The following is a 72,089-nucleotide window of genomic DNA, read 5'->3' on the forward strand; positions in this document are numbered from 1 at the left end:
GTTGTCCAGGCTCTTAGCCGTTAAACATAGAATATTCAGAGCAGAATCTAAGATACCAATGGGGAATGCATTCTAGAGCATAAGAGTCATGTTTGTCTCATTCACTCCTGAGTCCTTGGTGTTTAGACCAATGCAGTTAAATCATAGGAACTAAAAAATATTTGTAGAAAGGCAGTGTTATGGATCGAAGTATATCCCCCCAAAATATGTGTTGTCAGTCTTAACCCCTAGTCCTGTGGATATAATTCCATTCAGGAATAGGGTTTTCTTTGCTAATGAGATCATATAAGAGTAATGTGTGTCTTAAACCAATCATTTTGAGATATAGAGAGCAGATTAAGGACAGAAGCAAGGAGGCACAGATGGGGGAAGATATATGCCATGACACATGAAGATTGCCAAGGAACTGAAGCTGAAAAGAGACAAAGACCTTCTCCCAGAGTCCACAGAAGGAAAGACTTCCTTAGAACCGGGGCCCTGAATTTGGACTTCTAACCTCCTAAACTGTGAGAAAATAAATTTCTGTTTGCCAAAGCCATCCATCTGTGGTATTTCTATTATAGTAGCACTAGCTAACTAAGACAGAGTAGATGCTTGATAATGATTCTTCTACCTATAGGTCAAGGGACATTTTGAAACTCCAATGACTTTTGAAACTTTGGCTACTTCATTAAGCTCAGTTTCTTCTTGTATAGGACTTGAAATTTGAGAACTTTGGACAATGGCTCCCATGAGATTCGAAGCCCCAGGAGGGCAGAGAAAGATAATTTTTCTCTGTTTTTATTGTTACTCTCAAGAGTATCATGGTGCCTAACCTAGGTGTTTAATGTTTGCTGCATTCATAAATTAATGATATTGTGATAAGTAATAAACTTTCAACAAAACAAAACAAAAAATGATAAACTACTAAATATCATGTCTTTTATGACGTAGGATTTCTATCTCATTCCTAGGCTGACAAGCTTATAAATGCCAAGGATAGGTAATATAAGTCTAGAAGCCCAGCCTTCCTGAAAACCATGATCCAACTGCCATGTTCTTCCTTTCTCTGAAATGTACTATGTTGTCACAATGTAAATAATGGTTTCACTGTACTAACTAGAAATCTAATGACTTTGAAGAGTTAATGCAGCTTTCACAAGTGGCCAACTTTACACGTGGTAGTAATTTTGGCACTACAAAGTGCAGTTCCCAATGGAATCATATATTTATGTAGAATTAAGGAAATCTTAACAGAAAAAAAAAAAAGTTGGCATAGATCATCAATCACCATTAGTCTGAATTTAGATAAAAAGGAAAAAGGATAGTCATCTTTCTAGCTCTAATTCAAATAAAGGCAAAGGTAATGACCCTAGCATGAATTTTGATCGCAATTGTCCTACCTACATGTAACAAAGGAATTATTTTTGTTACTGTGACTACATGATGTTTTCCAACACCCCTGAGCTATGGAATTTCCCTGAAGCAGATGGGAAGCCATTTACTGTGGTGAGGGCATAACCCTTTTTAAGATTTAGATCTGACAGGAGAGCTGCGTCAGCACAAATGAGAGAAAACTAGTGGCCCTGGAGCAATGTCCCCTTGCCAAAAGGGCCTAGAAGGAGTTTCTTTGGGAATCTGACAGGAAAAAAACCTGCAAAAGATGAATAATAACTCAAATCATTAGACCCTTCCAACTTTTGCTAAGGAAAAGGACTAAACATCTAAAAGAATCAGAGGAAATTGGAAATCTGGAAGAAATGAGCTAGAATAAAATGCTTATTTTTTTCTACATGAGACTTTCTCTCCACTGAGTACAGAGACAGGGGCCTTTCCTGGCCAGAGACTCAGACTAGGTCAGAGACTAAGATGTTTAAACCATATAATACTAGAAATGGATGGAACCTTATAACAACACAAACCAACCCTTAATTTACAGGTGAGGAACCTGAGAGCCAGACAAGAATAGCGTCCAAGACCACGCTATTAGTTGCTAGAAAAACTAGAACTAAAATCTGGTTTTTAAGTCCCTACCAACTCAATGTAATAAAATTTTGGTATTTTTTATAAAGAAATATCTCCCAAAGAAGCTAGCACACTAGTCTACAGTCAATTTTTGAATTCAACATAATAAATCATGAATATGTACATTAAAACCATAAGAATATACAACACTACTCACCTATCAGAGTGACTAAAATGAAAACTACTTGCAATATCTGGTTTTGGAAAGGATTTGCACCAACTGGCATTCTTATACTCTGGTAGGAATGTAAATAGCTTCAACCACTTCATATAGCAATTTCTCAAAATCAACCAAAGCTATACTTTTATCACTCTCTAACCAAGAATTTTTTTTTTTTTAAGAATTCCATTCTAAGACATAGATGTGACAGAAACGAAAACATGTGCTTACGTAAAGGTGTGAACATGCCTGCTTATTCCAGCTTCATTTATAATAGCCAGAAACTAGAAACAGCCCAAATGCCCATTAATGGTACACTGGATCAATACGTATTGTTGTATTCATGCAATGTAATACTACACAACCATGGGAAAAAAACAAAAACAAAAAACAAAACTGCTGCTTCATACAATAATTTGAATGACTCTTAGAGATTTAATAATTGAATGAAGTGACACAAAATATAACTTAACAATATGATTCCATTTACGTGAAGAGTAAGAACAGTAAAAGGTAATAGAAGTAAGAATCATGGTTACTTTTTAGTGGTGATGGGAGAATACTAGTAATGATTCAAAAGGACATAAGGGGACCTTCTAGGGTGACAGAAATGTTTCTGTCTTCATCTGAATAAGGGCAACATAATCGACTTGACAGCAACAGGTTTAACAGGTTAACTATCTATCTGTCTGTTAATCGACCTCTACACTTATAGGCTCATTTTTTGTTCCTCACTGTATATGTTCTGCACCTCATTTTAAAAATATATGTCTAGGGAATTTACTCTGGATAAAATTAAAAATATGTGTATGAATTTCTCATATTCTCATTGAATATTAAGGACATAGATAGTTATCTTTTCAAGCAAAGTATAAAACACTTGAAAAATTAGGCCTACTTCATGATAGACTAAATGGAAAGTTATTTATTGGTGCTTCAGGAGAAAATGGCAACCCTGGTGGCATAGTGGTTAAGTGCTACGGCTGCTAACCAAGAGGTCAGCAGTTCGAGTCCGCTAGGTGCTCTTTGGAAACTCTATCGGGCAGTTCTACTCTGTCCCATCAGGTCACTGTGAGTCAGAATCGACTCGACGGCAGTGGGTTTTTTGGGTTTTCTTTAGGAGCAAAAAATGTCCATAATTCTGAAACTATGAGGTGTTATAATAACCCACTGAATGACTATAAAGCCAATCCTTAAAATATTCAAAAATCTTTTACTATTGCTCCTTCTTTTCAGAGAAGGTAAATTTTGAGATGAGTAAGAACAGGAAAGGAAAGAATCAAATGACTCAAGGAATTGAAGGAAAAGGCAGTAGGGCAGTTGATGTATTGTTAGTCAGTATGTCTTTGTTGGGCATCACAGCTGCAGAATAGAGAGAGCATACTGAGATGGCTCAAAGAGTAAAAGGAAAGGAAAAACTGTAGAGAGTAGAACAAGTCTAGGGGCTTTGTTACCAATAGCCAATCTGACACAAAGGGTCCTTGCCTTTTTCTGAGTTAAGAATACAAGCAAAAGACAAACTTTGTCTTCAGCAAGCTTTATTTTGTTTGAGTCAAGCAAAAGGAATCAGTGGGGGACTAAGCCTCTCTAAAAGGCTGACTCAAAGAGGGAAGCAAGTCTAGGGCTTATATGGGTTCGGTAGAGACAATAGAGTAATGAATATTTAGTGGGTTTCTTTCAAAGGGTGAGTACTTCTCAGAATGGTGGTGCAAGGTAATTAGGTTGCCATGCATCTGGAACCCAAGATGGAACCCACTTATATTCAAGATGGAGTCCTCTTGGCAGCCCTTGGCATCACTTATGGGGTATAGTGCAAGCGCACTGATCTTTGGCACTACGTCACCATCCTCAGAGGGCTAAGGAAGGTTAAACAGTGGTCACACTTTGATCTGCGCATGCAGAGCCTGTAAAGGGGTAAGGGACTAGAAAAACACTGAGAAGGGGAGAGTAATTCTTGAGTTGTTTCAACCTTATCTTATGTTGACAGGGTGTGGTTCCTGTTTACACAACTTCTAGATGGTAATCTTTTAACAGCTCTTTTGTTCTGCCAGCACAGTTAACTCTATCTGTCTCAGCTTTAAGGGCTGGGACAAGGGACTTTTTATTACTGATGAGTTCCTGTGGCATGTCTCATAATTCCCTCAGGAATCTTTACATAGAAAAGAAAACATCCACAAGTGTAAGGTCACTTTTTAGAGGTTATTCATACAGCCTAAGATCTCAAATTGATTTAAAAAAAAGAAAAAAAAGAAGCCAACCATACTGATTCTCACTCCACTTTTATCAAGGGCTTACTCTGCCTGTCAGTATAATAATGTACTGTAAGAACAAATATGAATTCAAAATACAAAACAAACAAACTCATTGCATCGAGTTGATCCCGACTCCGAGCAACTCTATAGGACACAGTAGAACTGGCCCATAGGGTTTCCAAGGAGCAGCTGGTGAATTCAAACTGCAGACCTTTTTGGTTAGCAGCCAAACACTTAACCACCTGTGCCACCAGAGCTCCAAACTAGGTAAGGTTTAATTCTCCCTTTTGAAAATAAGGGAAAGGACATCTCTCCTTCCCTGTTCTTTCAGAATCCACTGTAAGTAACTTATAATTGTAAATTCTCTGTCTCAAAAAGTATGTAAATCAAGGATGTTTCTTTAAGGACCTGGGAACCATCTCTTTTGAAATGTAATCATCAAGGAAGATCACACCTCTACTTCCCAGTTTCCTGGAAGGAGATTAGCATAGGTTAAGGTATCCTGCCATAAAGATATTAGAAAATTGTGATTTTATCTTGAAAACATGAATGTAATTGGTTGTATCCATTTAGCTATAAAGGCTCAGATTCCTTTCTGTATTTGCAGTCTCTTTAGCAAGTTGCCTGTGATTCATCACATTCTGGTTTAATGCTTATTCAATAATAAAACTTTCCTTTTCTTTTATGTGTTTGGAGAGGTTTCTGGGTTGGGAGTAGATTTTGTTTTTAGTTATATTTCCCCAATAGTACCAAAACAAGAAAATAGTTATTGTAAACCAGAAAGCTTTGGCAATTTTCAAGGCCAACTGCAGTGACCATACTATGCTACATCTTATTGCATCTCAAGTCTCCCCCTCCTTCAAAACCTAGAATTAGTTTGCCCTAGTTTCCAATTTCCACTGAACTCAATTTACTTAACGATTGTATGGATACCTGATCCTAGCAAGATTAACTTCTGCTCTTCTATAACATTTTGAGAATTCTTAGGTCAAGTAATTTCAGTAAATCATGTTCACCGATTGACAAACTATTCCCTCTCTCTATCAAAGCATCTCAAAAGACTTCCTCTTAAAGGGTTCTCATGTCCCAAGCCTCTTGATATAACTGGTATTACTAACAATACAATATTTTTATTTGAAGAGGATTCTGCTGATAATGTTACTATCCCAGGGTTTTACAGAGCTTGGTGAGTAATCTGTTCCATGATTAGCCAATGCTTGGCAGTCATTCTTGCTATTTAGCTTCCAGCATTTTTCTTATTGAGGTCTATAATGATTCTTAAACTCCGAGTCCTCATTTCTGACTGCTATCCAGCAGGCCATCTCAATGCCTTTCTAGCAACCAGTCTCAGCAACTCAAAGTTATTTTCTTATCAAATTTTTATGGTATTTCTACAACCTGTGCTTAAATAACTTCGAGTAATTTTAAAGACGTTGTCAGGATATATTGCCATCACAATTCCTGCAGTACATCCTCATATATTCAAACAACTTGAAAATTAAAAAGAGCTTAGGTGTCATCTAACTCAAATATCTCATCTTGAATATAGGGCACTTAAGACCTAGAGAAGGCAAGTGATTTGCCAGAAACATATGGCAATAACAGCAATAAAACTTGAGTTAGAGACAACATCTGTTGGATGCTCACCATGTGGCAAGCGTTATGTTAAATGCTGTAGAGTTGTTATCTCATTTAATCCTCACAACAAACCTCTGAGGTAGTTTCCATTATATCCCCTGCCTCAGTCCCAGTCTGAGTGCTCTTGCCACTGATATGAAAACCCACCTGTTAATGTTGAGGAATGATGATATCCTTTGTGTTTATCTTTTCACAGAAATAGAATGAAAAAATGCTAAGAATAGAAACTGTTTTTCATTTTAAATGTCAACTATGTGATAGCCATATTGTAATTTGGATATAGATTTTTCAAAACTTTAGCCTGATGTTATTTTGCTACCAGCCTCTGATCATTGTGATTTATTTTTCTATGCTATTCATAAGTCAGTAATCCAGCCTTGAAAGTAAAAGCCCATGGCTTTCAATGGGTAATTCTGAGATAACCATTGGTTGCATTTTTATTTTCTGAAATCTAGCTGTTATATGCTAATTCACAAGTCTTCGCAAAAATATGCAAAATGACCTGTTTCATGAGCTTGTGATATAAGTGAGGTCATTTCTATTTTTAGTATTCAAATTAATTTCTGGAACCTTCATATGCCCAGTAGCATAAACTCAAGTATCTCCCTTGGGACTCCTCCAACTCCCTGAATATTTCAAGAATCCTGGGGACTTTCTCATTCTAAGGGGACTAGTTCTGCTTCATACACTTTGGAGGAAAGAACTAGAAAATCTGATCAATTAAATCATAGGTAGTTCTCCATTTTCTGCTGCAATCACGTTCTTCTCAAGCATAGTTGGTCATTGCTGAACATGTGGACCCACACGTTTGGATGCTAAATTCCTCTGCCTCTCTCATGATGCCCTCTTGCCCTACCAATAGTTCCTCAAGATCTAAAGGGCAGAAACTTTATTTTCTTACCTTTCCTTATACAATTCTAAGCATAAGCTTCTGTTCTCTTATTATTCGTACCATCCAGGATTTCTGCACTGGGAGTAAGATCCCACTCTGTCAATGTATTAATGACAAGGGTGCTCCAGACTTGGGTTCCTCAAATATCGTACTGCAAAAATAGATAGGCATCAAAGTCAAACTGCCAAAGGAAATTCCTGGATCGACCACTTAGTAACCATGTGTTCTTGGTCAAGTCAAACATCTTTTCAGTTTCCTCATGGGTAAAATGTGTATCATAAAATACATGCCTCATAGAGTTGTTTTGAGATGACCTACATAAGGCACATGGGAAAATCTTTGACACATAGTAAATATTATTATTATTTTATTGCTATTAAATAATAAATGGTCATTGTCTGAAAACATACCCAGCATTGTAACAGGCTACTATCTTACCCTTGTCCACCAAACCATGACCATCTAGGCCTTGGCATTGAACTCGGTTACCAGTTCAGGCACACCATTGTGGTGCATCCCCACTGAGGTGCCCCTGGGAATCTATCCTATCCATGAGCCTCCGTTGTCTAACCATCTCAAACCATCAAACACACTGTACTAGCAAATTGAATCTCAAAAAGGGAAGTGGTAGTGGTGTTGATCCTTGTCATGGCTTGAATTGTGTCCCCCCAAAATATGTGTCAACTTGGTTAAGCCTTGATTCCCAGTATTGTGTAGTTGTCTCAGGCCATATCCCTGATTCAATGTAAAAGGAGTTTCCCTGGGATGTGGCCTGTACCACCTTTTATCTTACAAAAGATAAAAGGAAAAGGGAGCACGCAGAGAGTAGGGGTCCTCATACCACCAAGAAAGCAGTGACGGGAGCAGAGCACATCATTTGGACCCAGGGTTCCTTCATGGAGAAGCTCCTAGTTCAGGGGAGGGTTGATGACAAGGACCTTCCTTCTGAGTTGACAGAGAGAGAAAGCCTTCCCCTGGAGCTGATGCCCTAGATTTGGACTTCTATCCTACTTTACTGTGAGGAAATAAATTCCTCTTTGTTAAAGCCATCCACTTGTGGTATTTCTGTTATTGCTGCAGAATAAGTATATAATCTTCTGTACATGTTTTCACCATAAGTAAAATATAAAAAAAGAGAAGTCAACCTCAGAGAGTTTGCTAGAGAGAGGTTTACCAGAGCCAAAAAAGAAACTGCTCCAAAGAAATTTTCTCTTTACACAAAGGAGTGGTTGGTGACTCTTATCATAGACCACATACTTAAAAATAATGTTGTTGTTAGGTGCCATCAAGTCAGTCCAACTCATAGTGACCCTATGCACAACAGAATGAAATGCTGCCCAGTCTTGCACCATCCTTACAATCGTTGTTATGCTTGAGCCCATTGTTGCAGCCACTGTGTCGATCCACCTCATTGAGGGTCTTCCTCTTTTCCTCTGACCCTGTACTTTACCAAGCATGATATCCTTCTCCAGAGACTGATCCCTCCTGACAACACGTCCAAAGTATGTAAGATGCAGTCTCACCATCCTTGCCTCTAAGGAGCATTCTGGTTGTACTTCTTCCAAGACAGATTTGTTCATTCTTCTGGCAGTCCATTGTATCTTCAATATTCTTCTCCAACACCACAATTCAAAGACATCAATTCTTCTTTGGTCATCCTTGTTCACTGTCCAGTTTTCACATGGGTATGATGCAATTGAAAATAACATGGCTTGGGTCAGGTGCACCTTAGTCTTCAAGGTGACATCTTTGCTCTTCAACACTTTAAAGAGATCCTTTGCAGCAGATCTACCCAATACAATGCATCTTTTGATTTCTTGACTGCTGCTTCCATGGCTGTTGATTGTGGATCCAAGTGAAATGAAATCCTTGACAACTTCAATCTTTTCTCCTTTTATCATGAGAGCTTTCTACCCCTCTTTCTGAGCATTATGAGACCTTTTCCCTAATCCTCAAGCCAGAATCGAAGGCTTTTCTGGAGCTTCCTGTTTATGCCGATGCCCACTTGCAGGTTTAGGGCTTTGTTGGAATCAGGCTGGGGAACACTGGAAGGACATAAAAATGGTAAACATGCCACCCAGTCAGAGTACTTCTAATTCTGGTCTTCTTCCCCAATGTACCTGCTACTCTTTACTTTTAGCTTCTTCAAATAGCCACTCCATGAGTTTTGTTCAGGTTTCATAGATTCATTCAGTGGGAGAGGAAGGATGGAGGGTGCTTGTGACCTCTCAACTGGAACATAATCTCATTATAGTAATAGACATTTTAATAACAGGATTACTGTTGTTTACCATGTACACAGCTGTGATTAAATACTTTTCTTAGTTTATATCATTCTACCTTTACTTATTTACTGTATGGAAACCCTGGTGGTGTAGTGGTTAAGTGCTACGGCTGCTAACCAAAGGGTCAGCAGTTCGAATGCGCCAGACACTCCTTGGAAACTTTATGGGGCAGTTCTACTCTGTCCTATAGGGTCACTATGAGTCAGAATCCACTCAAATGCACTGGGTTTGGGTTTTTTTTATTTACCGTATACAGTTGAATGCTGTTATTTTAGATGAAAAAATTGGAGCTTAAAGAATTTAAATAATAGTTCCAAGATCATACAGTTAGGAAAAAATGTGCCACCAGAATTCAAACCTGTATTATCTGACTCTAGCATTTATTCTTCTTGGTCATTCAGTGATAATCTACCTGTCACATAAGTTATGCCAACACATGAGAAGAATCAAGCTACAAATTACTAAAATTACAGTGGAGTAAACTCTCTACTAAATTGTAAAGTTAAGAAGAATTAAATGTACAGGGTTAATAGGGAATTTTCATGTTACTGGAATAACCTCAAAATATTGGAGTGCTTCCTTATAGAAATTTTTACAAAGCTTGACATTACATTCTCGATATGGAATACATTAGGTAATGCTTGCTATATAACCAGGCCGCCGTGTGTCTGTCAGTTTGTCATACTGTGGGGGCTTGCGTGTTGCTGTGATGGTGGAAGCTATGCCACCGGTATTCAGATACCAGCAGGGTCACCCATGGAGGACAGCTTTCAGCTGAGCTTTCAGACTAAGACAGACTAGGAAGAAGGACCAGACAGTGTACTTCTGAAAAGTATTAGCTGGTGAAAACCTTATGAATAGCAGCAGAACATTGTCTGATATAGTGCTGGAAGATGAGCCCCCCAGGTTGGAAGGCACTCAAAAGAGGACTGGGGAAGAGCTGCCTCCTCAAAGTAGAGTTGACCTTAATGATGTGGATGGAGTAAGCTTTCGGGACCTTCATTTGCTGATGTTGCACTACTCAAAATGAGAAGAAACAGCTACAAACGTCCATTAATAATCGGAACATGGAATGTATGAAGTATGAATCTAAGAAGATTAAAACAAAACATAAAAATGAAATGGAAAGCATAAACATAGATATCCTAGGCATTAGTGGACTGAAATGGACTAGTACTGGCCGTTTTGAATCAGACAATCATATAGTCTACTATGCTGGGAATGACAACTTGAAGAGGAATGGTGTTGCATTCATCATCAAAAAGAACATTTCAAGATCTATCCTGAAGTACAATGATGTCAGTGATAGGATAATATCCACATGCCTACAAGGAAGACCAGTTAATATGACTATTATTCAAATATACACACCAACCACTAGGGCCAAAGATGAAGAAATAGAAGATTTTTATCAGCTGCTGCAGTCTGAAATTGATCGAACATACAATCAAGGTGCATTGATAATTACTGGTGGTTTTAATCCAAAAGTTGGAAACAAAGAAGAAGGATCAGTAGATGGAAAATATGGCCTTGGTGTTAGAAACAATGCCAGAGATCGAATGATAGAATTTTGCAAGACCAACGACTTCTTCATTGCAAGTACCTTCTTTCACCAATGTAAATGGCAACTATACACATGGACCTCACCAGATGGAACACACAGAAATCAAATTGACTACATCTGTGGAAAGAGATGATGGAAAACTCAATATCATCAGTCAGAACAAGGCCAGGGGCCAACTGTGGAACAGACCATCAATTGCTTATATGCAAGTTCAAGCTGAAACTGAAGAAAATCGGAGCAAGTCCATGAGAACCAAAACATGACCTTGAGTATATCCTACCTGAATTTAGAGACCATCTGACGAATAGATTTGACACGTTGAACACTGGTGACCAAAGACCGGACGAGTTGTGGAATGACACCAAGAACATCATACATGAAGAAAGCAAGAGGTCATTGAAAAGACAGGAAAGAAAGAAAAGACAAAGATGGATGTCGGAGGAGACTCTGAAGCTTGCTTTCAATCGTCGAGCAGCTAAAGCAAAAGGAAGAATTGATGAAGTAAAAGAACCGAACAGGAGATTTCAAAGGGTGACTTGAGAAGACAAAGTAAAGTATTATAATGACATATACAAAGATCTGGAGATGGAAAACCAAAAGGGAAGAGCACGCTCGGTGTTTCTCAAGCTGAAAGAACTGAAGAAAAAAACTCAAGCCTAGAGTTGCAACAGTGAAGGATTCTATGGGGAAAATATTAAATGATGCAGGAAGCAACAAAAGAAGATGGAAGGGATACACAGAGTCATTTATACCAAAAAGAATTAGTCGATGTTCAACCATTTCAAGAAGTAGCATCTGATCAGGAACCGATGGTACCGAAGGAAGAAGTCCAAGCTGCTCTGATGGCATTGGCGAAAAACAAGGCTCCAGGAATTGATGGAATATCAATTGAGATGTTTCAACAAACAGATGCAGAGCTGGAGGTGCTCACTCGTCTATGCCAAGAAATATGGAAAACAGCTTCCTGGCCAATTGACTGGAAGAGGTCCATATTTATGCCTATTCCCAAGAAAGGTGATCCAACTGAATGTCGAAATTATAGAACAACATCATTAATATCACACACAAGCAAAATTTTGCTGAAGAACATTCAAAAATGGCTGCAGCAGTATATTGACAGGGAACTGCCAGAAATTCAGGCCGGCTTCAGAAGAGGACGTGGAACCAGGGATACCATTGCTGTTGCCAGATGGATCCTGGCTGAAAGCAGAGAATACCAGAAGGATGTTTACCTGTGTTTTATTGACTATGCAAAGGCATTTGACTGTGTGGATCAGAACAAATTATGGATAACATTGCGAAGAATGGAAATTCCAGAACACTTAATTGTGCTCATAAGGAATCTTTACATAGATGAAGAGATAGTTGTTCGGACAGAAAAAGGGGATACTGATTGGTTTAAAGTCAGGACAGGTGTGCGCCAAGGTTGAATTTTTTCACCATATCTATTCAATCTGTATGCTGAGCAAATAATCTAAGAAGCTGGACTATATGAAGAAGAACGGGGCATCAGGGTTGGAGGAAGACTCTTTAACAACCTGGGTTGTGCAGGTGACACAACATTGCTTGCTGAAAGTGAAGAGGTCTTGAAGCACTTACTAATGAAGATCAAAGACCACAGCCTTCAGTATGGATTGCACCTCAACATAAAGAAAACAAAAATCTTCACAACTGGACCAATGAGCAACATCGTGATAAACGGAGAAAAATAATAATAATAAAGTTCTATATAAGCATGTGCCATGGCCTCCATCTATTATGTCCTAATTTCATTGGTTTCCTTTCTGACATGGGAACTCAGAGATGTACCTAAATGAAATCAGACTGAGAACAAATTAGGAGTTTAGTCACAAAATAAATAAAATCCGTAAAAATACTTCACAGTTGTGCTCCCTGGAATCACATATATCTTCACTACGCTATTGCTAAATCAGAGAAATTTGATAAAAATTTTCAGACTGGCAAAATGGTCTGTAATAAATTGGCCCTAAAAAGCTGTCTACAAAGTTATATTACAGGTAACCTAATCCCATCCTATGGAAACCTCCTTCATCATCACACCGTTCCTTCTCCCTGCATGTCCCAATAATGGACCTAGCATGGGACTGTGCATCTAGGAAATATTTAATCCACTCCTTATTATACTTTTAAGTCTGCCTTTATATTGTAACCATTCATGGCCAGTATGTTCTCTGTTTATATTATCTTTCTTAAAGAAAAAGGGCCAAAGTTATGAAAAACTCTTTGTATAAACATCACACAATTCATCATATTCATAATAAGGAGTAGACAGTAATGACCTGTACTTCATACCAATCTTATAAAAATCACAAATTGTAGCATAAAGAACATTTAAAAATATATATATTTTCCATTTTTTGAAGGGCCATAGGTAAAGACTGTATTATACACTTTTTAAAAAGAGGAGAAAAATAGTCAAATTATAAAAAACTGTTAGAATTTATAAACAGGGTGCATAAATGAGACATTCTACTTCTAGAATCTATGGCTATTTCTTTCTGTACCAATAGTACTCCCATAAACATGGTGAATATTTCTGAATGCCAGCAGACTTTCTGTAAGAAGTGTGGCAAGCCCCACAAAGTGACACAGTACAAGAAGGGCAAGGATTCTCTGTATACCTAAGAACAGTGGTGTTATGACAGGAAGCAGAGTGAATGCGGTGGGCAGACTAAGAAAATTTTCTGGAAGTAGGCTAAAACTACAAAGAAGACTGTGGTGAGGCTTCAGTACTGTCATAGATTGAATTGTATCCCCCCAAAAATATGAGTCAACTTGGTTAGGCCATGATTCCCAGTATTGTGTGGTTGTCCTCCATTTTGTGAGTGTAATTTCATGTTGAGAGGATTAGGGTGGGATTGTAACACCACCCTTACTCAGGTCACCTCCCTGACCCAAGGTAAAGGGAGTTTCCCTGGGGTGTGGCCTGTACCACCTTTTATCTCTCAAGAGATAAAAGAAAAGGAAAGCAAGCACAGAGTTGTGGACCTCATGCCACCAAGAAAGCAGTGCCAGGAGCAGAGCGCATCCTTTGGACCTGGGGTCCCTGCGCATGAGACCCTCCTCTACTAGGGAAATTGATAACAAGGAATCTTCCTCCAGAGCTGACAGAGAGAGAAAGCCATCCCCTGGAGCAAACATCCTGAATTTGGACTTGTAACCTACCAGACCATGAGAGAATAAATTTCTCTTTGTTAATGCCATCCACTTGTGGTATTTCTGTAATAGTAGCACTAGATGACTAAGACAAATACATCGAGCCCAACTGTAGATCTAAGAGAATGATAACTGTTAAGAGATGCAAACATACTGAACAGGGAGGAGATAAGAAAAGTAAAGTTCAAGTGATCTAAGCTTCATCTTTTGTTTTATTATGAGGAAAATAAAACCTTGAAGTTATTTTCACTTGAAAAAAAATCCACAGTTTTCACATCTGGTTATTTGAGAAGTGATTGTTGTTGGTTTATAAAGCATATTGCGGTCAGAACATCACTTTTAAAGAAAAAACCACATGATACTTAAGTGTGAAAAGTAGATGTGCATTACTTACAGTCTTTGCTTATGCCACAACAGACTTAGCACCAACATTACTTTAGCTGTCTTTGCAACAATGCTGCTATGATGCCACCAGTAGAACCAAACTTTGGTAGCCCAAGTTCATGGATAACCTATTATAATGTCATTATGGTAGGAAAATGATTTTAGTGCGAGTTAATGGAAACCACATTACACTGGTAAGCAATTTTATTGCAAGTCTATGAAGACCACATTATGACGGTCAAACAATTTCCCTGTAAGTCTTTGGAGACTGCATTAATAATGCCATTATAAGAGCAAAACAATTTCAAATAAACTCTATGGGGACTCATTTCACTGTCATGATGGTGGCAAAATGATTTCAGTGTATGTTTATGGAGAACCCCTTGCAATGCTATTATGACAACATTATGATAGTAAAAAGAAATTATAGGGAGCCCATTATAATGCTATTATAATTCCATTACATTGGTTAAAAGATTTCAAAGGAGTTCTATAGCAGCACCATTACAATGGTAACAATTAGGTCACAGATAATCTCAGAGTATATTACACTTTAAAAGGAAAAACCAGGTCTAGACTCAAAGATGACATTAATGTCCAAGAAAAAAAATTAAGTCTACTGAGAAAGTCTACCATACTGGGTTTATATAATTTTATGAAAACTTTGCCTCTAGATTTTTATGTGGTTATCATAGCTGGAGATATTTATGATTTAAATTAAAAATTCAACCTCTCCTCCAAAATTTGAATTATTTTAATTTTTCCTAATATGTTATCAATTAGAATATCATGCCCCTGGGGAATCTAGCCTATCTGTGGACTTGTTTTTTATAACTACCTCAATCCATCAAAGGGGTTGTACTGGCATTGAGCTTCAAAAGGGAAGTGGTGTAGGTTTTGACCCCTTTGCTTCCAAAAGGTTCCTTGACCCCTATACAAATTTTCCCACCTCTTCCCAGTGACCATACTCCCTATTAAGTGGGTATTCATCAACCTATTTATAGTTGACTAATATTGAAGATTTTGTTACTATACCAGTCATTTAGTTTCATGAAGCTGAATCTATTGTATCATAATTATAGAGTATATTCCTATCTTAACCCAGCTGATTGACAATCATGGGCTATAGACAAGAATATAAATTATATAAGAAAGATTTTTGATAACCCAGTGTGGTAGGCTGAATAATGGTCCCCAAAGATTACACATCCTAATTCCTGGAACCTGTGAACATACATTACAGAGTAAAAAGGACTTTGTAGATGTAGTTAAATTAAGGATTTTGAGATTGGTGAGATTATCCTGGATTATCATAGTGGACTCAGTACAGTCAAAAGGTCCTAATAAGAAGGAGGCAGGAGGGTTAAAGACAGAGAAGGCAAAGTGCATAAAGAAGTAGAGATAGAAGTGATATGGTCATGCTGACTGAATAAGATAAATTTGACAGTTAAAGACATTTTCCCAGAAAAAAAAGAATAACGTAATTTAATATAATTGTGTGAGCTAAATAAGGCAAAGTAACATGTATTCTGTTATGGACTGAATTGTGCGTCTCTAAAATATGTGTTGCCAAGTTGGAAAGAAGAGAATTAGTAGTTTAAAAATATGGCCTTGGTAATAGAAAGGATGCTGCAGATTGCATGAGAGAGTTTTGCAAAACCAACTTATTCATTGCAAATACCTTTTTTCAACAACGTAAGCAGTGACTATACATGTGGACCTTGGCAAATAGAATACACAGAAATCAAATATATTACACCTGTGGAAAGAGATAACGGAGAAGCTCAATATCATCAGTCAAAACAAGATCAGAGGCTAACTGTGGAATAGACCGTCAACTGCTCATATGCAAGTTCAAGTTGAAGATGCAGAAAATTACAGCAAGTCCACAAGAACCAAAAAATAACCTGAATTTAGAGACCATCCCAAGAGTAGATTTTACACATTGAGCACTAATGACCTAAGACTAGATGAGTTGTGAAATGACATCAAGGACATCATGCTTGAAGAAAGCAAAAGATCATTAACAAGATGGGAAATAAGGAAAAGACCAAAATGGACGTTGAAAGAGTCTCTGAAATTTGACGTTGAACATAGAGTAGCTATAGTGAATGGAAGAAATGATGAAGTAAAAGAACTGAACAGATTTTCAAAGGGTGGCTCCAGAAGACAAAGTAAAGTATTATAATGACATGTGCAAAGAGCTGGTGTTAGAAAACCAAAAGGGAAGAACGTGCTCATCATTTCTCAAGCTGCAAGAATTGAAGAAAAGAATTCAAGTTTCCAGTTGCAATATTGAAAGATTCTAAGGGAAAAATATTGAATGACACAAGAAACATCAAAAAAAGGTGGAAGGAATACACAGAGTCACTGTGCCAAAAAAGAATTGATGTTCGACCGTTTCAGGAGGTAACATATGATCAAGAACCTATGGTACTGAAGGAAAAGGTCCAAGCTGCACTGAAGGAACTAGTGAAAAACAAGCCCCCAGAAATTGATAGAATAGCAACTGAGATGTTCCAACAAACAGATACAACACCAGAGGTACTCATTCCTCTCTGCCAAGATATTTGATCAGATCTTGAGGTCAGATGCTGAGAAGATTGCAAGGTCAAAGGAGGGACTGAGCTTTCCCAGAACTTCCTTTTATATACTGGATACAGGACACATCCCTAAGGAAGATCCTCTTCCAACTAATTGGTTGCTCCCACCAGATCACAAAATAAGAGGTGATTACATAGCGTCTGCAAAACCACTGAGAATCAGCCTAGCCAAGTTGACACATAACATTAACCATCACAAGGAGGTTTCATATTCAATTTAGCCCAAATAATTCAAGAAATCAGACTTTCTCACATCTCCATCCCAAAGTTGTCTAATAATTTTTGCATGCAAGTGAACCATTGCATGCAAATCTTTCTTTGCCCTTCAAGTTTTGTGTCTTCCAGATGCTGATCTTGGGAGACAGTTACAAGAATTGGCCCCATGACCCTCTCATACACAAGGAAAGCAGAGGCGGTTGGTATCTGGGTCCGTAAAGATTTCCTGTCTGGCCTTATATATAACAGCTTTGAAACCTATAAGCAGATGAACTATAGCATTGCTTCTCACAGATAGCCAAGAATCACTAAGGGAGGCATCTCTTCCTGGGTCCCCATGTTACATTTGCTGTAATAACGATGCACAGTTAATCGAAAGATTTGCAGAACATTCAGTAGAGCAGGGTGGATGGGCAGAGGCCAGCGAAGACAGGAAAGGATAACAAAAGGTATAGAACATTTGCCTTTGGGCCGAATTTATGATTGCATTTAAAACTCTGCATGAAAAGCCCCTCTATGCTGCTGCTCAACAGATATAAGGCTCTTACCTATTTGGTGTGGAAAAAACACTCAGTAAATGTTGATTGTTCCTTAACAAAATTAATGAAAGCAACATTTATTTACAGTTTCAACAGTGTGCTAAAAATGTTACTTAAAAAATTCCATTAAAGAACTGCTAGGAGAAAAAATAAAATGCAAAAATAAATACAATTAAATAAAGGTAGAAAATAACTACTAAAAGACAGATTGAGGAGTTTTACTGAGTCTGTAACCTATACCAATCTGTATGAACTAATAGTGTGGAAATAGTCAATATCATCACTATAAGACTATTCAAAGTAATGTTGTAATGGCTCAAGATTGTCTAGACTTCTGACCAAACTGAACCCAGAGAAGACTGTAGACAAAAAAACAAACCGTGTGAAAAACCACAGTCTCATCCCCCAGAATTATGTAGGCTCGAGACCATGTTTCCCATCAGGATTTATTAGTAGTTTTCTTACTTAATACATTTTAGTTAGAAGAATAAAGCAATTAGCACAAATCAGAATAGAAAAGAAAACTGAAACACCCATTGGGAAATAGAATAAGACTTGAGATTGGGATCACAAATACTCAAGGAAAATTTCTCCTTGATTTTCCCATTTTATATATGAAAAAACAAGGTATCTTATAGCATTTATGTTCCACTCCCCCCCAAAAAGAATTCCTAAAAGCATATTTTGAATATTTATGGTTTGATGAAGTCTAAAAGAAATCGTTTTAATCTTTTTCCTTTTAGTATTAACAACTATGTGCAATTTCAGAGATACTTCATCCATATGTTTCTAATTCATTTGCAATTAAAATGATTTAAAAAGTAACTTTGAAGCCTTTAGATTTTTTCCCCACGAAGAAAGGGAGGTCATGCTTTGCCAAGAAGGTATGAACTTGAATATTCAAAAGTTGAGTTTAACAATTCAACCACAAGAATATTCACTGGGCTCTCAACTCTGAGGACTAGGTTCTTACATTTTCTGTTTCTTACCTACAAAGCTTTCCAAGGTCAGAATGTGAGTTTTAACCAATAAATCCAAGCCTCTCTAAAAAGTGCAGAATGATTGGATTTTTTGAAGGCTGGGAAGCTATGCTCTAGGCAAGTCCTTCTCTAATCTTGGAGATATGGGAAAGGGCAAGGATTGCCTTTGTGAGGACAGAGCCCATCAGTGGCACCACCTGTATTCTCTCCTAAGTCCTGACAGATATTAAGATACAAGTTGAGACAGATCCCAAGCCATGTGGGCTTCCAGCAGTGCATCCTGGGGAGCCAACTCTCTCCAAAACATTTGAGATTTCACAGAAAGTTTTCAAGAGCTGGACCCAGGCCCACTACCTACACTTGATTCTATTGCAGCCAACATTACATTTATCTTAAGCTCAAGATTATCCCCAGAGAGTTCCATATTCTTTTTTTTTTTAATTAGAAAAACTGTTGGGACATTTCTGAACATACTAGCTTAATAATTAGCTAAATTTGTGACTTTAAGTTTGGGTCCAGAATGGGTTCATACCAGGAGGGTTCTCAGGCTTTTTGCACAGAGCCCTTCTGCATGGCCGATGCTTCCCTGATTTTTTCAAGACAACAGAAGGGGCAGCAAAGGTCTGTTGCCCTGGAAACTCTGCACAGTGGTCTGCCACAAGACTTTCCTGGACTGTGGTGGGAAGGTGGACGAACTTTACTTGACTGCTGTCATTATTAAATACAGGAGGGAAAAATAGTAACAGTTAAGTGCTTCACAAAATGTCTCACTGTTTATACTCACTTCTGCCCTCCTTGTTGCCTTTAAGTCCCAGGGCTGGAACAAAGTCTATCTTTATTTTATGCATAATAACAAACATTACTGACCAACTAAAGACAGGGCAAGGAGTGGAAAGGACCCTGGATTCAAAGTCATAAGATTTCGTTTCAAACCAGCCACAAACCAGTTTTGTGACCTTTAGCAAGTCACATAAATTAACCAGTTACCAATGTTCTCATTGGACAAAAATGTCCTGGTGATCCTTTGACTTCCTTATGTCTGAACAACAGTATGACTCTGTGTTTCTAAGTAATGACACAGGGTTTGGAAGGAGTTACAGAACCTCCCTTGCTAAGGCATAGATTACTTTCCGGGGAATGGGAGGCTGTGTTCAGGTCATGCCGATATGAACATTTCATCCAGTTTCCTGGTGTTTTTCATCCCTCTCCCATGAGAGGGTGGAATTGGTGATCCTGGGTATGAAGATAGATGACATGGGGCAGGTCAACCTGGATGAATATCCTGGTTGCATTTGACAGCCCGTAACCCATCATCATCAAATCAATTCCGACTCATAGCAATCCTATAGGACAGAGTAGAACTGCCCCACAGGGTTTCTAAGGAGTGGTTGGTGGATTCGAACTGCCGCTCTTTTGATTAGCAGCCAAGCTCTTAACCACTACGCCTCCAGGGCTCCCATTTGACGGCAGTTATAAGCGAAGGTGAAACAGCGTCCAGTCAGCTCATCTCATGTCATACTTGAAAGACCATTTGTGTATCTAAGGCATATTATGCCTAAAAGAGCTGACTCAGGAGTGTTGTGACAGTCTTTAACTAAGAATTCTCTTATTTTTCTGGATTTCTGTCTCCTTCTTAATGGTATTTTAATGCAGTTTTTGTGTTCAATTATAATAGTGTTGCTAAATACAGTAGGTCTGATTCCACAGAAGAAGAATAGGTTTTTCAAAATCAGCATTTTCCTGCTGATTTGCCAGCTGTTTCAATAAATACTCATCTCCCAACTTGAAACAAGTATATTGCACTCTTACTAAATATAAATGCCATCCACAGCTACTGTACTCTGGCTTTTGAGTTCTCCTTAAAATCAAACACAAAATCTGCATTCTGAAGGCCCCCTCTCTCAACCACGTGCCATGATTTTGCTGACTCAGGTGTCCTGAAGCGTAATCAACGCTTTTTTTCCCCCCAGTCACTTCTTATCAAATATAATTGTGTAAGTATTAGTGAGTAAATTAGTACCTCCTTTTATGGTTTTGCCATTTCCACTACTCTTTCTGTATCTAAACTACAGAAAATGATTAGTCAGGCCGATTTAAATTGATAATAACAATACCTTTATATTTCATACCTGTTTTTTGCAAAAAGCCTTTTGACCTACCCTGTTAAATATAATCAAATATGCATTAGGTTTTAAGCATAAACTTTTACTTTGAGATAAAGAAGAATAAGTTGATTGAACTCTACACCATTGTTAAAATAAATTAAAATGGTAGTATGTAGTATCCTTAATGTAAGTTTTTATTATTATACACTAATATAGTAATGGGTTTAATACAGTAATAACCCTGGCTAAGGACCAGCAGGAACATAAGACTAAATTTTCAGCCGTCCATTGTTTTCCTCATAGTCCTCACTGAATTGCATGTGTGCATTTTCTTATTTTTAATCGGCATTACAAGAAATACAAACAATTAAGCCTTTCAATATCTCCTAACAATGGTAAAAAGGCAGCTATAGTAATTGCAGTAAGCCTATTTGTTGGTGTTTGTATTTAGGAAAATACTAGTTGGTCTTTTATTCGACGGAAACTAAAGCTGGGGGATTGTTATAGAAACAAATCCAATTCAAAAGCAAAGTTGCTTCACTTAATTTTTTTTTTTTGCAACTCTATGCATTTAGAGTAAACATTTCTATCCAGTAGACCACTTAGGTTAATTAAAGGAAAGTATGAGTTCCTGAGTCCTTAGGCATTAGTCACCCTCCTGGATTATGCTCGGAGAGATAACAAGTTACTATGTCTCCACAGCCACCAGGTTGACTATTTTCCAGTCCAACTGCTTTTCCCACACCCTCAGGAGATGAGAAAAATGTGAGGCCCTAAGATACTGAGGCCAACCTACTGTACTCTCAGACACGTGGGTGGTCAGAAAACACCCTTATTTGGTAACATGCTGTTTTCACAAAATGACACTAGTGGCCTACCCTGACTTCTTGAAACACAGACTATCTACACATGAAAACCAATATGAGAGGGCAAGTAGGCTGAATACAACCAGGTATTGACTGGAGTTGGCCACTTTTGGTTGTTGGTTTTTGTGAAAATAACTGACTGTTTAAATGAATTCAATCATTTTTAAAATCAGTTTGTGGATGCAGACACAGCCACAGTCTAACATAGTTGACATTCTTTTTCTTGCAGCTGGAATTAGAAATTAGACACTTTTTTAGACTCTCATCCATTCATAGCCCATTTTCTTTGCATACTTTATGGTTTGAGAGTTCTGAAATAAATCTTATATGCAAAGTTTGATTTAAAATGTTGTAAGTCAATGTAATTGGAATTGTTTACAGTATTTTCCACCAGTTTTATCAGATGATCATCACACTTACATTAAAACATACACATTTGGAGACATTCTGAAGTTTGATGTGAGGTTTGTAGATAAAACTTCCAGTTCACTATAATTTTTATACTTTATCCACAAATTGTGGCACTACATATATAATCTATATTTCAAGGAAGAACTGTCTTTCTGATTGTTAAGGGAAACAACTGATTAGAAAGGTTTAAAATACTTTTTAAACAAGCAGAATGCAAGTTTATTTATTTACTTATTCCCCTCATTGGAATGGAAGCCCCCGAGCACAGGGACTTTGTCTACGTTCTTCATAATTTATGTTCACTGCCTAGAAGAGTGCTTGTTATGCAGTTTGCCTCCATTAAATAAATTTCTATTACATGTACAGTACATCCCAAATACCACAGCAGATTCTGGGACCACCAAGCAAAATACCACAAGCTCTCTGTCATAAAGGATCTGACAATCCAGTGAAGAGAGAGATAAATAGAGAGATGTTCACATCTTGTATGATAAATATAAGACAAGGACTTAAGTGTATATGTGAAAAGTGTAAAAGCAGAGGAGAGACCCCTAACCTAAAATGAGAAAATCAGGATAAACTACCCAGAATAAGCGATATCTCAGCTAAGATATTAAGGATAAGCAAGACTGGCCGAATGAAGAAGCAATAGGCTGATGGCTGGTGAAGTATGTAGAGAACAAAAACTTAAAGTGTCATGTGAACTCAGTGAACAAAAATGGACATTATTTTGAAGGGAACAACAGTCAGTTAAAGTTTTTATACAAGAAGATGGCATAAAATTTTTAGGAAGATTGTTGACTGTACGTACAGAATGAGTTGGTAGAGTCATTGAAATAATCTACTTGGTAAATAATGCAGATCTGAAAGAAGGTAGTGGTTTTGGAGCTGGAGATACTTAAATGGATTTGAGAGATATTTAAGTAGAATAGAAAGAATTAAGAGATTTATGGTTTAGGGAATGGGTATGAAATAATAGGTAAAGGTAAAGGTGATCCCTGGGGTATAACATGGAAGACTGGAAGGATGGTGGTGTCATGCAACAAAATAGAAAATACAGGACAAGAAGTTCACAGGGGATAAGTGCTTGGGGAGAATCATAAAATTAATTTAGAACACATTCAACTTAAGATCCCAGTGTCACACAAAAGTGGACCTGCCCAGTAGAAATTGAGATGCACATGCATGGTGCTGAGCAGGGTGATGAGGGATGAGAGAAGCGACTTGGAAGTAATTAACATATAGATGGAAGTGAGGTCATCAGAGAAGAAAAGAACATGAGAAGAGAGCTGAGGGTGAAACCCCGAAGAGCAACAACACATAAAGAACACACAACAGAAGAGGAATTCTAAAGGCTTATCAAAAATATAAGAAAAGAGAACTTTAGAGAAGCAGTAAAGATAGTGAATTTTAAAGAGGATATCATGGCTGTCAGGAGTGACATTATAATCAGGTAAGATGAGGACAGAGAACAAGTTTACTGAAAACAAGAAAAGCCTATGAGACTTGGCAATTAGGTGGTTATTGGCCAACCATGCTGAATCAGAATAGAGAAGTCAGATCTTTAGCAACCTGGAGAATAAAAAGAGGTGAGGAAGCAAAGGACAGACAGATCTCTTTTTATAGGCTTGGCTAGATCATTAAAGAAATTTCAGGAGCCTGTAAACCATAAAAGATTTATAGAACAGTATATTCGTTTTATCTGTGATTATTTGTTTACCCTTTTATTTTTGTTGTTGTTGTTTTCAATATTGAATACTTAAGGAAGTATAATTAAAGGAATAAGGTCTCTGAATAGGTGGAAGTTGACAGGATCCAGGCCCCAAGAGATGTCATTAGCACTGGATAGAGGAGAAACAACACAGTCTGTGAGGTGGTAGAGAAGTAGACAAGCCTATGTGAGTGCAGATAAATTGGTGAGTAGGGGCCTCATGTCTTCCATTTTGTCTTTGAAGTTGGGCTGATGGAGGCTAAAGGCTTTAGAAAGATAATGATGTTTTGAAATCACTCTTATAGAGAATGTGAATCAATCATTCTGGGATGCATTTTGTGTTATAGTAGCATAAGTTTAATCTTATACAACATTACTTGCTCCTGCATTTTACATGTTTAGTAATTGCTTGTTAACAATGGCAGTCAATACTCCATTTTTCTCAGACAGCATCTCTGCTAAAGTTCATTCCTGTGCAATGACCACCTGCGCAGGACTCCAAGCAGTACAGGCAAAGTGAAACTGGGTAGGAGATGGATAAAGAGGTAGCAAGAGTAGGGAAAAGACAGTGGAGTGGTATAGTAGTCAGGTGTCCCTGGCTTTGAGTCCTGGTCTTTCACTCATTTACTTTGCCTGTACTGCTTGGAGTCCTAAATGGGTGGTCATTGTACAGGGATGAACTTTGGCAGAGATGCTGGGTGAATCTGAGTCTGAAACTTCTCATCAGTATCACAGAGATGATAACCTTGATGTTTTAGTTTCACAGGTGGTTAGAAGGATCAAGCAAGCTCATGCATCAAAATCCCTATGTAAACATAAGTTATTCTCCTACAGAGTGCAGTGTATTTCATGGCAGAAACATCTACATTCAGATGGGGATAGTTCACCTATACCCCATGCAACAGCCTTTTGGAATCTAACAGGGCCAAATCAGTTTTAATTACTTTGAATAGACAATCCTGTGTTCTGTGCAAAAAAATGTAAATTTTATTTTTTTAAAAGAATATTTCACCAAGGTACTTTATAATACAAAATATTAAAATACACATGCACAAACAGTTGCTGTGGAGTCGATTCCAACTCCTGAAAATCTCATGTGTGTCAGAGAACTCTGCTCCATAGAGTTTTCAATGGCTGATTTTTCAGAAGCAGATTGCTAGACCATTCTTTTGGAGTGCTTCTGGGTAGACTTGAATTGCCAACCATTTGGTTAGCAATAAGCCCGTTAACTGTTTGTACCACCAGAGACTCCAAGTAAATTATATAGCATGTTAAAAGATAATAGAAGCTTATGTAACAACAAAAAGACAAACAACCCAATCAAAAATGGGCAAAGAACATGAACAGACACTTCACCAAAGAAGATATCCATATGATCAACAAGCACATGTAAAGATGCTCAACATCATTAACCATTATGGAGATGCAAATTAAAACCACAATGATATATCACATCACCCCCATTAGAATAGAAACAATTAAAAAAACAAAAAAAACCAGAAAACAAATGTTGCCAAGATTGTGGAAAGACTGTAACTTTCATCCATTGCTGGAGGGAATGTAAAATGGTGTGGTCATTGTAGAAAAACAGTTGTAGTTCTTCAAAAAATTGAAGATAGAATTTCCATTTGGCCCAGCAATGCCAATCCTAGGTATATACCCAGAAGAAGTGAAGGCCAGAATGTAAAGAGAAGCTCATTGACACATTTCTTACAATATCCGAAAGGTGGAAACAACTGAAATGTTCATCAGCAGATGAATGGATAAATAAAATGTGGTATATACATACAATGGAATATTATGCAGCCATAAAGAGAAATAAAATTCCAATGCATGCCACAACATGGATGAATCTTGAAAACGTTGTGCTGAGCAAAATAAAGAAAGGCAAATACTATGTAATCTCACTTACATAAAATAAGCCAATAGCGGATAGGAGTGAGGGGAAAGGGGAAGTCTTTGCTTGGGAAGCATCGAGTTTATGTTAATGCTGGTGGAATATTTTGAAAAAAGGTAGCGATAATGGTGGCACAACATGAAAAACACAATCAATATCATTGAATTAAAACTGTGGAAGTTGTGCTGGCAAATGTTTCAGTGTGTATATTTTGACCACAATAATAAAAAAAAAAAAAAAGATGGTAAATGGTAAACATCAACCATCATTTTGATCTATCAATCTCTATGTCACTGGATACAGCTTTCTAAAATAAATCTCACCAGAAAATGTCCCCACTTTCTCCAAGTTCAGATTTCTTTAGGTCTATATCGTTACATTGTATGTCTTCCTCCACATCATTACACATTGTGTTTATTCATGGGTGTTCTAAAACATTAAAAGTGATTTCAGAATTTTTTTACATAACCAATTTATTGGGCTGATGCATATTTGCTATTGGATGTTGTCGGCTCCCAGTCCTCGTCTGAGCCTCACCTCAGATCTGCTTTGAGGTTTGAAACTGTCATGCCTTCAATTCCTTTTATTAAAACTCATGTTTATTCATCATTTAAATACAGTTTGTTTAGAGCTATTTATTCTTTCCAAATCAGGATAGGTATGTATTTTGATATATGATAATTTTATGTAGCCCCAAATTCTTGAGTAAAGTACGTTTCTTATCACACAGAGACATTGTCTAGTAGACATAAAGTTATTATGAAATAAGGCTATATCCATGCATATGAACATGAAAGTACTTAACTGCATAGTTTCAAATACGTTGAACACTCTTTAAATAGAGTTAAATATTACACATAAATGCAGACTTGCTACGTTATATTCATACTTCTAATTGCAGAAGCTGGAAGCAGACCTACTAACTTGTTTAAATCAAAATACCATATTTATAAAAAAAAAAAATCACTCAGATTTTACATGCATTAAACCTGCATAGGCATCAGCTAGGTATAAATCTGGACACAACAGGGAGAGAAAAAATAAAATAAATCTCCCTTCCTTTGCTTTTTACTTTTTCTCAACCTTGTAGAGCCCTGAGCAAAAGGTAAAGATAACCTTTGTCATTCCCAGGCTGCACATTCTGTTCTCTCCTTGAGGACAATAGGTAAGAATTTATGATGAGGGGATTTTGTTGTTGTCATCATTGTTAGGCCCCATTGAGTCAGTTCTGACTCATAGTGACCCTATGTCTGGTCCTGCACCATCCTCACAATTGTTATGTTTAAGCCCATTGTTGCAGCCACTGTGTCATTCCATCTTGTTGAGGGTCTTCCTCTTTTTCGCCAACCCTCTACCTTACCAAGCATGATGTCCTTCTCCATGGACTGATCCCTCCTGATAACATGCCCAAAGTGTGTGAGACATACTCTTGCTCTCCTAGCTTCTAAGGAGCATTCTGGTGTACTTCTTCCAAGACAGATTTTAGGGACCAGCAAATCGCTGGTAGGCATGCTATGGAAATGCCTTCCGAGGGCATTGAAATCTAATCTGAAATACAAGGTCTTTCATTAAAATTGACATGTAAGAAACAGAGAGAGGCTGGAAACACACAGTGTATGAACACAGAGGCCAAGAGACAACAGTTGCTGTTGTTTTAAATATGCTTCCTAGGAGAGTTTCAGTCACATGGAATTTAGGAAAATATGAATATATATCTTGGTGGCATAGTGGTTAAGAACTACCTCTACTAACCAAAAGGTAAGCAGTTCAAATCCAACTCCTTGGAAACCCCATGGGACAGTTCTACTCTGTCCTACAGATTTGTTATGAGTCAGAATTGACTCAATGGTAATGGGTATGCATATATAGAATTTACTTTCTATTCCTCCTAAACTTAAATTCACTCTTTATCCCTTAGCATCTTTAGTATTTCTTATTATTGAAGGTTTTGATGATTAATTAATTTCAATACACACCTGTTGCCCCTTTGAATAAACCATAAACTCTTCAAATTTAGGGTGGTATCTTACTCATCTTTGTATCCTAATTTATAGCACAGTGTCTGGCTCATAATAATGGTCAAGTAATGTATAAATAAATTAACAAAAAGGTTCATTGATGAATATCTTTAGCAGTGGAATCACTGGCATTACTATACTTATTTGTTTACTAATTTATTGACAGGGCATGACAGTTTTCAGTATCAACTCTAAACATATGGATATTGTATTAGTAGTCTTTAAAATGATGACTGTGTCACCATGCTTGCCCCTGCTCTGGGAACTATCTCCTATACAGAGGGGTATTGTCCACCTTAGTGGTTTTATTCATCCTCCCTGAACTTGGGAATCAGTCGTAGGTGATTCATTTTGGAATAAACACTTGTTTTAAATTGATCCAATCAGAGTCCTCTCTTGGGGTAGTTGATAGATAAAAATTCCAAGGCTGAGAGTCAGTGGAATAGATTCTCATTAATAATGGTATTCTAGAAAGAAAAAACTATAAACTTCCGCTGTTGCAGGTTAGTTCCTTTCTTCTCAAGTCCTGGTAATTTAGTTATTTTCTTAAATTTCATAAGATATTTTTCTGTCATTCCACCAAGTTTTCTCTTAAACTAGCCAGAGGATTTCTGTTCCTTATGAACTAAAAGACTATAACTGTTAAAAATAGGTGAGAAAAGAGTTCCAGCTCTTTCTTTCTCTCTCCCAACTCCGTATAGAAAGCTGACTTTGTATTTGATATTCTGTCCCTGTGAGAAGCTCAAATGTTCAGCTGTATTTCAATTTTTGGGCCAAGTTGCTGGTGCATGAATGGCACAGGTGGATTCTTTCTAGAAACTAAAATATTGGGAAGGGAGATAAGGTCAAAAGTCTAAAAAATAGTATCGAGAATTGTCACTCATCAAGAGAAATTCTTTGACCAGGAAACGTAAGTTTTATTGTTATTTCCATGGTTACCATTTTCATCCCAGAGATTAAAAAATGAGACCAGATTTTTTTTTTTTTTTGCAATTTTTTTTTCTTTTTTCCCTCAGGGAGAACAATCTGTTTCTTTTTGAATTTCTGTTACTCCATTCTTTATCCTTCCCTTGTACTGTTCTTTGAAGTTATAAAGTCTTATTTCTCTTACATAAGACCATTTAGATATAGATAATATAGTACAGACCTTTAACTTCAAATACTGACACAACTAGAACAAAAAGAGGCAGGTCACAGGCAAAAAAATTCAGATATTCTGCGTAAATTAAAAAAAAAAAATCTGTGTTAGAGACTTTAAAATAAAAAAAGCTCTTGCTTAACAAAATGGTCAGGAAGTGTTATATACTAGTATTAAGATGGCAGAGCCAAGATAAGTAAATAGCACATAATACAAAAATGTTAAGTTAATTTTTCATTTTATAATGTTTAGTGGAGAAATAATACATCTATAAATTCAAACTCCAAATATACTGAGATATATTAACTAATATTTAAATTTTCTGTGAATCACACATTTAATTTTGACAGGGTGATAATAATAAAAAAAAAATCTTCGACTGTTGATATGTACTGGTAAAACAGTGAGGGCTGTATTTTTCCCCAATTTTTCTCTATTTACCCTCCTCAAAGTACTACCAAAACCAAAAAACCAAACTCAGTGCCTACGAATCGATTCCGACGCATAGAGACCCTATAGGACAGAGTAGAACTGCCCCATAGTTTCCAAGGAACACCTAGTGGATTTGAACTGCCGACCTCTTGGTTAGCAGCCGTAGCACTTAACCACTACGCCACCAGGGTTTCCCAAAGTATTACCAACCCTTAGAAATTAAAAGAGCAATAGGTAACACATGCTTTGAAATTAAAATCATTTTAATGACCTAATTTAAAATTAGTGCCAGGAAGTCCAACTTGTCTAAGTCAAAACCCCAAAATCCAAAAGCTGCTTTCCTTTGGAAACCCTGGTGGTGTAGTGGTTAAGTGCTATGGCTGCTAACCAAAAGGTCGGCAGTTGGAGTCCACTGTCACTCAGAATAGTACAAAGGTTGTAGCTAAATCCTTTATATTTGTTAAAATCAAGTATCTGTTTCAAAATGGCATATTCAGATAGGGACAATCATCTATCTATTCAGTCTTGAGCAGGGCGTATTTAAATGCAAGTGTCCATAAAGGTAAATGCCTCATAGACCTTCTCCTCACAAAACATACCACCTAGCAGGTAAGTGAGCATAACGTAGTATCTGGCAGTATACGGTAAGTATCACAGGAATGGTACAAGCACGGGCTCTTAGAGCTCAGGGAAAGGAAATATTAAAAAAAAAAAAAATGATTTTTAAAGTCTAAATATTTTTACCAGCTATTAAACTCCTCATGTTTACTTTATTGTTTAAATCCCTCATTTTTCATTACTTCTGGTTATTTTAAAGCCAAAAGGGATCTTTCAATCAGCTTATCGTCAACTGTGAAATCCTGCTCTTTGGTAACGTCAGTACCCTCTGACGGAAACTCTAAGAGTGCTAGCTAACATTCTTGCAGTTAGTATCCTACCTATTATATCTCATTAGCTATTGCTTCACTAAAGGCAAAGAAAAGAGTTCAAAGTTAAATGTCATTATGTGGCTCCAGGTTTTTACGAACAGATATCCTGGAGACACACACATTAAGAGGAATGTCACCTGCTGAAGAATATCACAGTGATTCAGGATCTGCTCCCAGGTACAGTGAGTCTCAGGTCGGATTTACAACTCTTTGCCCTCTTCTGCCCTACACACACACACATGCACACACACATGCACACACATAAACATGCGCGCGCATAAAGCAAAGTTTTTAAGACCTATTGACCTAACTTACCCACAGCTCAAGCTGTTCCTGGCTGTAACATTACCAACCTTTGGAAGCTGCCTGTCTCAGGCCACTTGGGAACTGCTCTCTTCAGGTGGCTCACAAGCAAGACTTATAAAATAGTACATAATACCCTGATTCAACTTCCTAATGGACTTCATGGGCTTCTAAGGTGAAGTTCAGGCACCAAGAAATTCTGATTTTATGTATGTGCCTTTGAATTTAACAATGTATCGTTCAGCCTTTTTTCATTTTAACTTATTCTTTTATTTAAAAAATACATTTTCTGTTCCTCTTACACTCGATCAGATAATTATAAGATTATGTAATAATCTTATATAATGACCAACTACTACCTGTAAGAGATGAAATATAGATGTGTAATATTGCAGGAATGACTAAGAATCTACAGATGTGTGTGTGTGTGTGTGTGTTTGATTGTGAGTAGTAATCAGAATAGTACTCTAAGCTAGTACTTGCTGTATGTTGAAGATGTCTTTAGAACACCCCAACAGAAAGGTTGGGCAAATGACATTATATTCATTCACAAAAGAAGCTTTATAAATAGTCACTGAGCATATAAAAAATGCCCAGTCATATTAGTATTCAATATTTTAGATTAAAATGATAAATTACTATTACCTGCCATTTTTTAATACTCATTGTTGGCAAGAATACAATGAAACATTTACTATTGCACATGCCTGATGTAATTGCAAACTGGATCAATTTTTCTAGAAAGTGATTTGCCATTTTGTATCAAGAGCCTTGATAGCCACATGCAAAATGTAGGAAACATAAAAAGTTCCCTTTCCTTCTCTTTTTCACTTGCCATTTATAGTTCTTATGTGGCATTTTAGAATCTTAGTTTAACCACTTAATTGAAGATATTCTACCAGAATATTGAAATAAAACTAGAAGAGAAATGGATGTCATCAATGATGGATTCAGGGAGGTGAGCCTCATGACATGTGGACATGGCAGAAAATACAAATTTGGGTAATCCCTCATTGGAGACAGCATTGAGGTATAGAGGTGTTAATTATATCAGTTATACGCAGAAGAAGGGGGGAGAAGATGTGTTTGGCAGCCAAAAATCTTATTGTAATACTGTACTTTTATGCAAATAACACACAACTTCTGTATTTGCAGGCTGTGCCCTTCCCCCCAAACCCCACCCCGCAGAGGTACCCCCCCCAAGCGCCACCTTGCCAATCCTGTTTCACATGCTGCTGTAAAAAAATCAGCATAGGGCTGCTTAAGAAAAGAACTCCAGGAGGGAGGAAACGGCAAACAAATGCAGAAGGCATGTGGCATGCATTATTTGAGTAAAAACACAGTACATATAAGTTGTTGAATATAATTGGCATAGGATTTTTTTTTTTTGTCTGAACAGCATCATTTACTTGGAAGAACTGCCCCTCTTTCTATGGTATAAAGTTCTAGTAACTGTTCAAAAGAGAACATACACCCTCCTTCACCAATCACCGCCATGTGGGCAGGAACATGACCAAAGCTAGGCCAAATATATTCTCTTTTCTTTTAAATATGAATCTTAAATGGGAGCATACAGAGATAGAAAAGAGTTGGGACTGAGCCCTTCAGCGGCCAAGCCATAAAAAACTCTCCATGTCTCTTGCTGAAAAGCTCTGGAAGTTAGGATCTTACTTTTATTCTGTAAGCTACCAATGTTCATCCAAAAGAAATCTCTTTTTCTTAATTAAAAAAGAAGGAAGGAAGGAAGGAGTAAGGGAGAAAAAGAAAATGCTCATCACTATGATCTCTAAAAAAAAAAAAAAAATTTTTTTAAGACCCCGTAATTCTACTCCTGTGACTTTTTTCTTCAGAAAATTATGAGACATGGATTAAAAAAAAAAAAATTACATGCAAGTAATTGCTCCCAACACTATCTACAATAGTGAAAAATAAAAAAAAAAAAGAAGAAGGCTTTATGTAATACGAAGACAGAACACTGTCATCAAGTCAATTCTGACTTATGGTGACCTTTGTATGTCAGAGTAGAACTGCACTCCATAGAGTTTTTAATGGCTGTAATCTTACGGAAGTCGGTTGCCAAGCTTTTCTTTCATGGTGCCGCTGAGTGGATTCAAACCTCTGGCTTTTTGGTTAGTAGTCATGGAATGCTACAAGATCATTTTAAATACTATGTTAATGTTACAGCATTAGAAATGATTATGTTACCCACAACAAAACAAAGCATCAACTAGAATAAAAACTCTAGATACCATGTAATCCCAATGAAACATACACACATACTCATGCAAAGACAATCATATGTTGTTCTGGAAGAAAATCTACCGAATGTTGGCAGTGATTTTCTTTGGGATATAGAAATGTATGATTTACTAATTTTAATAAAACGTCATTGTCTGATGAATTATACCAACGTGCTTATAATTTTTCTTTGCATATTTTATCTTTATGAAAAAATTGGCAATTTTTACTCAGTAAACAAAAATAGAACTGTGATTTTAGCCTTTTCAACTTTCTCAGTGATTCTATGTACTTTTTTCATTTCTGCCTATTTCCAATTTGTTTACAACTTCTGTAGTGATTTGCTATACTTTCCCCAGTTCTCTTTTCACTTAATTTCATCCAATTGAAAATAAAAAATAATTTTCTCTTCTATGTGGTTGAATCAGAGATAGATCCTGAGTGAGTGGGGCATGCTTGTATATCGGTTCCCCAACCTCTCTCTCTGGTCTATCTTTGCAGCTGACCATGTCTGTGCAACTCGAATTTCTGCCACCAATTAATTCCTGCCCTTTCTACTCTGTATTCTAGTCCCCCTACACTTCTGGGCAATGACCTCCACTTCTCAGCTATCTCTACACACAGTTACTTCTTCTGGTTTTCTTAATATCCTTTGCATTTAAGACTCGAGAAGAGTAAATTAAAACAAAATTTTTGTTTTTTCCATTTTTGTTTGATTTCAATGTAACTATAGTAGGTTTTTTTTATTAAAATGTCTTTTAAGGTCTCTATGAGTTGGAATTGACTCGAGGGCAGTGGGTTTGGTTTGGTTTTGATACGTTAAAGAGAACTTTCCTGAAAAACTAATATTTACAATAAGATCCATTGCCGTTGAGTCGATTCTGACTCATAGCAACCCTATAGGACAGAGTAGAACTGCTCCATAGAGTTTCCAAGGAGTGGATGGTAGATTTGAACCACCAACCTTTTCGTTAGCAGCCATAGCACCCTGTAGCTCTTAATCACTGTGTCATTGAGCCCCAAACCTTAAAAAAAAGGGATGTTTCACATTAGAAAAATCAACTGAAGAAATATCTTTTCAGGGAAAAAATGAAAGATGGAAGCTTTTTATATTCAGTTCATATGGCATAATTTTTCATATAAGTGGTCTTATTATCTTCTCAATTGGACTGTCTAGTCTAGTCCATTCCATTCCCTGTGTTCCCCCTACATAGTATTTTACGCAATATTTTATACAGGACTAGCTTAAAATATATTCTCTAATGTACTTTATCATCTCTATATAGCATAATTTAAAATTTTGTAATAACTTGTTTTCAAAGCCATTAACAGCAATCCTTGTGGAAATAGTGGGTACTGGAGTAAACCAAGGACCAAGCTTTACCTGTTCCTAAGATGAAAAGACCTACTGATTTCATATATGGGTCACTTTAGTTGAGTCTGCCCAGTAATGAGCTCAACACGACCTCAAAGTTTTTCCCTTTATAAAATAGAATATTTTAGCATTTAAAACTACAAATAGGAGCTAAATTAAGCCAGAAGAGCATGGCTTCTAATACTCTCTTTTGGGCCTCTTATTTCGAATATGATTTGCTGCTTGATGAACATTAGCGTAAGATGGAATAGTGTGAAATTCCATTTAAGTAAAAAAAAAGTTTGTGCTTAAGAATCACTGAATTTGTACAGTAAATCTACCACTACTATTCTACCATTATCTAAGAATGGGTTAAAAAAAAATTGTCCAGCGGATGCTGCCTCATAGAGACCTAATAGGAAAGAATAGAACTGCCCCATAGGGTTTCCAAGGAGTGGCTGAAAGATTTGAATGGCCGACCTTTTAGTTAGCCCCCAAATGCTTAGCCACTGCACCACCAGGGCTAGGAGATATAAATTCTATCTGTCTGTCTATGTATCTATTTATCCATTATAGATGGAATTTCGTCCACCCAAAGTATGTAATAAAGTCCTGGCCCCTGTACCTGTGGATGTGAACCTTTTTGGAAATGAGTTCTTTTGAATGCTAATGAGGTCATGCAAAAGTAGGATGGTCCTAACCCTAATCACTTCTTAGTTACAAAAAGAGCAGAATAGGCACAGAGACACACAAAGGGGGAAGACAGATGCTACTTGAACATGGTCTACAAGCAAAGGAATGCCCAGGATTGCAGGCAGTCAACAGAAGCTAGGAGAGAGGCCCACAGAAAGAATTAACACCAATGAGACCTTGACTTGAATCTTTAGCCTCCAGGACAGTAAGAAAATAAATTACTATTCTTTATAGCCACTCACTGTGTATTTCTGTTAAGGTAGCACTGGATAATTAAGACACCATTTATCTATATCTATTTTTTTTTTTTATACACAGACATGTAGACAAACATACATATATATTTGCTTTTTTAAAATATGAAAGAGCCAACTTAAAACAACAACAAAAAGATGACCTTACTGGAGAAGGCAAAAATGGAGTGAAGGGGAAAGATAGAAGAAAGACTTCTTCAAAATATACCTTGTTTTAAATACCAGACTTTGGAATTGAACAAGCATTTCAACATAATTTATAAGACAGAGTTAAACTGAAATAACACAAGTCAAAAAGTCAAAGCGAAATGGAACAAATGATCAAAATATTATATTGAATTGGTGGCTGTTTTCAAGCTCTCTAGAGAAACAGAACCAGTAAGAATTCCAAATCTGACAGAGTATAGATTGTGAAGATGAGAATCACAAATTTCACAAATGGGTCAACAGTTATGATAATGACAAGCCAATCATACTCCAAATCCTTTGTTCTGAGACCAATATATTCTATTATTAAGGACAGAGCATCTAATGATCACCATTATTAGTTCAGTACATATGCAAACTCTTGGAGGACAGAGCTCAAACTCCAGAGCTGGCCCCTTTGATAAGGTGATAGTGTTTTCCACTGTTCTGAGTAAAGACTATATGTTACGGTCAGTGTATCTCTTGGTTTGGGGTCCATTGTAAAACTTCCTTTGTAATCAAAGTGGATTTTTTGGCCTAAAGCAGCATTGTTGTCCTATCAACAAGATTTGAGTGACCCAAATTCAAAATCTCATCCCAAGTGTCAGCTTTATAGGACAACTCCTGGTGTTAACTGTTGTAGTCAGGTTTCCCAGAAAGGAGACACTGAGACAAAGGGTTATGTGCAAGTACATTTTTCGGCAATGTGCTCCTTGGTAGTATGAATAAAAGTAAAGGAGGAGATATGGCAGAAAGAGGTAGCGAATACAAGAATGGGTCATTTTGAGTTTGCCACTGCTAAGTTAACCAGTTGTTTGATCTCACAGAACCATAAGAGAAGCAATATGAACTACATAATGACCATATTCCATTAGGCACAAAGAGGGTAGAATTTATCAGCTTCTGTCCTTCATCAGTTATTAAACATCTGTCCCATGGAATGTTACCTTTGAAGTTGTGCATGTGTGGAAGCCATGCAGATAGTGGCATCTCATGCTTCAGCATCACATGCCATATGGGGCGGTTCTGCTCTGTCCTATAGGGTCTCTGTGAGTCGGAATCCAATCAATGTCAAAGGGTTGTATGTACTTACTACTTCACCCATCAAGAGGTGAAGTCTATTTCCCCCCTCCTTCAATCTGGGCTGCTCTTGTAATTTACCTTTAACCAATGTGGTTGAAATTCCACTGAGCCAGTTCCAATCCTAGCCTCTAAAGATTTGAAAGCTTCTACTATGCATTAATAGCCTGCATTGTGCAGATGACACAGGCTTGCTTGCTGAAAGTGAAGAGGACTTGAAACACTTACTGATGAAGATCAAAAGCCACAGCCTTCAGTATGGATTATACCTCAACATAAAGAAAACAAAAATCCTCACAACTGGACCAATGAGCAACATCATGATAAACGGAGAAAAGATTGAAGTTGTCAAGGATTTCATTTTACTCGGATCCACAATCAACAGCCATGGAAGCAGCAGTCAAGAAATCAAAAGATGCAATTGCATTGGGCAAATCTGCTGCAAAAGACCTCTTTAGAGTGTTGAAAAGCAAAGATATCACTTGAGGATTAAAGTGCACCTGACCCAAGCCATGTTGTTTTCAATCACCTCATATGCATGCAAAAGCTGGACGATGGATAAGGAATACCAAAGAAGAATTGACACCTTTGAATTACAGTGTTGGCGAAGAATGTTGAATATACCATGGTCTGCCAAAAGAACAAATATATCTGTCTTGGAAGAAATACAACCAGAATGCTCCTTAGAAGCAAGAATGGCAAGACTTCATCTTACATACTTTGGACATGTTATCAGGAGGAATGGTTCCCTGGAGGAGTACATCATGCTTGGTAAAGTAGAGGGTCATCAAAAAAGTGGAAGACCCTTAAGAGGATGGATTGATACAGTGGCTGCAACAATGGGCTCAAGCATAACAAGGATTGCGAGGATGGCACAGGACTGGGCAGTGTTTCATTCTATTGTACATAGGGTTGCTATGAGTCAGGATGAGCTCAACAGCACCTAACAACAACAACAACAACTATTTCTCCGGGAAAAAGTTAGCCTTCCTTTAAGAAATCTAATGTTCCTGAAACCACCATGTTGTGAGGTAGCTCAAGCTAGCTTTGTGGAGAGTTCATATGAAGTATAACCAAGGAAACAGACCAAACCAAAAAAAAACCAAACCCACTGCCATCGAGTCGATTCTGACTCAGAGACACTATAGGACAGGGTAGAACTGCCCCATACAGTTTCTAAGGAGCGCATGGCGGATTCGAACTGCCAACCTCTTGGTTAGTAGCTGTAGCACTTAATCACTATGCCACCAGGGAAACAGACATAAGACCCCAATCCCAATAGAAAATCTGAGATAGTCTCCAGCCATTTGGCCAATACAAACTGAGCCTCAGCCATTGTGGAACTGAGGCAAGTTGTCCCTATTGTGCCCTGTCTGAATCCCTGACCCACAGAATCGTGATAAAATAATTGTGCTTTAAGCTACTAAGTTTTGGAATAGTTTATTATGGAAAAATAGATATCTAAATGGCTAACAATAAGGAAGGTTAATAATGGCACATTCACAAGATAGAGTTTTATGTATTCTTTACAAATTATGCCAGGAAAAACTACATAGCAAATGCTCACAAGTTAATGTTACACAATTACTGTAAGTGTCTGGGTGGCACAAATGGTTAAGAGCTTGACTAGCCAAAAGATTGATGGTTCAAATCCACCCAATGGATGCCTCAGAAGACAGCCTGGTGATCTGCTTCCAAAAGGTCCCAACCTTGAAAACCCTGTGGAGTGCAATATAACGAATGTAATTGAATTGTACAGGTGAAAAGTGTTGAATTGCAAATATTGTCTTATCTATATTTTTACAATTAAAAAAAAAGGAAGGAAAAAAACACCAAAACCGTATTTCTAAGAGGTCACCGTGAGTTGGAATTGGCTCAAGAGTAGACAACAACAACAACAACATGAGCCATATGAAGGAAATGTAATAGATGTGTAATAAAATGAAATTATATTTATTTCATGCATGTGACATTTTCAACACTGGACTTTCTTCCTTGCCTCATATACAGAGATAAGATAATGGAAAAAGCTGAACATGGCAAGTCAGCAGAAGAATGAGTTAGATATTTTTCTGAATAATACCTGGGGTACATGAAGTCTTCTGTAACACAATGCCCGGCCTAAAGTAGGCTTTAAATAAGTATTTGTTGAAAAGAAAGAGGAAAGAAAGGGGAGGGGGGATGCCAACTTTTAGCCTTTGATTCTAAGGAGGATGCACCCCAGTATAAGAAATGAACCTCAAGTGAGGTACCTTACTTTAAACAACAGAAAGGAGGATGCACCCCAGTATAAGAAATGAACCTCAAGTGAGGTACCTTACTTTAAACAACAGAAAGGAGGATGCACCCCAGTATAAGAAATGAACCTCAAGTGAGGTACCTTACTTTAAACAACAGAAAGGAGGATGCACCCCAGTATAAGAAATGAACCTCAAGTGAGGTACCTTACTTTAAACAACAGTAGCTAATGAAAATTTAGTAGTCTAAATAAGTATGGAATATTCTTTCTTTATTCCTGCTTGCATCACAAATATTTGTTTTAAAATTAGTTGGTTCCATAGTGGAACACGTTTTCCCATAGAAATAACCACACTGTGAAACTATGCCAGAATGAGGTTTGGCCCTGTAATGGATGCATGAGATTTGCTACTGGTTATAAAAATCACAGAGGGCCAAGCAGTCAGCAAATCAAACTAACCACATTGACTTTAGTATATTTTCTGGCTTAATGATGTGATTAGGTTTGAATATCTGTTAGAGTTATAAAGTATGTAACTCCAGAAACGTTTTGACACTGCCAGGATCTTACAGACTTATAATTACACTAGTTGGCAAGCTGTAATTGAGCAAGACATTTTCTTTACTGATAAATACATGTGGGGGCCTTCCTCTAAAGGGTAACATAGTGTATAATATTTAATTTTCATTTGATCAGTCAAAAATTTATTTACAAATAACATTTATTTAATCAAGAGGGTTATTATACTTATGAAATAGGAATGGTCATTAGAGAGATCTAAGCTTATAGCTCTGGAAACAAACATCTCTAAAAGTAAAATAAACGAGATACCAAATACATATATATATATATAATTTATGTGATAAGTACGGAATTCAAATAGATTAAATGTACTGAACCTACTACGGAGCCCTGGTGGTGCAATGGTTAAGCCCTTGGCTGCTAACCAAAAGATTGGCAGCTCCAATCGACCAGTCATTCCTTGGAAACCCTATGGGGCAGTTCTACTCTGTCCTATAAGGTCGCTGTAAGTCAGAGCTGACTAGGTGGTAACAGGCTTTTTTTTTTTAACCTACTATAGTTTGAAATCCACGTTCATTATAAATCTTTATTATTTTTTTATCTCATTCTTTAATTTATAAACACATGGCCTACCCAATCTGGGATTGTAAAGGATATAGAGGTTCCTGATGTGGGCTTTTAACTAGTTCCCAATCCTGGCTCCAAACTTGAGGACGTTAATTCCTCTGTACCTGTTTTTTCCTTTTCGATAGGTAGATAATAATAATTTCCTTCTAGTTTGTCAATCTCTCTCTTTTCCATTCATTCTTACAGTCCCTCCATGTACATTAAGTCTGTGCTGGGCTCTGCACAGAAAGAAATAAGATACAGGCCATTCCTTGGAGACTCACAGGGGTTGTGAGGACAGTGCAGGACAGGGTAGTTGTCTGTTGTACATAGGGTCACTATGAGTTGGAACAGGCTAGACTGCACCTAAAAACAGCATATAAGGATATTTTATTAGTTATGCTTTTATCATGCTAGTCACCCTGGAAAAGGAGCACTAGAGGAAAAAAAAAATGAAGTGGCATTCCCAAGGTAATACAGAACCTGAATTATAATTCCTGATTCCTTAAAGCCCTGTATATCTTGCTTGGTTGTGGCTGGGTATTTTAAGTTGGCCACATATCAAAGGCTTCAGTGAAAATGTCTTTACGCAGTGTGCCTGGCTTGGCTTAGTAAACCCCTTGAATGTTTAGATTTTTTGAAATAAATGTTCACCAAGTCTTATCACATTACTTTATTAGACGATCAGCTAGTCTAATTTGTCTTCTTACATTTGTGTCATCAAAATCCTGATTTAATATGAGTGAAAGACTATTATTAAAAGATAACACCAAAAACAAAAAGGGAGAAATTGTAGAAATTCTTGAAGCCAGTTTCAGGAAACTTATATTCTGGTTCTGTCTATATTGTGTTATTGCCCATTTAGGAGAGTTGCTTCTAGAATTCCTGTAGGACCATGGTTTCCAACAGAAAAACTTCTTTTGAGGATAAATTAATTTCTACTGAATAGTAAATAACCTAAAAAGATAAAGCTGCAAAACATGTAATACAGTGATTTCTCCCCTCTGGATGGACAAAGCAAGGATTGAGATCATGATTTCTTAAAAATTTTTTATTTATTCTGAGGGTTGATATAAACATTGTAGATTCATGAAGCATTCATTTGTAACCATGTTGATCTCAAATGTTTGCATGATAATCCATGGTAGTTCATATAAACGTGCACATGAACGGTCAGTACATGCCTAGTCTTAGCGAATACATCTGCATGTCAGAATCCACCCACACATGGCAAACCACCTTAGGCTTATTGTGTATTGAAAAGATCATATCTGGTGTATGTGGGCAAAATGATATTCCAAATTCTCTAATAAAATGATCTTATTGAACTAATTTCTGAGCGAGTAAAGGAATCATGGTCGAATCCTTTCCAAAGCCCAAATATTATCCATTACATCTGTTTTTCCATATCTATTCCTTTGTAAATCCTCTCTGTATGTAAAGATATTCTTCCTCTTTAGTTCATTCCTAGGTTGTAGTCCTGCAAATATTGGAAATAAAGGTGAAAGGTGAGAGTTTATGATACATGCAATTAGATGAGTTGAATAACCAACTGTTTCTTTGTTATTGCAACATCATCAAACCTGTAAATTTATCTAAGACTCCTTTATATTTAGCTGAGATCTTGTCATTTTTCCTGAAAGTACATTTCACAGAATATTCAAAACAATTTTTACAAAAATAGTTGCTGTCAGAAAATACCATGTTCTACTATGAAGATGTTGGTGTCCTGAAACTACATGCAGTGAAATACTTAAGTATTAGTGAATTTTTACATTGAATTCCCGAGAGCAATCAATCCACTTATCATTTTAATAACTTATTAATTCCCTGAGAAAACATTTGTTTGAGATCCTGCTAAATGCTGATAATGAAAGAATTAATAACAATTTCTGCCATGGAGCAGGTGGTCGCTTTGATAATTCATTTTCAAAATCTAAGTTTTCTAGTCCATTGAAGTCTATATGAACAGTTATGTGTGTAAATGTGTGCTTCTGCATGTGAGACTAAAATATAGAGGTCAAGGATGTAGACTCTGGTGCCCTGGTTCCAAGTTCACCTCTGTCATTACTAGCTGTGTCACCTTGAGAGAGTTGGATCAACTCCTAAGCTCTATTTCTTCATTTGTAAAATGCAGATAATATTGGTACTTTTAACACATAGCATTATAAATGCAAGCCAGTTCTCAGGGCTTTTTCATTTATAGTAGCAATCTATAATAGTGGAACAGTTGACATATATAAACTATTTAAAAATGTATTAGTTAATGTCTGGTTTCTACTTAGGATGCAGAAAACAGGAAAGAGTGCTGTTCCCATCCTAATAACAAGACAAAGACATAATTCACAAAATGACTTCTCTTGAACCCATCAGGTTGGTGAGATTGTAGGGCAATCAGCTAATTTGGAACCAAAAGAAAGACAGGAGCTTCCAAGGCAATATGGGTCTCAAGCACTGAATCACTCTAAGCAGAGCAGGGAAGGGAGACAGGGCTGCTATACAAGCAGGTAAGAAAAATTAAGCAGAAGGAAGTTCATGTTCATGTGTAGGCTCTTCACAAGATAGTCTCCACCAGACACCCCTGAGAAAGATTGAAGATAGAGAGGGAGACTGAAGAAAGCCTTCCTCATGGTGCAGATCTACTGTACATAAAGCTGGAAACCCCATCTAGATCCTTCTCCAGTGTGGAACAAGTGCCTAAAGTTGCTGGTGAAAACACAACAAAACCCTATCAAATAAGGATATAGGTGTAGACCCAGTGTGTCTAGGGTAAGAAGAATGAAAAATCCCTCCACCCCTGAGGAATGGCCAGGAAACCATAGGAGGCCCAGATCATTAGAGGTCCTCTACCCCTGAGGGAACCTCAGAATCCTTGAGAAAACCCATGCCAGGAACAAGCGCCTGATGCTGGATAAAGACAACAGTGTCTTCCATCACTAGGCTAGTAAATGCAAGTAACAGCAATAGTGGTCTCCCTCTGGGGGAAGGTCAAGAGTATGGAGAGAGACCCTCTCTGAGGTATAAGCAGAGGGGGAAAGCCTAACACTGATAGTGAAGTACAAACTTTGAGAAAATTCTCTGACAAACCAGCCTCACTCAAAGAACAAGGCAATGCTAGAAGAACCTGAAGTCAGCGGTACACTGAAGACAATCAAAGCCTTGATGAAATGTAAGCCCAGCTAACCTCCTGGCTCAATTAACTAACACTCTCACATTAATAGCCTACAAGAATAAAAGACACACTGCCTATTTTTAGTCATAAATGCTAGTTATAAATTATGCGAATTATATTCTTTATCATAAAAGAATCAACTTAGGAATTAATAACAAAACTAAACCTGAAAAAAATCCTCAAATATTTGGAAATTAAACAACACACATCTCTATAATTCATGGCATAAAGAGGAAGTCCCAAGGGAATATAGAAAATATTCTCAATTGAATGAAAATAAAAATACAGCATCAAAAGTTGTGGAATAGAGTTAAACCAATACTTAGAAGGAAATCTCAATGTTTATTTTAAATGGTTATTTAAATTTTTATTAAATACAGTAAAATCTGGGAAAGATGGAGTCCGTGTAAGGTGGAAATCTGTCATAGAAGGAAAACTCAAATACTTTCCACTAAAATGAGCAACAGAGAAGTGGTAAGACTGCATCCTGTCAAAGGAGAAAAATTCACAAGACCCAAAAAAACAAGGCAGTTCCTTCCAGGTCCAGCTACTACAGGTCTCACTGTGTAAGCATTTAATAAAAATTTCAATAAGCATTTTAAAAAGGAACAAAAGTCTGGAATCAAAGCCATGTTAATAAACTAGAAAAAGTTTAAACTAGTTTCTAAAACTAGAAAAGCTTGTGATAATTATTTATGCAACAATAGAACCTAATGCAGGATACTACTGCACACTTGTGGGAATGGTCCAACAAAATGATCCCAAACAACAAAGCAATACCAAGTGTTGCTTGTAATAATGCAAGGAAACTGAGATTCATATGTTACTGATAGAAATGCAAAATTATACGGGCATTTCAGAGAACAGTTTAGCAGTTTCTTGTAGCTATACACACACCTGTCATATGATTCACTGTTCTTCACTATATGAACCCCATGTTCTGCAGGCTGCTGTGCCACAACTTGGCAAAAGAGAAAGAGCAGGCATTGTCACACATCAGAGGGCCAGGCCTCACATTTGATAGGCCTCACATTTGCTTACATCCACTGGCCAGAACTGAATCCAGAGCCACAGCTAACTGAAGAGAGGTAACAAAGTTTAGACAAGATATTTGACTAGGAAATAGAGGAAATCTATTTTGTGAAGAGTAAACCAGTCTATTTATTAGTTTTACAATAAACATGAAATATAAAATATTCAAATATATAATAAAGTTTGGGTCCTGATACTAATATATATGAAGAAATATCATATAAAAGAATTAAAAAAAAAAAATGAAGAAGCCTTAAGAATCATTTGGGACTCTATCAAGAGAAATAACCCATGAGTGATTGGAGTACCAGAACAGGGAGGGATAACAAAAAAACAGAGAAAATTGTTGACAATTTGTTGTTGGCAGAAAACTTCCCTGATATTGTGAAAGAAGGGAAGATATCTACCCAAGATGCTCATCGAACTCCACATAAGGTAGATGTTAAAAGAAAGTCACCAAGACATATTATAATCAGGCTTGCCAAAACCAAAGACAAAGAGACAATTATAAGAGCAGCGAGGGATAAAAGAAAAGTCACCTACAATGGACAGCCAATAAGAATAAGCTCGGACTACTTGGCAGAAACCATGCAGGCAAGAAGGCAATGGGATGACATATTTAAAAAATTGAAGGAAAAAAAAAAGCCTGCCAAGAATCATGTATCCATCAAAACTGTCTCATAAATATGAAGGTGAAATTAAGACATTTCCAGATAAACACAAGTTGAGGGAATTTGTAAAAACCAAACCAAAACTATGAGAAGTACTAAAGGGAGTTCTTTGGTTAGAAAATCAATAATATCAAGTATCAACCCAAGACTAGAACACTGGACAGAGCAACCAGAAGTCAACCCAGACAGGGAAATCCAAAAAAACAAAGCAAGACTAAAAAAAAAAAAAGCCCAACACAGGGTAGTGCCGATGTTATTATATAAAAGAAGAGAACATTAAAATAATAAAGACGGACTAAGAAATGTAATCACACACCTTCCATATGGAGAGGAAGACATGGTGATACAAAGAAAAAAAGGTTAGTTTTAAATTTAGAAAAATAGGGGTAAATAATAAGGTAACCACAAAGGAGACAAACTATCCTACTCATCAAAATAAAATACAAGGGAAAAATACAGACTCAGCAGAAACAAAATCAATAACAACAAATATGAACAAAGGACAATATATAAAGAAAATCTACTCAGCACATAAAATCAAGTGGGAAAAAGAAACTGTCAACATACAAAAAAAGGCATCAAAATGATAGCACTAAATTCATACCTATCCATAATTACCCTGAATGTAAATGGACTAAATGCACCAATAAAGAGACAGAGAGTGGCAGAATGGATTAAAAAACAAGATCCGTCTATACGCTGCCTTCAAGAGACACGCCTTAGACTTACAGACAAACAAACTAAAACTCAAAGGATGGAAAAAAATATATCAAGCAAAAAACAATCAAAAAAGAGCAGGAGTGGCAATATTAATTTCTAACAAAATAGGCTTTAAAGTTAAATCCATCAGAAAGGATAAGGAAGGACACTATATAATGATTAAAGGGACAATATACCAAGAAGATATAACCATATTAAATATTTATGCACCTGATGGCAGGGCTGCAAGATACATAAAACAAACTCTATTGGCATTGAAAACTAAGATAGACAGCTACACAATAACAGTAGGAGACTTCAACATACCACTTTCGGTGAAGGACAGGACATCCAGAAAGAAGCTCAATAAAGACATGGAAGATCTAAATGCCACAATCAACCAACTTGACCTCGTAGACATACACAGAACACTCCACCCAAAAGCAACCAACTATACTTTCTTTTCTACTGCACATGGAGCATTCTCTAGGATAGACCACATATTAGGTCATAAAGCAAGCCTTAGCAGTATCCAAAACACTGAAATATTACAAAGCATCTTCTCTGACCATAAGGCCATACAAGTGGAAATCAATAACAGGAAAAGCAGGGAAAAGATATAAAACACTTGGAAACTGAACAATACCCTGCTCAAAAAAGACTGGATTATAGAAGACATTAAGGATGGAATAAGGAAATTCAGAGAATCCAATGAGAATGAAAACACTTCCTATCAGAACCTTTGGGACACAGCAAAAGCAGTGCTCAGAGGCCGATTAATGTCAATAACTGCACACATCCAAAAAGAAGAAAGGGCCAAAATCAAAGAATTATCCCTACAACTGGAACAAATAGAAAGAGAGAAACAAAAGAAACCCACAGGCACCAGAAGAAAACAAATAATAAAAATTAGAGCTGAACTAAATGAAATAGAAAACAGAAAAACAATTGAAAGAATTAACAAGACCAAAAGCTGGTTCTTTGAAAAAATCAGCAAAATTGATAAACCACTGGCCAAACTGACAAAAGAAAAACAGGAGAGGAAGCAAATAACCCAAATAAGAAATGAGATGGGTGATATTACAACAGACCCAACTGAAATTAAAAGAATCATAACAGATTACTGTGAAAAACTATACTCAAATTTGAAAACCTAGAAGTAATGGATGAATTCCTAGAAACACACTACCTACCTAAACAAACACAAACAGAGGTAGAACAACTAAATAGACCCATAACAAAGGGAGGGTATGAAAAGGTAATCAAAACACTCTTAACAAAAAAAAGCCCTGGTCCAGACGGCTTCATTGCAGAGTTCTACCAAACATTCAGAGAAGAGTTAACACCACTACTACTAAAGGTATTTCAGAGCATAGAAAAGGATGGAATATTACCAAACTCACTCTGTGAAGCCACCATATCCCTGATACCAAAACCAGGTAAAGACACCACAAGAAAAGAAAATTATAGACCTATATCCCTCATGAATGTAGATGCAAAAATCCTCAACAAAATTCTAGCCAATAGAATTCAACAACATATCAAAAAAATAATTCACCATGACCAAGTGGGATTCATACCAGGTATGCAGGGATGTTTCAACATTAGAAAAACAAGTAATGCAATCCACCACATAAATAAAACAAAAGACAAAAATCACATGATTTTATCAATTGATGCAGAAAAGGCATTTGACAAAGTTCAACACTAATTCATGATAAAAACTCTCAGCAAAATAGGAATAGAAGGAAAATTTCTCAACATAATACAGAGCATTTATACAAAGCCAACAGCCAACATTACCCTAAATGGAAAGAACCTGAAAACATTCCCACTGAGATGGGGAACCAGACAAGGATGGCCTTTATCACCATTCTTATTCAACATTGTGCTGGAAGTCCTAGCCAGAGCAATTAGGCTAGAGAAAGAAATAAAGGGTATCCAGATTGGCAAGGAAGAAGTAAGAGTATCTCTATTTGCAGATGACATGATCTTTTACACAGAAAACCCTAAGGAATCCTCCAGAAAACTACTGAAACTAATAGAACAGTTTAGCAGAGCATCGGGCTACAAGATAAACATACAAAAATCGGTTGGATTCCTCTACACCAACAAAAAGAACATCGAAGAGGAAATCACCAAATCAATGCCATTTACAGTAGCCCCCAAGAAGATAAAATACTTAGGAATAAATCTTACCAGAGATGTAAAAGACTTATAGAAAGAAAACTACAATACACTTCTGCAAGAAACCAAAAGAAACTTACATAAGTGGAAAAACATACCTTGCTTGTGGATAGGAAGACTTAACATTGTGAAAATGTCTATTTTACCAAAAGCAATCTATACATTTAATGCAATTCCAATCAAAATCCAAGGACATTCTTTAATGAGATGGAGAAACAAATCACCATCTTCACATGGAAGGGAAAGAGGCCCCAGATAAATAAAGCGTTACTGAAAAAGAACAAAGTGGAAGGCCTTACTTTACCTGATTTTAGAACCTATTATACCATCACAGTAGTCAAAACAGCCTGGTACTGGTACAACAGACACATGGACCAATGGAACATAATTGAGAATCCAGACATAAATCTATCCACATATGAGCAGCTGGTATTTGACAAAGGCCCCAAAACAGTTAAATGGGGAAAAGACAGTCTTTTTAACAAATGGTGCTGGCATAACTGGATATCCATCTGCAAAAAATGAAACAAGACCCATACCTCACTCCATGCACAAAAACGAACTCAAAATGGATCAAAGACCTAAATATAAAATCTAAAATGACAAAGATCATGGAAGAAAAAATAGAGACAACGTCAGGAGCCCTAATATATGGCATAAACAGTATACAAAACATTATAAGGAATATAGAAGAAAAACTAGATAACTGGGAGTTCCTAAAAATCAAACACTTATGCTCATCCAAAGACTTCACCAAAAGAGTAAAAAGACTACCTACAGACAGGCAAGAAGTTTTTACCTGTGACATTTCTGATCAGCACCTGATCTCTAAAATCTACGTGATACAGCAAAAATTAAACTGCAAAAAGACAAACAACCCAATTAAAAAATGGGCAAAAGATATGAATAGACACTTCACTAAACAAGACATTCAGGTAGCTAACAGATACATGAAGAAATTTCCAGGATCATTAGCCATTAGAGAAATGCAGATCAAAACTACAATGAGATTTCAACTCACTCCAACAAGGCTGGCATTGCTCCAAAAAACACAAAAGAAGAAATGTTGGAGAGGCTGTGGAGAGATTGGAACACTTCTACACTGCTGGTGGGAATGTCAAATGGTACAACCACTTTGGAAAGCGATTTGGCGCTTCCTAAAAAAAAAAAAAAAACTTTTTTTTTTTTTTAAAAAGCTAGAAATAGAACTACCATACGATCCAGCAATCCCACTCCTTGGAATATATCCTAGAGAAATAAGAGCCTTTACAAAAACAGTTATATGCACACCCATGGTTATTGCAGCACTGTTTACAATAGCAAAAAGATGGAAGCAATCAAGGTGCCCATCAATGGATGAATGGATAAATAAATTATGGTATATTCACACAATGGAATACTACGCATCAATAAAGAACAGTGAAAAATCTGTGGAACATTTCATAACATGGAGGAACCTGGAAGGCATTATGCCGAGTGAAATTATTCAGTTGCAAAAGGAGAAATATTGCATAAGACCACTATCATGAGAACTTGAGAAATAGTTTAAACTGAGAAGAAAACATTCTTTCGTGGTTATGAGAGGGGGTAGGGAGGGAGGGTGGGAGAGGGGCATTCTCTAATTAGATAGTAGATAAGAACTACTTTAGGTGAAGGGAAAGACGGCACACAATACAGGGGAGGTCAGCACAATTGGACTAAACCAAAAGCAAAGAAGTTTCCTGAATAAACTGAATGCTTCGAAGGCCATCGTAGCAGGGGCAGGGGTCTGGGGACCATGGTTTCAGGGGACATCTAAGTCAATTGGCATAATAAAATCTATTAAAACATTCTGCATCCCACTTTGAAGAGTGGACACAAGGCGATTACGAGCCCAAGGGACAGAAAGGGCCATGTGAACCAGAGACTACATCATCCTGAGGCCAGAAGAACTAGATGGTACCTGGATGAAACCAATGACTTCCCTGACAGAGAACACAACAGAGAACCCCTGAAGGAGCAGAATAGCAGTGGGATGCAGACCCCAAATTCTCATAAGACCCGACTTAATGGTCTGACTGAGACTAGAAGGACCCCCGTGGTCATGGCCCCCAGACCTTCTTTTGGCCCAGGACAGGAACCATTCCCAAAGGCAACTCTTCAGACATGGATTGGACTGGACAATGGGTTGGAGAGGGATGCTGGTGAGGCGTGAGCTTCTTGGATCAGGTGGACACTTGAGACTATGCTGGCATCTCCTGCCTGGAGGGGAGATGAGAGGGTGGAGGGGGTTAGAAACTGGTGAAATGGACACGAAAAGAGAGCGGAGGGAGAGAGCAGGCTGTCTCATTAGGGGGAGAGTAATCAGGAGTGTGTAGCAAGGTGTATATGGGTTTTTGTGTGAGAGACTGACTTGATTTGTGAGCTTTCACTTAAAACACAATAAAAATTATTAAAAAAGAAAAAAGTTTGTCCCCTGAAAAAAAGGAAAACACCATGATAACAATGAAGATTGTTAATAGTTGTAGAATATTCAATTTTTGTGGAGTATTCCTTCTTGAGTAATATATAATTTCAAAATGAGCCAATAAAAACATACTTGCATAAAGTGTTCACCTACGATATTATCTTTCAGAATTCTTCTGACTTGTGACATCTTCCGAGTTACGGTTCAGGTATCTTTCCACTAAGCCACGTTGCCTCTCCAAATTTAAGTTAGGGAGGCGTACATTGCAACATGGGATGGCGTGGAGCCTGGCAGCTTCTGTATAATTGAGCATGGAGTCGCCATGAGTTGGGAGCTGACATGAAGGCAACTAACAACACCGAAACTAAGATGATCTCCGGAAGAATAAGATCACAAGTCACTTGTATCTGAGACGGCTAACCTTTAAGTCGGAGCCCTGTGATTCAAGGGCTAAGAGCTCAGCTGCTAATCAAAAGGTTGGCAGTTCAAATCCACCAGCAGCTCCTTAGAAACCCTATGGGGCAATTCTACTCTTTTCTGTAAGGTTGCTGCGAGTCGGAATCGACAGCAAAGGATTTGATCTTTAAGTGAAGCTTTTAGGGTTATTTGTCCAACATTAGTATTCTAATAAGATTCCACTCTAAAAAAATTTGCTTCCATGATACAAGCTCCATGGGAATAAAATAAAACAATTTTGTGCCTGAGTTCAAATTTGGGAAAAGTTTGAAAATTGATGGACTCTTCAAAATAGTATTTAGTTCAATAGATTCGGAAGTCATTCAGAGAAGTTGAGAATAAATATAAATATCTGGTTTAGCCTAATGTTTTGGCTGCCAGATGATAGATCATAATATTGCTGTTATTGTGTGCTATCCAACTCACAGTGACCCTGTAGGACAGCGTAGAATTGCCTCATCCCGTTTCCTAGGCTGTAATCTTTACGAGAGCAGATTGCCAGACTTTCTCTCCTGTGGAACTGAATTTGAACTGCTGACCTTTCTGTTAGCAGCTCATAGTTTAACCATAGCTAAGCCATAAATTTTTTTTTAAGCCATAAAACCCATAGCCTTCGAGTCGATTCCAACTCATAGCAACCCCATACGACACAGTAGAACTGCCCCATAGAGTTTCCGAGGAGTGCCTGGTGGATTCTAACTGCCAACCTTTTGGTTAGCAGTTGTAGATCTTAACTACTACCCCACCAGGGTTTCCAGCTTATGAGTCAGAACCAGCTTCACTGCAATGGAGCTTAACCATAGCACCTATGAAAAATTCTGATTATTATCTCTTTTCTATACATACATTCTTCTAGGTTCGTTCAGTGACCAACATTTCCAGATTCCATAACCTACAAAGTAATTTCATTTTAGATTCACATACTTTTAAAATTATTTTCTAAATATTATTATTACTTGACTGGAATAATCCCACAAATCACTGATAATGAATGGTGGTTTTTTTTGTAGTCAGATAGAGGTAAACAGAATTATTTTCTCAATCAGTAAATATCACCAACTACTGTTTTAATAAACTATTAAGGAGAAAAAAAAATCTGTGAAAAGGATATTCAGGTCCTCTTTGAAGGACAGGAAAACAGTAAAATGACATGATTTTATACATGTGAGGCCTGATTGCCCCCTCTGTATAAAGTCAGGGGTGGCAATAGAGATTCCGTTCACCTGCTTGTAAATACAGATATGGTTCTTTCCTGTATCTAAATTGTGTTGCTCAAATTATTTTCTAATCTATTAACTGATTTGGTTTTAAGATTATAATCTCATGAACTTCTATCAGTCATCATCTATGGTTATTAATTCAAGGGATGTGGCATGTTTGTGTGAAACTGGCACAGCAAGAGGCGTGAATTTTATGATATATTTTAAACTCCATGTTCATGAATTGTTTTCTTCTGAGTGGGTGGATCGCAGCTATATAAAGACACGTTATGTTTCAAGGTCTGTCTCAATTTGAAATATATATATTTATTTACAGAGTATAAATAAGAAACAAAACGAGAAAAAATAAATTTGAAGAACTCAATGTTTCAAATGGTTTGAGCATTATTTTGAAAATTAATTTTGAGACTAATCAGTGGAATAAAGATTAAAGACAGTATTAGGCTGAATCTAATGAAAAGTAATGGTGTCAACAGTAGCAATAACAATGATGTGACCAAGCAAAGAAGAAAACAAACAAGCACTGTAACGTAAATGGTATTGAGTGGGTTTTTGTGTTTCTAGGGCTGTTTCTTAAATTTTATGCTGCTTAATAAACCTGGTTTGATAAACTTACTAGTCAATTATTAGCCAAATGACTAATTTTCTATTTAAATAAGTTAATCTAATACGTCATCAAATTTGGTCAAAAGAACTCAGAATTTTAACATGCTCTACATTAATACTAAATTCTTATTTTTGCATATATAATATATAGCATACAGCATCAAATTGGGACTAATACATACTACATAGGCTCAGAAAAGCATATTATATACGGGTGTATATATATATATACATGTGTATGGCATGCATTCAAATTTACTATTCCCCTGTTGTTCTACCCTCCTCCTCTGTGTTATGGTTGTATTAGACAAAAAAAAAAAAAAAAAGACCATACTCCATTGTCAATCTACTTCAATAATAGCAAAATTTATTAAAATAGTTTATTGCTGTCTAGTTTATTAATTTATTCACAATTATTTATTATGCATCTAGTATTGCCAGGCATTATAAGAAATACTGAGAACACGATATCATTGCTGATGTCAGATGGCTTTTGGCTGAAAGCAGAGAATACCAAAAAGCTATTTACCTGTGTTTTATTGACTATGCAAAGGCATTCAACTGTGTGGATCATAACAAATAATGGATAACATTGCAAAGAATGGAAATTACAGGACAATTAATTCTGTGAAACTTGTCCTACACCTAGAGGCAGTCATTCAAACAGAACAAGGGATACTGCAAGGTTTAAAATTGGAAAAGGTGTGTGTCAGGGCTATATCCTTTCGCCACACTTATTTAATCTGTATGCTGAACAAACAATCTGAGAAACTGGATTATGTGAAGAACAATGTGGCATCAGGATTAGAGGGAAACTCATTAACAACTTGCAATATGCAGATGACACAACCTTGCTTACTGAAAGTGAAGAGGCCTTGAAGCATTTACTGATGAAGATCAAAGATTACAGCCTTCAGTATGGATTGCATCTCAACATAAAGAAGAAGAAGAAGAAAAAAAAAAAAAAACCCTCACAGCTGGACCAATAAGCTTCATAATAAATGGAGAAAAGATTGAGGCTGTCTAGGATTTTGCTTTACTTGCATCCACAATCAATGCCCATGGAAGCAACAAGCAACAGTCAAGAAATCAAATGGCATATTGCATTGGACAAATCTTCTGCAAATGACTTCTTTAAAACCTTAAAAAGCAAAGTTATCATCTTGGTGACTAAGATGCACCTGACCCAAGCCATGGTATTTTCTAACACCTCATAGGCATGTGAAAGCTGGACAATGAATAAGGAAGACCAAAGAAGAATCGACACCTTTAAATTATGACATTGGTGGAGAACTTTGAATACACCGTGGACTGGCAGAAGAATGAACAAATCTGTTTTGAAGAAGTACAGCCAGAATGCTCCTTAGGAGCAAGGATGGCAAGACTTTGTCTCACCCACTTTGGTCATGTTATCAGGAGGAACCAGTCCCTGGAGAAGGATATCATGCTTGGTAGAAAGTCAGTGAAAAACAGGGAGACCCTCAACAAGATGGCTTGACACAGTGGCTGCAACAATGTGCTGAAACATAGCAAGTATTGTGAGGATGGCACAGTACAGGGCAACACTTTGTTCTGTCATGCATAGGGTCACTAGGAGTTCAAAATGTCTGGACAGCACCTAACAGAAACAACAACAGTGAGAAAAAGACATTATGTGGTACTTACAGAGAGTTTATAATCTAGAGCTGGAAATGTAAATTCTAAATACTCTTACCAAAAGAGTTGAAAATTATGATCAGCATACATCCTGTGAAGGAGAATTTTATGGTGATATGAGTACCTAAAAGAGGAGGCCACAGAAAATCAAAGTGAAGAAGTAAGACCTGAGTGATAAACTGCAATATGAAAGACGAGCAGGCCTTAGTTAGCTAGATTATTCTGGCAGAAGGAGCAGGGTGTAGACGTATGCTGTAGCAGAAGGGAATACAGATGAAGAAAGAGCTCTAGTGGCCAGGATAGAAAGATTGAGAATAGTGTGTACAGCACCAAGCTGCACTGGGATACCCTCTAGGGCCTAGTGGGTCATGAGTTGGTCTTCTGACATTTATTTGAGATCAAGGAGAAGGCCACTAAGTGTTTTAAGAAGGAGAGTTGCAAAAAGAAGATTTGCATTTCAGAAAGATCTTTCTAACTTACAGTGGGGATAACAGACTTGTTAGAGTCCGGAAGACCTGTGAGGAAGCTATGGTAGTCATCTAGGTGAGAGAGATGGGGAGCTGGTCTATTTCCCTATTTTCAGAAACTAAACTAAAATTATTTCCTAAAACCTTGTGACTCGATCCTACAGAGAGGGAGATTTTCATGGCCTTACCTTTTGTGACCCACTCCTAATTTTATTACAGTGGCGGTCAAAATCTAGCTTCCTAAAAGGAATTAGACCACTTCACCAAACAGTACTGACCATTCAAATAGTTGGAAGTAAAAAGAGAAAAAGCAAAAGTGAAGGATGAGTAGTAAGAAGTTAGAAAGATCTCTGGGAAAAATGAGGACAGATCACATATTAAGTCCATGTATTAAGATGAAAAATACAGTCTGTTCCAAGCTGTATTTGTTATCTCTGGTTGTCTAACAAACTACCCCAAAACACGGTGGTTGAATGGAGAAAACAGGCTTTTCGAGGACTAACAATGGCTGCCCTCATGCTTTCCCTTAGTTCACTGCTCTTTCTGTTAGTTCACTGCTGTTTTCCAAGCCTCTGTTATATGACCTTGCTGAGGCAGTCTTATGTAACTCTCTGGCATGGAACCACCTTTGTCTTTGACCACTATAAAACCTCTGCCTACAGCCTCCCCCGCCCCACCCCACTGCTGGGTGTGGGGATCTGCTTTGGACCTCTTGCCACCAAGACCACTGCTTTGTTATGTAAATCTCCTTAATAAAGACCCCTTCACTGCCACACTGGAGTCTCCTTGGTCTCTTGTCAACCTCCATTTTCAGAGGCAAATTACAAGTTACTTGTCCATGCTTGGACAATTGGTGAGCCAGACAGGAGATCTAGGAAATGGCAAGTGGGAGTGAGGCATCTGTGGAGGAAATCCTGGGTTGGCTAGTAACCTCCAGGTGGGGAGTTCTGGATGGTATGCTTGATACATGCAGCCCAGCAAGTGAGTATGGGGATGCCCCCAAAACACCAAGCAGCATAGCACAGTTGTGGGAAGATGTGCACCTTCATAAGTGTAGAAAGGAAGCTAGGAAAGTGGCAGCAGCTGTGAGATGCCCACTGCTCTGGGCTGTTTGGCTGGCCATCGAGGTCCACCTAGAGGCTGAAGCGTACATAGGAGCCCTGCAGGAAGAGCTGCAGTTAGAAAGAGATGTTCGACAGTCCCATGCACCAACAACTGTTGTATTAAGTAGTAGTGTTGGAGAGCAGGACAAGCAATTAAAGATGCTCACCTGCAGGTTTGTAAAGCCGGGGGAAGAAAAGTGCCAAAGGCAAGAATTAGGGCTGCATTGATGAGATGTGACTGGGATGCGAAAATGTGGAATCCGTGCGAGAGCCGATTCTAGTAGAGAATCCGATGTTGAAATGATAGTGGAGGAGGAGTCTGATAGTGCAGAGTGCCCCCCACCATGGCCACTTATTACTCATAAGATGAAAGCTACCCGGGAACCTAATGACCCCAGGCAGGAAATGCCACCAGCCAGTTCCATTATAGTGTGGGCGTACACCCCTACTGACCTGATTTAGTTGTGTGGCAAGTTCCAACAGAAAGGGAAGGAAACTAATGCAGCTTGGTTACTACATCTAGGGGATATTGGGGGAGATGATGTCTCTTTAAATGTTAAATGGAGCAGAAGTTGAGCAAATGAGCAGCAGAGCCACTCACCCACCCTCCAGCAGCATTTACATACAGCTTAGAACGCAGAGGGCATACAAACTGTCACAGAGTGGATCATCTCGTGTAGTAGAAAAATGTGGACCAATGAGGGGGATCTTCCCAGTGTGTTTGGAAAATGATCTTCCATAGAGGAGTTAACAGCAGTTAACTCTCGAGTTAGTTTATGTGCCAAGCCATTTATGCCAAGCACTTCTGGAGGCCAGACAATAAACTTTTTACTGCAGAAGTGAAAATAAGAATCCTATAGTTGGCTCCTGCTTCCTGGTACAGCACTCTGGTGGCTATTATTAGTCCCTTAGTGGGCCAGGCAGTGTATCACGTGGGACAAGCCTTAGCCGATTTGGGTGACCAAGAAGGCTGGAGAGAAGGGGGTGCCAGCCGTGGGGAAAGAGAAAAGAAAGACTGAGACGCCTGCAAGACGTCCATCCAAGGGCCCCTTGAAAGTGACCTGAAGGCAGATGTGGGTGGACTTAGTGGCTAAGAGAACAGCAGTGCACAAGATAGATATGCAACCTAATGTAGTTTTAGTTGGTCTTTGGAAGGATCAGAAGCCACAGCAATAATATTGCCCTCTGGGTCATATTGCCCCTTGCAAGGAAGTGCCCCTTAAGCCACGTGGACCTCACCCCTCCCTAGGGACTAGGGGTGGGGCCGAGGTCACCTGAAGATCAGGGCTCTGCTGGGGGACTAGAGGCCCCATGTAGAGGTCACAAGGACAAATAAGCAGTGGGTGTTAGCTCTGGTTGATACTGGGGCTGAGGGTACTCTTACCTTTGGAAACCCTGAGTGGTTTCAAGGACTCCCCACCACCCCTTGGTAATTGATGGGAAAGATGGAAAGTCCATCCACGTATGCCAGGTACTTCTGACCCAGCAAGTAGGACACACTCCTCCTAAAACATACCAAGATTATATTTCCCAATACAAGAATACATTCTAGGGGTGGATACCCTCATGTGACTGACTTTGTCCAAGTCTGTGAGAGAAACCGACTGCAAGCGAGAGTGGTAAGGGCAGTCTTGAGGGTGAATATTGCATGGGAATCAGTGACCCTGACCCCACCAAGAAGAGTGGTAGACATCAAACAATGTAAGTTGCATAGAAGACATAAGGAAATTAGTGAAACTATTTTAGAATTTCACCATACTTATTCAATCTGTATGCCAAGAAAATCCCAGAAGCTGAATTATAGGAAGAAGAGCTTGGCATCAGGATTAGAGGAAGGCTTATTAACAATGTTGCTTGCTGAAGGTAAAAGAAGCACTTACTGTTGAAGATCAAAGACTACAGCCTTCAGTATGGATTACACCTCAGCATAAAGAAAACAGAAATCCTCACAACTGGACTAAAAAGCAACATCGTGATAAACGGAAAAAAGATTGAAATTGCCAAGGATTTCATTTTACTTGGATGCACGATGAACACCCATGGAAGCGGCAGTCAAGAAATCAAACGACATATTGCATTGAGCAAGTCTGCTGCAAAGACCTCTTTAAAGTTTTAGAAAGCAAAGATGTCACTTTGAGGACTAAGATGCACCTGACCCAAGCCATGCTGTTTTCAATCACCTCATACGTTTGTGAAAGCTGGACAATGAATAAGGAAGACCAAAGAAGAATTGGCTCCTTTGAATTATGGTGTTGGTTAAGAATACTGAATATACAATGAACTGCCAGAAGAATGAACAAATCTGTCTTGGAAGTACAACCAGAATGCTCCTTAGAAGCAAGGATGGCAAGACTTCACCTCACATACTTTGGACCTGTTATCATGAGGGACCAGTCCCTGGAGAAGGACATCTTGCTTGGTAAAGTAGATGGTGAGTGAAAAAGAGGAGGACCCTCAATGAGATGGATTGACACAGTGGCTGCAAAAATGGGCTCAAGCAATTGTGAGGATGGCACAGGATTGGGCAGTGTTTCATTCTGTTGTAAACAGGATCACTGTGAGTTGGGACAGACTCAATGGCACTTAACAAGAACAATCTTGGAATTAAAAAGAGTAAATATCTTTCATGGACTTTAGGAAACTTAACAAAGTGATCGTTCCTATACATGCTGCAATCCCAAGCATAATGTCTTGGTAGAAACTCTTAGGGACCTGGCACTTATCATGCTGTGTTTGATCTGTCCAATGCATTCTTTAGCATTCTTTTAGCCCCATCTGCCCAGGACCAGTTTGCCTTCACCTGGGTGGGAGAAAGGGACAGCAATGGACATTTCAGGTGCTTTCCCAAGGATATTTACATATCCTCACTATTTACCATGGTGTGGTGTCTAGAGATGTGACTCTTTTCCCTTTTTCTGCTTCTGTCCATTAGTTTCATTACATCGACAACATCATATTAACTGCTGAAGATATTTCTCTGTTACAGGAGTATCGAGATGCCCTAAGAATTCACCTGCAGGGGAGAGGATGGGCCGTAAATCTTCACAAGGTACAGGGGCCGAGAATGTAAGTATCTAGGGGTCTTCTGGTTGGCTACAACCTGTATGTTGCCTGAAGAAATAGTTGATAAGATACAAGTTCACCCCACCCCTAGGACGCCAAAGGAAGTGAAGGCCTTCTCCCGGCTTTTGGGGTATTGAAGTGTATTTATTCCCCAGTGTTTGATGCCACTCTATTGACTGGTAAAAAAAAAAGGGTACCTCTTGGGATTGGAGTAATGATCAGCAGCAAGCTGCTGAGAAAGCAAAGTTGTTGGTTGCACAAGTGAAAGCACTGGCTACCCTTCCGGTTAGATGTTGGCAGCACTGGAGACAGCTTTGGCTGGGCCTTGTAGCAAGGCCAGGGGTGAATTAAAGTCTCCTAGGGTTTTGGTCTCAACTATGGAGAGGGGGCAGAAAACTGATACAGTCCCATGGAGAAACAATTGTTTCCGGCCTATGACGCTCTCCACAGGTAGAGCCATTAACAGGGGCAGGAGCTGTCACCCTTCACACAGTTTTGTCCATAAATGAGTGGTTCAACAGGCTGTTTTCCAAGCTGTCATCAACTATCACCCAGACAGCTACACTGACCAAATGGCATGAATACCCACAACAGCACAGTGCCCTTTCTGCCAGTCCATTGTCCCAAGAGTTACAGGCTGTACTTGATCCAGTGACATATCAAGGTGACTCCCCAGCACAGGCTAGAGTGCCACTGGAGCCTCATTCCCTCTCCTCCAAGAGAGGGAAAGGCCTGCTGCTGGCATATGCCTAGTACACAGATGGTGCTAGCCGAGGTATGCCACTACTGGGGATGGCTGTGGCTGTGTAAGCCTTCACTGATTGTATTTGGTTTGAAACCAATTTAGAGCAAAGCAGTCAATGGGCCTAATTAAGGGCCACATGGGTGGTCATCATCCACGAACCCTGGCCACTAACCCTGTGCACTGACAACTGGGCAGTAACCTGTGGGCTGATGATGTGCATGGGCCAATGGAATAAGGAGCAGTAGACAATAATGGGTCAAGTTTTACTTGGGAAAGCTTTGTGGAAGGACATTGGGGATTGCCTCCAAACCCTGGATGCTGACCTAACTGCTTTTCATGTAGTAGCCCATTCACCTCTTTCCCACGCAGGAAAACAAGAAGCAGGCACTATAGCACAAGGGAGAACAGGGCATCAGGAGGAGGAAGCTGCCCACTGGATTCACCAGAAAAGCAGGCACCGTAGTGCCCGTGTTGATTGGAAAATAGCCACAGAGGCAGGCATAGCAGTAAAGCATAGCAACCTGGTGGGTGCTATACAAAATTGCCCCATACTCACACCAACACCCAAAGTGTCTGCCACATGATCCTGGGCAGGTACATAAGGGAATACATCTAGTGACAGACTGGCAGGCAGATTTTATTGGACCCCTAACCCCCGCAAAGTACCCTCTTGTTTGTGTGGACACTGTCACTGGCTTGACACAGGCATTCCCATCTAAATGAGCAAACCAGGCTGCTACAGTAAAGGGCTTATAAAAATTGAGTGTTATGTACAGGGTACCTCAAACAGTTGACAGTGACCAGGGACACACTTTAAAGGTTGTGATGTGTGCAGATGGACACCTGAGAACAAGGTACAATGACATTACCATCTGCCCTGCAAACCACAGGCCATAGGCATGGTGGCAAAACAACAAATTATGACCCTTACGGACAAGATTTCCTTGGTGGGGTGGACAAAGGTGCTACCTGAGGATTTGAGGTTGATAAATTCAGCTCCCACCTTGGCTTTAGCCCCATATGCCAGGCTAGGAGCCCAGAGTGACACTCTAGCAATAATCCGAGTGATGTCACAGGCTCCAGAAACATACCCACCAAGTTTATTGCCAGAACATAATAGTGTGGTCCTCCAGGCACCCCAGAACCTGGCTCCAGGAAGTGGAATCATCTATTGGCACCTGTCGTGGGTTATCCCACTGAGGTGGATTGCTTACTTCACCCCTCTGGAGGCAGAGCAACGGATCGGCCTAACATGGGAGCCCACCATCCTACTGCCCAGATGGTCTCAGCAGTCACGCTTCACATAAGCGGGAACAGTGGCTATACCAAGAGAGACAGAAGTGGGTCTCCTTTTCTGGCATACAACAAAACCTGTGACTACTCGCAACCCCTCAAGTGACATCACCGGGGCAGCACCCATGTTTCACTCAGCCAGGTAAAATGCCTAAAGCTGCCGCTGTTCTCACTACTGGAGGGGAAGCCATTAGTGTGATTCTAATAGAAGACAAAGACTTACCCCTCTCGGTACATTTCTGACCGTGGGCATGGCCTACTCTGCTTTCTTCCCTTCAGGGATGCTAACCGCTCAACCACTTCTTGGAGTGTGCTCACAGCTTTGCAATAATCCACAACAAAAGCAGCCACTGGGCCTGTGGACAACTCCCCTTCTCAAGCACTGGAGGCATGCCTTGGAGTGTGGAGTCAGAACTGATTGGGCAGCCCTCTAAGTGGCATAGTGTTTGACAGGTCTTGGTCTTTTCCTGGGTGTAGAGATTGTCTGCTGTGTTTGTCTATACCGCTGATGTCTGTGCCTCCAATTAAAGCAATGCCGTCTGTCTCTATAGTAACACCTCCTCTAAGGGCCCTCAGGAACTTTGTGGAAAAGGGGGAACACATCAGATTGTAAAAGCCAGCCTCAAGGGGTGGACAGAAATGGAAAACAGATTTGTGAGGCCAAACATGGTTGCCTTCATGCTTTCCATTAGTTCATTGCTGTTTCTGTTAGTACACTGCTGTTTTCTGAGCCCCTATAAGTGACCTTGCTTAGTCAGTCTTATGTAACTCTCTGGTGTTGAGCAACCTTTGTCCTTGAACACTATAAAACCTCTGCCCCCCTACTACTGGGTGCAGAGATCTACTTTGTCCTCCTGCTGCCAGGGACCACTGCCTCGGCATGTAAATATCCTTAAAAAGACTCCTTCACTGCCACACTGGAGTTCCCTACCTCTTTCTTTGGTCTCTTGGCACCCTCCTTTCTTGGAGGTGAATTTCAAGTTACTGGTCCATGCCTTGACTGTGGTTCAAAACAACATTTATTATCTAAAAGTTTCTCTGGGTCAGAAATCTGGGCATGAAATACCTGGGTCTTCCAGGTCAGGATCTTTCTCAAAGCTGTAGTCAAGGTGTTCAACTAGGCTGCAGCATTTGCTTTTGACTTCAGTTAACCTACCAGAGTTTCAATTTCTTCATTTGAAAAACCGAGAATAACGGTAATCCAGACTCATTATTTGGTTCAATCAATTGGCTCAATTGACTTTATCAGTTGACTCAATTGCTCTACAATCATTCTTAAGCATCTTCCTTGATTTCTTCTATCATTTAGGCTGGAGACACAAATTCTCTATTGGTTTAAACAGCTCCAGAGAGAAGAGCTACTTTTGAACCTGAGATTTCAGAAAGTTCTCTGGGGAAGGCTTCTTTTTTCAAAATTAAAAGACAAAACCTTATTAAACTTCTAGTATTTCCCCAAAACTTTAGCAAAGTCTGCCACACACACACACAGAGGTGTTATGTGAATGTGTAAATAAAAAGAAAGTGGATGATATCAGCACTGAAGTATAGAGATGCTCTGTAAAGTAAGCTGATAAGCAGAATCAGAAGCTTGAAGTCAGACAATGCAAATCCCTAAGGAATTCACAAATTCCCTAGAAGCATATTGGATTTTCCACAGACATGTGGGCAGGCTGCGCTCACTTTCACTGGAGTACCCAGACCTGCACGGACATCAGGGTTATAAAAACCAAAAAAACAAACCCAGTGCCATCCAGTCGATTCCGACTCATAGCTACCCTATAGGACAGAGTAGAACTGCCCCATAGAGTTTCCAAGGAGCGCCTGGTGGATTCGAACTGCCAACCCTTTGGTTAGCAGCCATAGCACTTAACCACTAAGCCACCGGGGTTTCCAAACCAAACCCACTGCCATTGAGTTGATTCTGACTCATAGTGACCCTATAGGAAAGACAGAGTAGAACTGCTCCATGGGGTTTCCCAGGCTGTAAATCTTTACAAAAGCAGACTGCCACATCTCTCCTGTGCAGTGGCTGGTGGGTTTGAACTGCTGACTTTTTGGTTGGCAGCCAAGTCATTTAACCACTGTGCCACCAGGGCTTATCAAGGTTATACCCAAAACCCAGTGCCGTCGAGTCGATTATAGGTGTAATAAAATGCTCCTGACTAGTGACCAGAATTGTAAAAACAAAGAAAAGCACAGCTACGATGTAAAATTCTTTAAAATTTGTTTGACTTAATTATATAAAGTTTCTCATGTATTTATTATCTTCAGTAATAGAGCATACTTACAAATTCTTTAGTAGCATCTCTCAATTCCCAATCAAAAAAGAAAGATCTTAATTAGGATCACATAATTTATTGGGAGAACACGGGAAATTGGGCGAGATCTTTGCAGACATTTTGGAGAAGATATTGAAAAAAACTGGAAGCAGCCTCAGTAGATGGATACTTCAGAAACTGATCCATGGATAATGATTTGTGACTCTTCTTTTTAAAAATTGCAAATATTCTCACAGGATGCACATGCATCAGCAATCAAAATATTTTAAGGAGTATTTGCTTGGCCTTTTTAGCTTTTAACACTGTTGATCACTTCTTTCTTCTTGACTTTTTTTGCTGTCTATGATACAGGTCATGGAAATCCTGGTGGCAGAGTGGCTAAAAACTGCAGCTGCTAACCAAAAGGTCGGCAGTTCAAATCCACCAGGCGCCCCTTAGAAACTCTACGGGGCAGTTCTACTCTGTCTTTTAGGGTCGCCAAGAGTTGGAACCGACTGGATGGCACTGGGTTTGTTCTTTTTGTTTTTATAACCCTGATGTCAGTGCAGGTCTGGGTACTCCAATGAGTTTGGTTTTGGTGTTGATACGAGTCACTTTGACCCTCTTCTTCTTTCTCAGTTTCTTATATGAAGTCTTCTTTTCTATACTTCTTGATAATTAGTGATTTTTAGGATCTCCCCTTGGCTTTCTCTTTTTTTTTTTTTCTACTCACCTACATTTTCTGTCCACTAATGACACACACTTCTGTACCTCTAGCCTAGGCCACTCTCCTGAAGGTTTCTTAGATGTCCCACAGGCAACTCCAACTCAACAATTCCAATACACATCTCTTAACATTCTTCTTCCCAAATCTATTTTTCCTTCTATTTTCAATTTTGGTAACACCACCAATCTTAAGCTTTTATTTAATTACCAAATCCACCTACACAAATTATCTCTTGCCTATATCTCCTCTGGGAGTCCCTGGGCTACGGGAGTAAAGCCTAGGTTAAGGCCTGAGAGTCCCAGACAGTTAAGCACTCCATTACTAGCCAGAAAATTGACAGTTTGAACATACCCAGAGGTGCCTAAGAAGACATGCCTGGTGATCATCTTCTGAAAGGTCACAATCTTGAAAACCCTGTGGAGCAGTTCTACTCTGCACGTATACGATTGCCATGAGTCGAATCCACTTAATGGTAACTAATAATAGCAACAACGTACCTTTTTTAGCAACACTACTCTTCTTTGGGGCCATGGTGGTGCAGTGGTTAAGAGCTCAGGCTGCTAACCAAAAGGTTGGTAGTTTGAATCCACCAGTCACTCCTTAGAAATCTGTCTAAATCTACTCTGTCCTGTAGTGTCACTATGAGTTGGAATTGACTCAATGGCAATAGGTATATGCTTCTTTAGGCCCATGTTTTTGCTTACCTGAAGTCATGTCCAAATCAGTCACCTTGCTTCTAGCCTTATGCCATCACATCTACCCTCCATATTGTCGTAAAAGTCACCTCTCTCAAAGGTAAAGCTGTTGGTCATTTCTCAGATCAAAAGCTTCTTCAACACATATAAAATAAAATTAATATCCCAATGTATTTAGAGCATTCAGTGATTATCTGTTTCTCCAGCTTACCAATCTTATTGCCCTCTCTCCTTGGTTCCAGTCATTCTGAAGGACTTGCCCACCCACGAATGTCCAGAGGCATTTTACAGTTCTGTGTCTTTGGTCAGACAGCTAGCCTGTTGAAATACCTCCTTCTCGCAGGCAAATAATCTCTGCGAAGCCTTATCGATCTCTCGTAACCAGAAGTAATACACACACACACACACACCGAGTCTACTAGTAGATTGTAAACACTTTGGAAGCAAGTGCCATGTGTTTTGAACCTCTTATTCTCGGCACTGGTATATTATTTTTAAGTATTCAGCGACTGTGTGTTAATGAATTAATTAACAAATTTATAAATGAGTGGATATTCTTGGTCATTTTGCTAATTCCAAATAGAAAGGTACTCTTTGTTTTCTTTAGCTGCCATCCTGTCAGTACTTGTGGCTGCCTCCTGCACACTAATTATCACACAAGTCATACCAGTCTTTAAAATCCTTGAACCAGTCCTTATTGGCACTGACATTTTCACCCTTTGATCCCTTACCACATTGCTGTTTCACATGTCCAAGAATTTCAAAGCTTGGACTGAATGGTGGTTGAACCTCTTTACACACAGAGCTGGTCTGTGTCCTAAATGTACAAATCTCACTCCCCACATCAGGACATATTCCACATTTAGCTTACAAGAACCCATACTTCAGAGTGCAGTCATCACTGAAGTCCCACTTGTTTGTTTTTTCCTTACTTTTATTAGTCATTTTGAAAGATTTTATGGATTGATTATGACATATGCCTAAAAATGTTGAGACCCATTTTAATAATTTTGTGCCTTATTACGCAAACTATTCTGTTCACAGGTGCATTCCAATAGCTAAGCCAACTCTTGAATGATTGCTGTGTGTCAGTTTGTAGTTTAAATCTTTACTTATATTAACTCATTTACTTCTTATGATAACTCTATTAGGCAGATACTTATTAACATCCCATTCAGTAAATGTAGACTGTGACAAACAGGGAGATTAAATAATTTGACCAAAGTTACAAGGCTAGTATGTGGCGGAGCCAGAATCTGGACTCAGAGAAATGGGCTCCAAAGCTTGCACTCTTAATCACTTCTATATTCTAAACAAACATACCAAAAACTAGATTTAATTTTCAGAGTAGTCCACAAGGGTTTTATGCACTTATTCAAATGACACTGTGTTTTCCCATAACATTGTCAATTCCTCTTTTGGAATCACCCGTAAAAGTGATTTGTTGGTCTCATAGCAAAATCCCTCCTTTTGCATTATGAACCACAGGCTATGTGCCGTAATCTAACACTCACTCTCATCCTTCCCTATCCTTTCTTTCTGCTCTTCTCAGTTTGACTCTGCTCCTTTCCTTGCCTCTTTAGTTTTTTGGTATTTTTTTTTTTTTTTGACCAAGAAGCCAAGGATATCTCTCCCAAAGCCCCAGAAGAAGTGACCAAGGACCGCTCTGGGAGTAGAGCCCAGAGATGTTTGAATAGAGTTCTTCAAGAAGCACGCTTTGAAGGCAAGGTTGTGTACTGCCCCTCCTCTCTAAACCTGTTGCCTTCAAGTCGATTCCGAATCATAGCCCCCCTATAGAACAGGGTAGAACTGCCCCATAGGGTTTCCAAGGAACGCCTGGTAGATTCGAACTCTCAACCTTTTGGTTAGCAGCTGTGGCACTTAACCACTAAGCCCTCCTCTCTAGATGTGTGATAAATTGATGACAGCGTAGCATTGACTGCAAGTCATTAAATCAAGTCACCTTAAGTCAAGAATCTCTGTTCTGCAGTCTCTACTGATACCTGCACTGTGCTGTTATCTGCTCAGTATCACTTATTACTGTCAAAGCACACTAATTTTCTTTTTGGAAATACACATCACCCTCATTTTCCACTCTTGAGTCGTGGTAGTTTGACCTGTATAGTTAAAAGTTGCACATGTGACCCAGGCCTGGCCTATGAGAGTTAGGTCTGGAACCTCTGCTCAACTTTTGGGGAAGGAGTCTGCGTGAGAACAAGGCCAACAGTGTCCAGAGACAGCAAGAGACAGATTACTAATTAAGTTCCCAGATCTGTATATAATGTGCCCAGTCAATTAATCCCCCTAGATTTTTGAGTTAAATGTATTGATATGTAAGCAAGGCAGAGTAAAGTAGTTTTGCAAACCAAAATAGTTACAACCAATAGTTGATAGAACACATGTGGTAATCAGGTAATGTTTACTCAAATTGATTATCAGCTAGGTTGGACAAACCTTAGCTGCCGAATACAAAGCAAGCCTCCTGTACTCATGTAACATAGGGTTGTGCCCTTTCAGTTTTCAGAAGAATGGTATAAAGTGAGAGAAAGCTCTCATTCATTCCTTCCTTCATTCAACAAATACTGATTGTCAATGGCAGGGTGATATAACAGTAAACATAATCAGAACTATTTTCTGGTCTAATTGGGGTCACAGACTTGTAGCAAGGTCAACATCAATTATATAACTACACATACAAGTGTAAACTTGGAACTGTTCAAAGATTACCACATAATGGTCTGGGAGACTATTATAATAAGAGACATTTGATCTAATCAGAGAGGCTAAAGAAGATTTTCCTGGGTAAATGATACCAGTCCTACCTCTTTCATGGCCAGACTTGAGTTTACTCTTTTACGCTCAGTTGACACCACCTCCACTTCTGTCTGCCCCTGTAGAAAAGCACAATTGGTATCTCAGGAGAAGGGAGCTGGAGCACCATCTGGCACAGGCCCTGAAGTGATATCAGGCCTATCTGGGCAGAAATTCTAGAGTCCCAACTACCTGAAATTGTTACAGGCTCCAGCTAGGTCTGCCCCCTGTCCCTGCCCCATGAACTCATGGGGGGGGGAGGGGGACGGAGGGATGAGAGAACAACATGGGCCAATATTTTAGTGAAAAAATTCCTTCTTTGTTATTAGAACACTAGCCTATACTTTTAGTTACTTTTTTTTTTTTTTAATGAGCTATGAACAGTGGAAATGAACAGAAAAAATGATAGCAAATCCCGTGAAATGTAGGTGGGCTAAAATTGCTGCATGATGTAATTTTCACACCAAGCTATTGTCTCAAAATAATCAAATCACACATTCACAGAGAGAGAGATGTACAACAAATAAAATACCCTCCACTCTCGCCTGAACAAGGCCTTGCTTTGTTTTTGAAAGAAGTGCTGTATTCTCTATACTCTGCTGCTACCTAATCACTCAGGATCTAGGTCAACTGAATGACAGTCACTGAATGTGTCCACAGCCTTTGCAGTGACAAGACACAATTTACCTGCACTTTCCTTGTTTAATTAAATAATGTCGTTGTTGTTAGGTGCCGTTGAGTCGGCTCCAACTCATAGCAAGCCTACAGGATAGAGTAGAACTGCTCCATAGGATTTACAAGGAGCGGATGGTGGATTTGAACTGCTGACTTTTTGGTTAGCAGCCCAGCTTTTAATCACTGCACCACCAGGGCTCCAATTAAATAATAGTGGGCGGTCAGTTAGACTTCTATATATGTTGGTTAAAGCGCTCGGGAGCTAACCCGAAGATCGAAGATCGGCAGTTTGAACTCATCAGCTGCTCCGTGGGAAAAAGATGTGACAGTTTGTTTCTGCAAAGATTTACAGCCTTGGAAACCCTAGGGACTACTCTACTCTCTCCTGCAGGGTCGGTATGAGTCCGAATCGACTCGCCAGCGGTAGGTTTCTATATATGAGTGTATGTGAAAATATGACAGCGTGATTTGCCAACTCAGTGTTTTATCATATTCAATGAACTGGCTAAATTTCTAGGTTTCAAGGTTCTTAGTTAGACTTGCTGTTGTACTTGAAAGAATTTGTAACTCTAAGGCATGCATGGATTTATTAAGGTGACATATTAAACCCACAGATATATAGGTGATTCAGTATGTAAAGAGTACTTTCCTGTAAGTCCTAGGGCATGAACTATCCACAATATTTTCTACTTTGCCTCTGAATGCTGCAACAGTGATGAGTTGGCTGTGAAATGGTTTTCCCCTCTCAATCAATTTTATGAGGGGCCCTGGTAGCATAGAGGTTAAAGCGCTTGGCGGTTAACCAGAAGGTCGGTGGTTAGGACCCTCCATGGGAGAAAGATGTGGCAGTGTGCTGGTAAAGATTACAGCCTTGGAAACCCTATGGGGTAGTACTAATCTGTCCTGTAGGACTGCTGAGTCAGAATCAACTCCACGGCAATAGGTTTGGTTTTAGGTTTTGATCAATTTTATTGGTTACTGCTATTAAGCATAAACATTTTTCTTTCCAAAATAACACCTTAAAACAAATCTCTTTTCACTCTAGACAGAGCTGTAGCCAGATGAGGTTTTAGCAGGTTTTCTTTAGAAAATGTGTATATTCATCGATATTATCATAGCATCCGGCTTAGCAAATTCTGTCATTTAAATAATTTTAGTAATAAATTCCAGTTTTCTCCTTTATGTAAATAGTCTCGAAATTGCTTTGGAGCAGAAGTTCGCCAAATATGGTCTCAGCCTAGAGGTGATTTTTTTTTTTTTAAGTTATATTAACTCTCCAATGTAAAAATCCATGAAACTCAGTGAAAAGAGAATCTGAGAAATTCTTTTACTTTGATAAATCCGAAATCTTGGAACTTTCAAGTTTAAAATTTTCCCTGGGGCACTGTAAGAAAACTGTCAGGAGATAAATTTAAAAAGAATGTTATAACATTTAGAAGTTATAAATAAATTAAACAACATAGGTCATTGCATAAATGAGCATTAACTATTTCTATTAGGCTTGAAATTTTCATGACCTACATTTCTTCCTATCGTATTATGAAGTCTATTCATTCCCAGAACTTTTTTTTTTTTGAGAGCTACTATATCTGTATGGGAAAGAGGTGAAATGAGGGAAGGTTAATGAGAGTGACAGTGAAGGACAGTTCTCTTGCCACCTTTCATTCAGTTCCCATTTCAGGAAAGGGGGCTTTTCCTTCTAGGGCTGACAGTTCGGCACCTTGTATCACTCAGAAATGAAGCCAGATTTGATTAACACAAAAATGAGACATGTCATATATGGCAAAGGAGGCCAAACCCTTTAAGAACCACTCCATTCTAAGTAATGGCACCAAGGATGAGACAGCTTCCAGCTACCAATTCACAAAAAAATCACACTACTTTCCAACTATTTTCCATAGTCCACTTAAAGGGTGCTTTTGCTTTGGAAAATTGTTTCACCATATTCCCCTTCAGGTTAAATTCTGAATTAGCTTTTGTAAAAATTTCAAATGAATAGCCAGGCAACATTGAAATGACTCAAATTGCCACGTGTCCTATGCTTAACAAGAATCTTCCAGAGGAAGTGTGTCTTTAAGCCAGGAAAGCTATAAAAGTAATGATTGTATTTATTTTAATCTCTGTGTCCTTCCTTGGGGTGAAAATGGGCTGGAACATTTTGGGTACATACTTTTTGAATGGACAATGGAATGATTATTGGGTATTTTCAAGGACAACAACTAGTAAATTCTACGGAAAAGAACAAAGCAGAAGCCAAAGTATGCAAAGTATAAATGTTCAAAGTTCCAGAACGTTAACTTACTCAAACTTCTTAAGTCAAACCATCCACTAACACTCACAGAGTCTGTCTTCCCCGCTGCTTCTGACAACTCCCACTTTCATATCATTTGCCAATTCAATTAGCCTGCTCTTTACTCGTGCCGCATAACCCATCTGACCCCTTCTGCTTTTCTGCTCCATTTCACCCTTCTATCCCCACAGACCCTTGCAGAAACAGAGGAGTACGTTTTGTGAATCCGATCCATCTCCGCTTCCTATTTTCTCTGCTGGGCTCAAAGGAGGAGAACGATGAGAAAAAAAAAAAAGGATATGTACATTTTGGTAACTGAATAGAAAATCTCTGGAATGATTTTTCTTTCCCACTCCTTGTACTCTAATCTACCCAATAACTCAATAAATTCATAAATGATTAATGACTTTTACACAGGACGTTTCTATGTGCATTTATTATCTACAAATGTCCTACCCCCTTTTTTAATTACCACATGTGAATTTGATGTTACATGCCTGTGACATCAGATTCATGTTGTGTATCTTAATGTGCTCAGCAAAAGTAAATTTGTCTTGGATACTTAGCTACCTGTGTGGTTATAGGCAAAAATATTATCTTTAAATAAAAAAGTATTTATATGTCGGTGTCAACCTTTTAATTAACTGGAAATGGTCAGAGTCAATCATCTATTGACAGGTATTTACATAGCAAGTAATTACAGGGTGAAGAGATTATTTCAGTTATAAAATCAGAGGGCAGGTCATACCAAACTTTAGAAATAGAGTTGCCAAGTAATCTGTAAGAACATGTAATTGCTATGTTTTTAACTGGCATTAACCAAGTAAAACTAAGTTCTGACAGTAAGTAATATTATTAAGTGACTTGTAATTGAAGACATTAGCATGATTTTTATTTTCTTAGTGATTGGGAGTCTGAAATTGAGTTCTAGTTGGAATTGACTCGATGGTGGTGGGTTTGTTTTTTAATTAGGTGAAAGAATTTCAGAGCATCCCAGCAAAGGACTTTTTGTACAGCTTTTTTGTTCCATTGTTAGGAAGCCAGGGCCTTTCAAAGCTGCTGGGGCATCATCGCAGCTCATCCTACCTAACCACAGCCCTAAGGGCAGTACTTCATCACCTTCATCACCCTAGCAAATAGTATTTCTTGAAAATTCTATGCCCAGTATTGAAAAAAGACATTGTGAAAATATGGAGAATCATTGCAATAGGATTCATGACAATTTGATGATCTGATGTGTATATTTTAAAAAATATCGTCACTTAATGTCAAGGTAGGGAGCCATGGTGATATAGTGGTTAAGTGCTCAGCTGCTAACTGAAAAGTCTGAGGTTCAAACTCACCAGTTGCTCTGTGGGAGAAAAGACCTGGCTATCTGCTCCCGTAAAAATTACAGCCTAGGAAACCATGTGGTGCGGTTCTACTCTGTCCTATAGGGTTGCTATGAGTTGCAACTGACTTAACAGCACACAATGACACAAGAGATTGGTTCAAATCTCGGATGAGAAGACAGCCCTCCTTCTTTCCCTCTCCCCTTGTCCGTGGACTCACCTAAATAATTACAAATCACTATTCAGTTTTCCTGTTCTCTATTTTCTGAATCTCTTTTGCTGAAGAGTGTGCCAATTAGGATTGATGGCCATGGCTGTGATGATTAAAAAATAAAATGAATAACACATCTGCTGATATTATTTGCTCAAGTTACTCCTCAGTTATTTATGTAATAGTGGATAGCTGTTTTTCACACCCCATTGTTAACTCAGAGTTTCAGTGAATTATGAATTCAGGCTACTGTTAGTCTATAATACAAATGGCTTATGTACCTGAAATTAAAACAAATGCTCCCAATCAATTTATTACTCCAGCATAGTAGTTTGTATGTCTTTTTGGCTTCAAAGTCAAAACCAAATTCACTGTTGTCGAGTTGATAAGGTATATGGTTGGAGGTTTGAGTCCACCCAGAGGTGCCATGGAAGAAAGGCCTGGCGATGTATTTCCAAAAAATCTTAGCCATTGAAAGTCTTAGGGAACCCAGTTCTACTATGACACACGTGTGGTCACCATAAGCCTGAATGACTTGACGGCAACTGGTTAAATATACAGTTGTTTAAATAATGCCAATTTTCACCTGCCATTTGGAG

General features: G+C 38.4%; 1 pseudogene; it reads left to right on the forward strand.

Moving 5' to 3' along the window:
• The first annotated feature begins 13,236 nt into the window (after window positions 1–13,236).
• On the forward strand, window positions 13,237–14,778 carry LOC100673546 (large ribosomal subunit protein eL42-like; annotated as a pseudogene).
• The last annotated feature ends 57,311 nt before the right edge of the window (window positions 14,779–72,089 follow it).

The sequence above is a fragment of the Loxodonta africana genome, chromosome 2, assembly GCF_030014295.1.
Source record: "Loxodonta africana isolate mLoxAfr1 chromosome 2, mLoxAfr1.hap2, whole genome shotgun sequence".
NCBI classification, from domain to species: domain Eukaryota; kingdom Metazoa; phylum Chordata; class Mammalia; order Proboscidea; family Elephantidae; genus Loxodonta; species Loxodonta africana.